Consider the following 72,089-nt stretch of genomic DNA (forward strand, 5'->3'; position numbering starts at 1 on the left):
TTCTCTATTTATTTTGCTTCTCTTGTTGATCATTGTCATGGCCTTTGTCCTAACAAGATTTCAGACAAATATTGAGCTACTGCAATCATTCTACTATGACTACTATAATAGTCTAAGGAAAGCCTACAACTGAGAATTAAAGTATTTGCATGATATTTTGATTGATCACTGAGCTTTCTAGTATACCTTCAACTAGGATATTGACTGATCAAAACCCTTGGATCCCACTATTACTCTATTTTAGACTTTCTTTGGGTGGGAATATTGGCTGCTACAAGGTCATTTTGCTTATCCTTCATCATACTGTGACTTATTTTCTCATTGTGCTTCCTCATCATTAAAGATTTCTCTATTTATTTTTCTTCTAATGTTATTCATTGTCATGGCCTTTGTCCTAACAAGATTTCAAACAAATCTTGAGCTACTGCTATCATTCTACTATGATTGCTATAATAGTCCAAGGAAAGCCTGCAACTACTCCTTGGTCACTGTGTATGAATGTAAATTCTCTATTTTCATTAGGTACAAATATCATTGTTTTTACCTCATGCAACCTTATTTCCGGCTCACTATTTTTTTTAAATATTTCATTGCACTTTTCTGAGATTTCAAATGACTGTATTTTCTAGGTTTATGACATCTTTTGCCTGACCTTGCACTTCCTATCATTGAACTACCCTATTTACAACCCCCATATTAATTTATTTCTTTGAGAATTCTCATTAAACAGTGATTGTCTTTGCGATATGGATTATGAGGTTGTAGCATTTGATCTCTTTTGGTAATAGTATTGTTACTATTTTGACATAGTCTTTCATTTTTAATGTTTTGTCTTCGAAAAGACTGTTCTTTTTTCCTATTTGATAACTTGTACAATATTTTGTGACTGATTCTAGATTGTGTTTGTGCCTTGAAACTAAAACCTTGAAGATGTTTGTTGAACGTGTTGTATTTAAGTCTATCAACTCACTGTAATAGAAGTCTCAAAAGATGCAAGGTTGTTCCTTACTATTCCTTGGGTTCTTATGAATGCAACCTTTCCATTTCTTTGTGTGTGATTTTCAATAGGTGTTCTTGAGGCCCGAAATCATACTTCAAGATGCTCTTTTCATGGTGCATGCATAGTGTTGCTTTGTCTTTATTGTTGTTTGATAGTGATTTTGTTCTATCTTCTAACCAATCCTTCAATCTCAACCCTTCAATCTAGATCCGTTATCTCTCTTGTTGCACTTTTGCCATCCAAATCATATACATGTAGCTTCTTTATTATTATTCAACAAATCATTTTGTAAAATCAATTCTTGTTGAAAGAGGATCATATTTTATATTTATATTGAAGGGTTTTCCAAATAGTAAAGTCATTATAATTTATAATTGTCGATCTTCTTGGCATTGGTAGTCAAAAATATGAAATGAAACTTTAATTGTTTTGCATGTAATTATGACCTGGATGTGCTTGTTTCTTCTGTTTCTTGTCAATTATGAAATTTATTCATTTTCAGCTAGATTAGTTACAATTTATTTCTTTTTACTTGTTTTTTGCCCTATTTGTTTAAACTTAAAATATATATTTAGAACTTGCGCCGTGTATGAACAATTTTGCATCTCAACAGGTAATGACATGTACCATATATTTAATTGGATCATGAAAGTTTAATTGTTTTGTGCATAATTATGACTTGGACCTGCTCATTTCCCCTCTTTCTTGGCAGTTACAAATTTTTAGCTCAATTAGTTACATCATTTTCCTTATTACTCACTATTTATTGAAAGTAAATACTTAGAATATGCTTCTTGTATCAATCAATAGGTAATGACATATATGAAATACTATTATTCCATGCAGGATCTGTTTAAATTTAAGCTCAATCATTGGTTGATTTTTGTTAATCAAAAGTGTAATCAGAGGCTTGGGTTTACTTGTTTCCCTTTCCACTGGTTGAACAGGGAATCTGCTTAAGTGTCTTTCTTCAAAGCCAAAATGGGTGAAACAAAGAAGCTCATGTCACAGGATTCAACCATGACTACCCCCAGTACCAATGTTGTAGGCAATGAAACTAAGGATTAACACCCTCCTCATCCACCTTTGAATGAAATAAATCTTTCATCCATGTCTTGGAGGTCTGTTGCTACACATCCTTGGCATGATCTTGAGATTGGTAAGGTCCATATGCTTTTTGCTCATTTATGTTTATATGAACATCTAATTAATACTCTAGTTGAGATATTTGCACATTAAGATGTTTGCTTATATAGTCTTATTTTAGTAGCATTCAATTATAGGGCGATGTTGGATGGTGTGGATAATGTCACAGTTGTGTATGCTAATGATAGCTCAATGTTTGCCTGCTATAATTCATATGTATGAATAAGTTGAAGGCTGGGAGTATTTACACTACATGTGTACCATTATCTTCTAATGGTAAATACTTTGCTTGCCAATAAACAACTTTTATTGCAAATCTGTATGGGATTCCTAGAATCTAACTCCCTTTTGTTATCCCCTGATTTCCAATAATTGCTTGGTTAAAAAAAAATATGGGCGTTCTTTGTCTTGTGGTATCTGCACGTATTCTTTTTCAGACCAGAAAGGAAGTGCATTTTAATGTTGTTTCTCATGTACCTATAAGACATGAATTATTGGTAATTCATAGTTTTGCTTTGTTTTTATATTTGGATACATCATTTTAACCCCTTTATGTTGAACATCTAGATGCAGGACTTGGAGCTCCTGCAGTTTTTAATTGTGTAAGTATATATTGCATTGTGTAACTTCATTCTTTCTTTCTTTACGCTTTGGGGTTGTATGCCTTGCTCTTGTTAAAATTCTATGGCAGATGTTATTCTTGAATAAATGATTGTCTAAATAAATCTACTTGAAAATATGCTCCACAAACATGTTGTTTTTGGTTGGAGAACCTTCCCATCATTCAATGTTTAAGTTGTTACTTGATCTTGGCGGTAGCCACAGTTATTTTCATACTTCTTTCCTATGAAATTATTCTTAGGATTGAATTAAACAATTGAACTTTAGCACCATACTTTCATTGCAAATATTCATTAAGAAATTGATATTCAAAGGTTGATGTTTGGTCACTGGCTAAATGTTTTCTGTTCTTTGATATTTAGGAGACTAAAATGTTTTCTTTGATACTCTAGGTTGTGGAAATTAGTAAGGGAAGTAAAGTGAAGTATGAACTGGTCTGATCAAGGTAAGCTTGTTTGCTTTGTGAGTTGAAAAGTTAGGTTCTTCTAGTTGCTCCTTTCTTTACATTATTGCTCTTCTAGTTGATCAAATTGCTTGTGGTAAGAGCATTTTCAAATTGGTTTGAATCAATTGAAGATAAAGACGGGAAAGATATTTACATTGAAAAAATTCTAGAATTTAATTCTTTGACAGATTTTACCAAGCTCTGTAAAAATAAAATCGATGGAGGGGATTTGTAGACTGCGGTTGTTAGTTATCGAGATGTTGCTCAAGGATGACCTAAATCATGGAGTGTAAATCAATCATGAAACATGAGAATGGATAGGTCTTGACCCAAGCAACGTAAGTCCCCCATGTGATTCCAACAGATATCACATCACAATCATTGAGTCTATCTGCAATATAAAGTCAAGACTTGACTATTGGAATCTTGGAGTCATCCCATTTGATAACGTAGTTTAGCACTTGGGAGGATTTTGTTCAAGAGAGGATGGAATACTTAGTATTTTATTTTGTGTTGCATAGTGCATAAAAAACACATCAACAAAAACCATTGAAAGGTTTGGTTAAAGCCTTCGAATCACAATCTCTACGAGAAGCTATTAAGAGTGCCCAGAATTTGGAAACTTTAGTATCCAAGAACATAATTCATAAGGCACCACTTTTAGAGAAACCAAAGAAGCCTATCAATGTAATATTTTATTTACCTTGGATATGTTTTATCCTAAGTGTGATATTCCACTATTAAAAATCTTAATTAGGTAATATTTTTACTTAGGTAGAATAAGATAATGAGTTGCACATTCTCCTTCTTTGATTGAGATTCTACTTTTTCCTTGTCACAAATTTGGAAACTTGGATAAGCAATTTCTTTTTTTGGTTTTCTACCTCTTCATGATCCTCATGGATTTGGAATCTTGGAAGCTATATATTGTAGGTTTTTCCTCGATTAACATATCAAATGAAACTGTTGTGAGCTTTCATATCTTAACATACCAAGGGCTTAAGTTTGGGGATGATAGGGGGATGACGAAGGGGGTGGGGTGGGATGCAAATATATATACACCTTAAAAAATTAATTATAAAAAGATGTGTATAGAATAAGTATAACAACTGTAAATAAAAATTTGCCACACTATGTAAATTTTACAATAAACATTAAAAATATGTCAATGATTGCATTGAAATTTGAACATTAACAATGCTGGTAGAGTTTTAGAACTTTGGGAACAAACTAAGAATAAGTATAAGAATTGCAGATGAAACTTTGGCATACTAAGTGTTTAAACTAGTCAACATAAAAAAAATGGAAACGATTGCATTAACAATAAGAATGGTGGGTAGAGGTTTGGGGTCAATGGGTAGTTCCCCTTGTGGGGGGTTTGGGGCAGAGCCCCCATCAAGGTCAGGGGGCATTGCCAAACCTTTAATGCGGATGACATTTTCACAATAATTTCACCATTTTTGTTTAGAATTGGAGTTTCTAATTGGGGGCCATGGGAGATTCATAGGCATCCTCAAGATGGTCAAGAGACTCCTTGGAGTCCCTAGGACGTCCCTAAGTGGTGCGGCAAGGGGATGTTTCCCTTAAGTATTGCATCCTGAAAAAATAGGGATTTTGGAGGGGGGGAAGGGGTCCCCATGTTTCAATGGTTTCAAAAGATTCTAAGTTTTTTTTTTATCTTGTCATAACAAAATATACTCCTCTTTCATCCTTGGATGATTTGAAAATTGAAAACAATTTGACAAGAAAAAACTAACTTCTAAAGTTTAGACTTAGTTTTCTTTTTTTATCCAAGTCACTACAACATTTCAATGATCAAAGTAGCTTTTTTTTGGTGGTTTCGAAGCATCCAAAAGGCTTGAGAAATTCAATATTATCTTTCATTCCACCAAAATTGGAGATCAAGAAGCATGCTCACAAACAAGGATTTGTTAGTAACTTAAGGCAATCAACTAGTTTTTGGGGCATTTTTAGGTCTAAAGAACCTACCATTGTGTCAAAAAGGCCCATAAGACCCCATTTTCATCTAAAAATTGTCTCTTTTGGTCGTAGAAGCATTTAAGGAAAAAAAAATCACACAACCAATGATATGCCTATACCATACATATTTGAGTTAAAATAAAATAAAAAAATTGACAAGGTTTGGAGACCATTGAACAATTTGGGAGATTGCTAATACATACACTCAATTTATAAAGTCTCAATTTGATGTACTTAATCTCGAGAGGCCTATACAAAAGCATTTTGTAATTGTGAACTAAGATAAATTTCCATTTTTGGCAGTTTTCATCATGGATTATGGTATTAAATTTGGACATTCTATTGTCAAGATAAATTCAAAGAACCATTTGTACTCAAAACAAGGGATAGTGAAAAATTACATTATGTAGGATCTCCTACCCTATCTCATTGAATTCATTCCTACACCAAGTGACTATGAACAAAAGCGTAGGTATTTAACAACAATGACATGGTCCATGGACTAGTGATCCTCCTCTTGATACTCCATCTACAAATGAGAACATCTCTTATACACATTGCTACTTCAGAATTAAAAGTTTCTTCTTCTAGAACTTTCCATGATTCTTTGCAATAGGATTATATGTCTTCTAGATTCACCCCACTAGGACACATTCCTATCAAGAATCTTTACTTTTTGAAAAGTAGACCACATTTCAGATCTAGATGACACCATAATGACTTTGATTTCCTCTTGCAAGATATTCCTCCATCATGTATTGCTTCATCAAAGTTCAAATTTTCTTCTTCAAGGGCTCTCAATGATTCTCTATATAGGATTCTTCGTGTCTATGAGATCCACTTCATTGGGAGGCCTACTTAAACATTTCACATCTGTTTGTGGACTTTCACCTTTCAAATATTGATGAAACAATTGAGAATATTTTTCTTCTCATTGATGACAATGCCCATCGACTTACATCGTCTCCCATTGTAAATTCACTTGTTCTATCCCCACCATATCATGCAACATGACACATTCTATTTCACATTAATTAAGGTCTCACAATTCAATGATTGCAGTCCCTGAATCTTCTATGGAACAATCATAGCTTAACATCAACATGAAGACACATGAGTCACTTCAAAAACCATACATCTGAATTCCTTTTTACATTCCACTTGAATGGGAATTCAACAATTTGACAACTCAAGATTTCCATATTGTGAAAGGAAGGTGCATCATTTGTTGCAAATGAACCTACTACAACATTCACCATTCAACATTGTGCATTGCTTTTCTCTCTTCTTTGTGGAGGCACCAACTTTAGGGGATGGGGTGGGTCTATATTATCCTTCACATATGTCACTTATTCATCCACATTGCAGGGATAACAATACAAGGCTTACATATTGGTCTAAGAGGATGCCATGGTCTCACAAAGTAACCAAGAACCATATGAAATGATGGTCTTGAATCCACACACAACTAGGGAGGATCCATACGATTATGTATGACTTCCCCCTTGTTTGTTTAATGGGATTATCCGCCAAGACATAACTGTCAATAATCACTAAGAATGTACAAGTGGATCGTAGCTACCCATACAACAAACACTTACCCCTATCCTCAAATTTTCCCATTGTTTGATTCCTTATATGCACTCATCCAAGGTTATCTATGTTGATCTTGGTGAGGAATCACATCACAACAAAGAAGGCAACATTTAAAAATAGCAAGAGTTTCACTAAACTACCAAAGATCATAAATATTGAAAGAAAGAAAAAATAGTACCAATAATAAGTCAAATAAATGTGTTCAATTCCAATAGAAAATCAAACATAGCTACAATAACTACACAATAGAGAAAACTCACAATAGTGATTAAACTAATTCAAACAAGATAAAATAAAATTGTTGGCCCATGCAACAAAGATGAGAGATCATCAATAATTGAACGAAACTTTACAATCCTTAAAAGTGCACATTACATAACTATACGACTAGAAATTGTAGCTAAATAGAGTGAAGATTCATCATGACTCCAATAATAGTCCCTCATGTGTGCATTTATGTCATGAACACAAAAACTCCCACATGGCATGGCCATGTACCTAATGGAGAAGACATGCCTAGGCTACATGCCCAAAAAACATGACTATAATAATAGTCCCTCATGCATGCATTTGTGGCTTGCACACTACAAATCCTAACATATCATGGCAATACACCTCATAGAGAAGACACACCTAGGGCCACATTGCACATAGCAACATGCCTCACAAAGAAGACATGCATAGGGCACATGCCACATAGCAATGTGTCTTATGAAAAAATGTGCATGCATGTCACACACCAAAGCTATATGTATACATCATGAGGCACATTCATATGTTATCAAACACAACCTATTGTATCTAACATGATTTCCTCTCTACATGTGTGCAAATCTTCCAACACTAATCGCCACTAAGAAGGAATAATATAAAATGCATCTTCAAATATTTGTGTGTGTGTGGAATTGTGTCTTTGAACCCAAATCACTACCATCAACAACATGTAACCATCACCTACACTATATCAAAACATAAGTTTGGTGTGACATCATATCTATTTGCATTATGTCAAAACACATGCAAACATGAAAATCATCATAGCATGACAAAAATCAATCTCCACATGTTGGAACAAAGATATAAATAAGATAATAGGGTAAGAGGAAACCCATACCAAGAACCACATACCAATTATCAGCAATGCCATCAAGATAAATGTAGGATAGGATACCACTATGAGCCATCCAATGGTCCATTATATGAGGAGAACTAGGGGATACTATCTTTGAAAGGTGTGGTCAATAGAGATAATCCCTACTAATGCCACAATATGTCACCATAGCTTCTTGAGTTTTCCATTCTTCTACTTAACACCACATTTATTGAGTTCCTCAACAACGAGGTTGGTTCTCAATAGGATGCACAAACATGTAAACACACAAGCATGGTTTCATCATACTTGTACAACAATACAAATTCATTTTTCTAGTTAATTACTTAGTGTAAAAATAACTCCATTACATAACATAGGGCAATAATCACCATAAGTTTTCAAATAAACTGCCCAAACATCAATTGGAGTTACCATTTCTAAGGTACAAACATAATTTATTTATAACTTCAAAATTAAAATAATCACAATACATCCAAATAAGTTCAATAGTGCATGGAAATAGACAACATGATCCATAATTAAACCCATAAATTACCCTAATTGGATATGCTAATAAAATGGTGTCTCAAATAATAGAGATTATGTTGGACCTATAATAGAGATCTGCACTTTGTTTCATCACACACAAGCATGGTTTCATCATACTTGTATTCAAATACACCATCCATAGATAGGTACTCAGTACCACAATCTCATGGGTACCCTTTTAGCCGAATTTACCCTATATTTAGGTGAATCTACCCTTGTATCATTCCTTGATCTAGTATGTCATTCCACCAATCAATAATTTTTCCATATTCTTGGGAGAATACACTATCCCTTAGGTGAATATGCCATATCCTTAAATGAATCCTCCTTGTCATCATCCTAAGTCCTCTTTTTGTTAAGTATCATCCCTTCATCTTTAGGAAAATCCACCTATCCTTATGTGAATCTATTTTCTCTTAGGTGAATCTATTTCACATAAATCATTTATCTTATCCATATTTCTTACGCAAATGGTGAATTTTTCCTATCCTTAGATGACTACACTCCCATTTAGGTGAATCTATCTAGTTTTAGTCTCCTTCCATTATTTTGTCCAAATTTGTATCCTCTAGTTTACATGAATCTACTTGTTCTTAGGAAAATCAACCCTATCATTCTAAGGAAAATTCACCTTGTCATCATCCTTAATCATCTACCTTTCAAGTGTATAGTCCATCCACCCATCCTTGGGAGAATCTAACATATTATTGAGTTCAAATCCTCATGAAATACATTCATGTTTATCTCAATGCAACGTTTGCCAACATCCTCCCTGCGTGTGCCAAAATAGGAGCTTTGGAACAAGGTATGGACATCCATCAAAGCATAATCGAAGGGGGTTTTTTGTCAGAAATTAGTTGCAAATGCTCCAATAACAAAAATTCGCAAAATGGGGTAGCATACACACGGCATGTGAACTATATGACGAAATACCTCAAAGAGATGTCATTTCATGGAATTTTAAGATCGCAGGATATGCACAAAATGGATTAATTCGCAAAAAAAAACTAGTTGCCCTTGATTGCGAAAAAAAATTAGTTGCTCTTCATTGAAAAATGACGAGTTCCTTTGATTGCAAAAAAAACCTTACCTTGCTTGTGCAGAGATCGCTCCGACGGGGGGCGGGGCAGGGAGGCAAGATGGTCACCGCTTGCTTCGGTTTGCCTTCAAAATGAAAATGCGTTGTGTTTTTTTTTTAAATAAAATGCCCAAGGTCATCGAAATTCCGATGAACACGGGCATTTAAAAAAAAAAAATTCAAATTTTCACACAATGCTCCTTGTCCGTCGGAAACCTCCGTCGGAATTTGACCCCAAATGTATTAGTGTATGTATTAGCCATTACCAATACTAAAGAAACTTTGGGAAGAGTTAATATGGAATTTGTATTAGAACAATTAAGAATATAGTGAGGGTAGAATCCAAACATAGTCATGGTCGTCATCATTCTCTTGCCGGATGAGCGGTCATGGCCATCGTCAGAAGAGTCTCGGGTGCCGTTGGAATTCCGACGTCCACCTAGGAAACATCTGACGAGGATGCTGTATTCTCGACAACATTCTCTCACCGGATGAGCGGTCATGGCCACCGTCAGAAGAGTCCTAGGTGCCGTCGGAATTTCGATGCCAGTCAATGAAATATCCAATTAGGATGATGTATGTCCAATGACATTCTCTCGTCGGATGGGCGTTGGAATTCTGATGTCCACCTAGGAATAATTCAACAAGGATGTTGTATGCTTGACGAAATTCTCTCACCAAATGAGCGGTCATGGCCACCGTCAGAAGAGTCCCAGGTGCTGTCGAAATTTCGACGTTGGCGAGCATCGTCGAAATCTCCAACTACAAGTTTTTGATGACTGCGTTTGTTGGTAGTCCGACGAAAAATAGTTAGAATTTCGATGAACAGTCATCGGAATTGAGCCCCAAATTTACTAGTGTAGGGATGCCTAGGTAGATCAAAGGAAGAGATCCAATCTGAAATCTCAAGATATGAGCAATCCTCCTCTGAATAGCCTTTGGTGTGTTGAAGAAGAAAATAGAGGACTTATCTTCATTAATCAGTAGACCAGAAGCAATGAGATAAACATCTAGTGCCTTGCAAATATTAACAGCTTCCCTAATTGTAGCCATGCCCATCAAAGATGTGGAATTCACAAATTGAAGGTGGGACTATGGAGGAAAGCCTATTCCCCACCTCCATCCATGGATCAAACCCAACTCAACATTATTATTCACCAATCTCCCAAGACTTTCTTCCATAAGAAGAAACAAATAAGGAGAGAGAGGGTCCCCTTGTCTAAGATGCTGAGAAGCCCCAAAAATCTCAGTGTGCTCCCCATTGATCAAAACCAAGAAAGAGGTAGTTTTAACACAACTCATTACCCATTGAATCCACTCCTATATACAGCCAAAAGCTCCTAGAACTTTTCGAAGAAAGGACCACCGAACTCTATCATAAGCCTTCACCATATCCAGGTTGATGTACATAGCCTTCTCTCTGAAAGCTGCAATGGAGTGGATGGTCTCCATAGCAACAACCACTCCATCCAGGATTTGTCGATCTGCCACAAAGCCACTCTGTTCCTCCGAGATAAGCCTTTGAAGCCATTTTTTCAATCTTTTAGCAATCAACTTAGATATAATCTTGTAAATAATATTACAGAGAGAAATGGGACAAAACTAACTTAACCTATCCGCACCATCACATTTGGGTAAGAGGACCAAAAAGGTGGAGTTCAGAGCCCTAAGCATTTTCTTGTTCTTCTTAGATTCCTGAACCACCTCTAATAAATATGTCTTAATAGTATGAAAGAATTCAATCGGGAATCCATCGGGACATGGAGCTTTCCCTTTCTTTATATGAAAGATAATCTCCTCCAATTCCTCCATATAAACATTGCTCATCAGGAGCTCATTCATCTCCCTAGTAACCAAATGGGTAAGACAGGATAACACCTAAGCTTCCTCAATAGAGCTTCCCTGAGAATCTTCCCTAAATAAAGTAGCAAAGTACCACATAGCCTCTCTAGAAATATAATGTAAAGAAGAATATTGCTCACCCCTTTCATCCACAAGGATTTGAATAGCATTGCCACACCTTCTTGCTTTCACCAAGTTGAAAAAGGAGGCCATATTCTTATCCCCTTCTTGAAGCCAGTCCACATGAGCCTTTTGTTTCCAATAAATCTCCTCCCTCAGCTCGCATTCTTCCACCAATTTTAGAGCTTTAGCTTCAACCTGCAACAGGGACTTAGACAAACCATAGTCCCTAATTTTCCTGGTGATGCCATCTAACTTAGCTTGAGAAGAAGCTTTAGCATGAAAAATATTTCCAAAGCACTACTGATTCCATCGCTTAAGCTGGTATTTAATAAATTGTAGATTTTTAGCGAAGGTATACATAGCTGCACCATATGCTGGTTTGTTGACCCTCCACCAATCAGCCACATAATCTTGTAAGGAAGTATCTAGTAACCACATGAGCTAGAGCTTGAAAGGAGGAGAACAAGCCACTCAAGAAGAGGATATCAATAACTTGATAGGCTAGTGACCTAAAGCACGCCAGTAAAAAATTTAGAGCTAGTAGTCCAACCACCGCCAACCCAGAAACAAGAAACCAGGAACCGGTCAAGTCTCTTAGCCATACAGTTCTCTCTTGTCCTCTGACTATTCCAAGTAAACTGTCCATTATTAGGCTTCACATCCACTAGATTCAAGACTGAGATGGACTCCCGTAGCATGAAATCTGAAGGCTCCAATCTCCCAATACCACCTCTTTTCTCAACCAACTCTGTAATAGCATTAAAATCCCCTATCAAAATCCATGGATGCAAGGGTACCAGGTTCCAGATCGCGGTGATATTGGCCCACAAAAGTTGTTTGCCAAAAAAATCATTAGGTGCATAAATATTAGATAGGAGAATAGATTCTCCTATCTCAAGACTTGAAGCAACTAAAGAGATGGAAGACTTAGAAGATACCCACCAAAGAGGGTGAATCTTCAAAGGGTTCCATAAACAAGCCAAACCTCCAGTAGAACCATGGGCATGAATACACTGGCATTCACCATGACCCCATATCTTTGGTAACAAACCAGTCATGCTCTCAATAGACAACTTAGTCTCCTGTAAAAAAATAACATCATGAGAATGAACTCTCACCAAATCCCGAACAACATTTTGTCGAGAGCCATTGTTCAAGCCCCTTACATTCCAAGATAGAATGATCATTTTTGGGAATAAGAGAAGTGAGAATCCAACGTCTTAACACTTCCATATTCCACAAGAGACTCCCCCATCAACTTTATTTTCTCTACATCTTTCTTCCTTCCAATATTGGAAGACTTCTCAACAACCCCCTTTTTTTGCTCTTTTTGAAGAATTCCTAATGCAGGAGAAGATTTTCCACCTTTTGTCGGATCAAGGTCTAATTTTCCAGCTGGTCTAATTGACTCCCCCCACTAGTTGTCACATTAATGAGGGAACCAGTATTTCTAGAATCTATCACCCCAAGTACTGTGTCCATCTGTAAACCCCCATCCATCTACAAGTTTTGCACACTACTTGGAACATTGTTATCCTGAACAACTTCCATTGCTCCCTACTCCATAGCCATCAAACCTGGATTTACCTCTTGACTAAGGTCATCCAATATTTCAAAATGGTTAAAAGTATCATCGTCCCGACAATCCTTAAAGGACCTCTTCAAACCCCCGTTTCTTTATCGACCTTTGACAGGAATAAAATCCTCCCTAGATACAACATCACTAGAATTTTTTTCTTTTCCTTTGTTAGGCCTAGTGGGATTGCAAGGAGGTTGAATGGAAGGAGACTTCGAGGGTTTTTACATTGGGCATCTCCTCTGCAAATGACCATATTCATGGCAGAGCTGGCAACAAAATGGCAATTTCGTAATCTAACCGTTGGATCCAAGAATAAGATCCTGCACAAATTTCCAAGGAATCTAGAAGAGGGTTATTTAAGTCAATTTTAACACATATATGAGCAAAATTCATTACCTTCCTATCTTGAGTTTGTTGAGAAGACCCAACTGGTTTCCCCAGCAACGAGGCTACATTATGCAATATATCATTGTGCCAACATTCCACTGGAAATCGAGGAAGTCACACCTACATAGGAATCTGACTTGGAAGTTCTTCTGTTGGATTGAAACTTGCATGCCAAGGTTTCATAAACAGGCCAACCTGATTGTGGAAGTAAGGTCCACCTTCAAAAACCTTAATGCGATCTTCCATGCAATTGAAGACCACCATAAAATAATTGTTCCCCAGCAACATTATTTCCATTTCACCCTCGGGAAACCAAGTCCTCTGCGACCAAGATTTCAATTTAAATTGGAGTGAGACCCTCATTCCCAAAACTTGCAGAGCAATGCATGCTTCAAAAAATACTCAATGTCTTCAACAATCGACTCCAGTTGAATTTCCAAAATGGGTCTCTCCTTAGACTGTTCGAGGCATCCATTAACCTTCTAGATCCGAGAACCCCTAGAAGGCACAAATTCACTATCACCCGCGTCCTTAGGAAATAAGCTATTATCAAAGAATTGCATTGATCGATTCAAAGATGAACTCCCAATTGCTGCTCGAAAAATCCATAGGATGTTTGACTCCCGATGACTCCCCCTACAACTAATCCATAGAAAAAAGAAAAAGAGAAGACCCAACACCAACCCCAAATCCAACCACCCCAAAATGAGAAAGAGAATAACCAAGACAAAACACAGACAAAAATAAAAAGGCAACACAAAATCCTAGCCCCCCCTGAAATCACCACCCCCACACCTTAAAAACCTAAACCCCACACTTGGCATGCCAAATCACGGACACGAAAGCCAAAACAGGTTGCATGCAAGGTCGTACGCGTTCATGTAGGCCATGACCTATACCAGGCCCTCACGCACAACACTCCCTTGTTCGCCATCAACATTCTCTACTCTTGAGATTCATTGAATTTCTCCTCTTCTAATCACTCTACACACTCTTACTTCTTCTCTCCTTCTTCCTTTAACTTAAACAAGTACTGTTATCATAGTGAAAAAATATTATTCTTATGTGTACAACTATTGGGGTAGCAATGTATATGCATTGGAGTATTTCATATTAATAATTTGTCTTATCACAAATATAAAAGGTGAACACAATTAATAGCTTGTTTTTTTTTTCATGGAATGTGAGGGATTTTCCAAAGGTTTTAGTGTTCAAAAAATGGTCCCTTTGTGTTCAATATAAGTTGCATTTTATATAAAAATATGTTGTTTTTATAACAACAAATATTTTTTTGTGTTTAACTATCAATTGGTCTTGGATATAAAAGTAAGAGATATCACACACTTAGGATTACTAATAGACATTTGGTCTATTTAAGTTGCATATAAGTTATATTTTACATAAAAATATGATATTGTACTGATTACAAATGATATTTTTTTATTCAACTACTAAGGATTTTTAGATTAAGTTTTGGTCGAATCTTTAAAAAGTCATTTTTTGGATACTTCATGCTAGATGCATTATTTTGATGGGTTGCATGATGAGTCACGTCTTCAAACCTCAGCTGCAGATAGTTAAGTGTCCATTTTATATTTCTAAAAAAATTGAAGTTCTTACGATATTCCATGTGACGGCTACATGCTGACGAAGTTAGCCCTCACGACTACTAGTCCCTCTCCCCTAGTTGTTTTGAAATTGGACAATATATTATTTATCATTGCTAGGTACATGTGCATAGAAATGGAAGACCAAAAGAATCTCAAAGAGTGAAGATGCAAAAATATCAAGATTCATTATCTTTCCATCTCGCAATCCCCCCTCTCATTGTTGCCATCTTTATTCCTCCTACTTTCTCTCTCCTTCCATATCTCTCTCTCTCATACCCTTTATATTTCATTTAGTTATACTCTCTCTCTCTCTCTCTCTCTCTCTACACACACACACACACACACACACACACACACACAAACACACATCTCTCTCACTCACACATGCATTTCATGTTTCTCCCTCCCTATCTCTAGATCTTTATATCTCTCTCAATCAATACACACTCCCTATTTCTCCCTCCCTATCACTTTCTCCATCTCTATCTTTCTTTTATACACTCCTCTCCCTTCATCTCTCCTACTCTCTCTGTATCCCTCTCTAACTCTCTATATATCACTTCCTATATCTTTATCTTTCTATCTCTGTATCTCCCCCTCTCTCACTGCTTCCCTCTTTCTATCTTTATTTCTCCCTCTCCCTCTTTCTCTCTACTTCCATATTTCCCTCTCTTTCATCTCCTTTATATTTCACAAGTTATATCCATTCTATAAATAATTTCTACCCATATCTCTACCTCTTTATATTCTATATATCACTCTCTCACCCACTTTTTAATCCTATCTCTCCCCTCTCTCCTCATCACACCCTCCTTTTATCTCTCTATTACCTATCTAATGCATATACATACACACCACATGTTTCTTCCTCCCTATCTCCATCTCTACTTATCTATCTTCCCTCCTCTCTCTATATATCCATCTCTTTAAAACTTTCTCACTAACACTTATCTTTTTCACAATCTTCTTTCCCTCTCTTTCTCTATCTCCATATATATCTCATTCGCTCCATCTATATAATATTATCCACCTCTCCCTTTATCTCTTATTCACTCCATCTCTCTTGTACAATATCTCTACCTCTCTATTTCTTTCGATCTCTCTCTTTCCGCTTCTCTTTATCTATTTGTATACATATATCTCTATCTATTTCCCTATCTCTCTTTGTCTATCCATATTCCCCTTTATCTATATAACTCCCCTTCCCTCTCTCTATCTATTGATCTCTCTTTCCTCTATCTCTTTATATTCATATCTTTCTCTACCTCTATATCCTTATGTCTCCATCTCTATCCATACTTCTCTATCTCTTTCCCTATCCCTCTTTGTATCTCTCTCTAGGCCCTCCCTCTCTCTATCTCCCCCTCCTCTCTATTTCTCCCCATATCTCCACCCCTCATTCCCTCCCCATTCCCGTATCTATCTATTTATCTCTCCTTCTCTCTTCCTTTCTGTTCTTGTATATCTCTATATATATCTTTTTCTCTTACAATATGTTTCTATCTCTCCCTCTATCTCCCCCTACTTCTCTTAGCCTCTCTCCATCTCTATTTTTCTATCTCTAACTCTCTTTATCTCTTCCCCCTCTTTCTATATCTCCTTATATATCTCTCTATCACTCCATCTTACCATCTATATATCTCTCTATCTCTCTCTCCCTTTTTACATCTCTTTATCTCTTCCTCTCCATCACTCTCTCTATCCCCCTATCTTTCTATCTTTATCTCTCCCTCTACCTCTCTCTATCTCTCTATCTAATTTTTCCCCTCATTCTCTCTCGCTCTATCTTCATCTATACCTCTATCTTTATCTCTCCCCTCTATCTCTAGACATGTCTCCTTCTATCTATCTATCTATCTATCTATCTATCTATCTATCTATCTATCTATCTATCTATCTATATCTCTCTATTTCTCTCTATTTATCCCAATTTTTAGACCTCTAGCTCTCTACATGTGTGTGTGTGTGTAACCCTAAATTCAATTTAAAAAAAATCAAATTACTAGATTCTAACCCTTTTAACCAACTATTGTGAGATAACTTAAGGCATACTATTGTGCAACTTATTGAATATATTTATTTGAACAAGTTGTTGCATATACAAAATTAAACTAGCAATCGCACCTTGGTGTGCAATGGGTATGCCAAAAATGTGTGGAAGGTCAATTAGAGAAATTTTTGGTCTACTTTTTGCATAAATTAGTGTAGTACATGAGGCCAATTGGTAGGTTGTGATGATTTAATATAACAAAGGTCTTAATGGAGAAGTGACCTTCAAATCAACTATGCATCCACTTACAAGGATCCATAACCAAAACTTTTGAATTGAGAAGATAATTAAGTTTTATTATCAACAAGTTCATATTATGTTTGAAATAGAGTGAGAGGGAGAGAGGTAGAGATAAGGCTATAAAGAGAGAGAGAGAGAGAGAGAGAGAGAGAGAGAGAGAGAGAGAGAGAGAGAGAGAGAGAGAGAGAGAGAGAGAGAGAGAGAGAGAGAGAGAGAGATCTAAGAAGTGATATATAAAGAGAAGGAGAGATATAGTGGTAGAGAGAGATAGAGACATAACTAGATAGAGATAGAGGAGTAAATGAAAGAATAAACACACACACACACACACACACATATACACATATACACATATATACATATACACATATACACATACACACATATACGTATACATATACATATACATATACATATACATATACATATACCTATACATATACATATACATATACATATACATATACATATACCTATACATATACATATACATATACATACACATACACATACACATACACATACACATATACATATACATATACATATACATATACATATACATACATACATACATACATACATACATACATACATACATACATGTGTGTGTATGTACACACACACATACATATATATAAAGATATGTATGTAAATATGTATATATATATACACAAAGATATGTATGTATGTATGTGTGCATGTGTACTTACATATACATACATACATATATAAATATACATGTGTGTGTGTATCTACACACACGTGTATGTGTGTGTGTGTGTGTATCTACACACACATGTATATGTATGTGTGTGTGTGTGTTTCTTCTCTCTCTCTCTCTCTCTCTCTCTCTCTCTCTCTTAAACCCTCTATGTCTCCCTCTTTCTAGCCCTTCTGCCTCTCTCCCTCTCAATCTATTTCAAACATAATATGAACTTCTTGGTAATGAAAAATGATTATCTTCTTGAATCTAAGGTTTTGTTTCTGGATCCTTGTAAGTGGATGCATAGTTGATTTGAAGGTCACTTCTCCATTGAGACCTTTGTTGTGTAAAATCATCATGGTGTATTAATTGGCCTTATGTACTACACAAATTTATGCAAAAAATAGACCAAACATTTCTCTAATTGACCTTCCACACATTTTTGGTATACCCATTGCACACCAAAGTGCAATTGCTAGTTTAATTTGCTATATGCAACAACTTGTTCAAATAAATATCTCCAATAAGTTGCACAAGTATGTCTTATGTTATCTCACAATAATTGGTTAAAAGGGTTAGAATCTAGTAATTTGAATTTTTTAAAATTGAATTTAGTGTTAATCATGTGCCCCTTGAAATTATATTCAAGTATCACAAGATTTTCATAAGACATTGAGATTAAGAAAAGGTCCAAGAAAATTTAGATTAAAATTTGAACTCTTAATAAGATAAATATATGAAAATGTGTGTAAATAAAATTGAAATAATATTAAATATATAAAAATATGTGAATGTAAGAATAAACAAGAATTTAAGAATATAAATCAAACTACTTGTAAAAATAATTATATTAAATCATTTTACCCTACTAATAGATAGAAATTAATACACCATGCAAATTTCCAATCTCAATTAATGTAGGATTGGTTTGTTTCTTCTCTTTTATATATATACTTTTGTGTTTTAACCTCGAGTTTTCTTGTAAAACGAGACGCTAGCGTATTTTATTTTGTTGTATGCAGCGACCTGTTCTATATCATGGGAAAATTAAACTGACCTAATATTTAACTTTCTATATATGAATTCAATACTTCAACAAAGAAGAAAAGACAGCTTCGAATCACACATTTCATTTTGCCCTGCATTTTTTTACGATAAGCTAAATTTTACTGAGGCCACAGATGGGATGAGTAGAACCACAAGCTTCAGATTTTACTTGAAGCAAGCGGCAAGAAAGACTCTATTGAAGAAAATGAAAGCTCCATACAAATCTCCATAGGTGTTACAGAGAGAAAGATTAGACTAAAGGGAGGTAGGATTGACAGCAATGGGTGTGTAAACGTTGTATTTAGCATTGGACCAGGTGAGCGAACCAAATACAAATTGAGAAGCTGTCACTGTTACAGTGAATTTCACGGTGAATGACATCTTGTCTCCAAAAGTTTTGAAATAAAGTTGATTTGGAAGCACCTGCACAAGCACACCGTGTAAAGAGAAGCTTATGTTGCAGCGCTCGTGAGAGTTCGGGAGACTGTTAAATTTCCACTCAGGTTTCTCATTCCAATGGAGGGATAGTTGAAGTTGTATGCAGGCGGTGGGTTTTGACATGCATGTTGAGTTATCACCAGTCAGATTTCTCAGCTGAGCAAGCGTGGGTCTATTGCTGCTCAGGAAGTTGATCACATCTTCAACGTTATAATCGTAGAATACCCCCGGATTTAGAACCCCAACAGGATTGATGTGCCCTGATCCATAATCAAATGGCCCAGTAGAGATCCCGAAAGGGCTTCTGATTATTGATTTGTTGGTGTTATCCATTACAGATGCTGCAAGTGCACATTAAATGTTGTGCTAATGCTAGCGAGATGTCGACCATTAGAACACTGCTTTTGAGTCAGAAGATAAGTGAAGTGAAGTGATTACCTGTTGTCATGATAGCAGATTTGATTGCAGCAGGACTCCATGTGGGATGCTGAGCTTAATCAGTGCAGCTACTCCGCTCACGTGAGGGCAAGCCATGGATGTCCCTGATATTATGTTGAAATCAACCGATCGACCACCGGCTTCACTTATTGCTATAGGTTACCATGCTACCAATATGCTCACTCCTGGTGCTGTAACATCCGGCTGAATTGTCGTACACATGTTTTAGTTTTAAATTGATGGATAAAGTAGGTCCACATGAGTCATTCTGTAATTTAAAAAGGAACAGGGAAAGAGTATAGAGATGCAACATCCGATTTAATGATTAGAGAACATCAGGCAAAGATTTTACAGATCACAATGACTCACTTTGATTATATCTGGAGTAATTATGTTGGGACTGCTGGTAGATATAATTTCTACCACCGTAGTCAAACTCAGCATTTAAATCAGAAGCTTCTACAGTTTCCCAAGAGCCGACTCTAGCTGCCTATAGCCGCCCACGTTGATCTTGTCTGATCTCTCACCTGCCCATGTTAAATGCAACAACTAACTCTTATCAAGAGTCTTCGTAACATTTATTATGTTTAAGGCTATAAATTGAATGTATGAGCCTGTATTATGTAGAGCTCATTTTATGCGTTTCTCCTCTGTACCTATGTTCTATCAGGGACCCATGGAAGAAAAAACTGCCATCTGAGGACTGAGGAGCCAGAGTAGCGTTCAAAACAGTTGACGTCGTTTGGATGAGTGCTGTGGGATTCCTGATCATAGAATTCCAAATTTCTATTAAATAATAATTGTTTCTGTGAATAAAAGGAGAATTATAATTCGAATTAATTTGGATGTTTTTGGATTCCATCAAACGAGTAACTATCAATTGCATTTTGGTGTGCAATGGGTACACCGAATATGTGTGGAAGGTGCATATATTTATGTAGTACATGAGGTCAATGGGTTGGCTATTTTTTCAATGATGTTTGCAACAAATATTTCAATAGAGAAGTGATAGCTTCAAATCAATAGGGATCAAAACACTATTGAAACAAAATCCCTCAATCAAGAAGATAGTTAGGCTTGTTATTGACATTCTCATGTTACGTAAATGCAAGATAGACAAATAAAGACATAGATAGCAAGTGATATATAAAGAGGTTTGAGAGGGAGCTTGATATAGGTATAGAGATGAAGGGATAACAAATAGATATAAAGGGAGAGATGGGACAAAAAAAATGGAGATATAGTGGTAGAGATGCAAGGCGGTAAGTATAGAGGTATGGAAAGAGTGCAAGGTAGACAAATAAAGACATAGATAGGAAGTGATATATAAAGAGGTAGAGAGGGAGCTTGATATAGGGTAGAGAGATGAAGAGATAACAAAATAGAGATAAAGGGGGAAATGGAACAAGAAATATGTAGAGATAGTGGTAGAGATACAAAGAGATAAGTATAGATGTATAGGAAGAGGCTGAGTGTGTGTGTGAGAGAGAGAGAGAGAGAGATCGGTACAGGAGGGAGGGAGAGAGAGATATATGTAGAGAGGGAAAGCGAAGAAGATGGTGGAGAGAGAGGTAGCTCGATATGTAGCTCTTTATCTCACTCTTTCTATCTTTCTATATCTCTTTGTCTCATTTTCTATTTTGTTTGGATCTCTCTATATATTACTAACAATATTAACATTAATTGAAAGATAAAATTTTAATATTATAAAATTAAATGTAAACATAGTTAAATTCTTAAATATATTAAATTTGAAATTATAGCTGTATTTCAAATTAAATATTTAAAAATAAATAAACTTTTAAAACTCAAATCCTTAAAGCTAAAATTTTAACCTCTATAATAAAGTTACAAGTAAAATCAAATTTAAAAAGTTAAAAATAAAATGAAATCTTTTAAAACGGTGAAATATTTTTTATTTTGATTATGTAACTTTTATCATCTTTTGATATCATAGAATTTGAAGTTTCATGTTTTTATTGTAAAATATTATTGAACTTGTTTAAAAAATAATAATCAATTTTTTAAAAGTAAAAATTGTCAATAGAAATATTAATAATAATTAAAAATTTGATGTTATTGAAATTAATACAAATTTAAAATATTTTATCATTTTTTTTCAATCAGAGATCAATTTTTAAAATAAATCATTTATGAAAAAAAATTTAATATGTTTTCTTTCAATTATCTAAATTATTTTATAGAAAATAAAAAATAGTTCTTAAAATCAACCTTAATGTATAATTATGTGTACAACAAATTTAATAGTTAAATATCATATAAAATATGAAAAAAATAAAATTAAAAATAAATGTCTTTAATTATTTTTTAATATTTAACATATTTCTTTTTTCAATTACTTAAATTATTTTCATATAAATTAAAAATTTACTTTAAAAAAGATTTTTTAAATATTATCATATGTTAAAATAAAATATAATATAAAATAATAAAAAACAAAAATACTACCGAACAGCAAGAGCATCGAAGCTGGACTAGACGGATAATTAACAGAAAAGAGTAGTCATTATTTTTTTTCACATTTCATCCAAATAAACGTTAAAAATAGAAAAGCACCGATGAAAAAGAAAATAGAAAATCGGACGGTTCGAATTAGTTGAATTGCCTTAGTTGCTTCATCGCAGTTTTAAATCGTTGATTTTTTAAAAAAGAGGTCGTCCACTTCAATAATGAGAAGGTTCCATTTTCCTCATTTTATTGTCATATTTCCTCATCCCCATGGGTTTCTCATTTCCTTTTCACTTGGCAACAAAAGTCTATACAATATTAAATACTAGCAATTGCACCTTGGTGTGCAATAGGTACGTCGAAGAGGTTTGGAAGATTTGTTAGAAAAAAACTATCTATTTCTTGGTATACAATTGTGCAGTTAATTAGACCAATTATTATATCATTTAATAAATTTTGTTTGTGCAATTAATGTCTAAATGGAGAAGTGATAGTTTCAAACCAATATGTATCCACTTATAGGATCTAAACATGAACAAAACAAAAACTCATAGTTTTCCGTTGAAAAACATGTTAAAACCATGGCTTGCATATAATCATTCCATAGACCTAAGCACAATTTTGTTGTTTAAAAGATGTTGTTTGAGCTTAATCTTATTATTTTAGAGTTTGGGTTATGCATTTAATATATTATGTTATAAAGGAGAAAATATTATGTTTAATACGTGATTGTAGATATAATATATGGTTGAAGATTGATTACAAGAATATTATCCTAAATTGTCATCCTCATGATACACTTGACTATTGTCAATTTATATAATTCTTAGGGATATATTCAAAATTATCCTAAATTGTCATTTATGGAGCATTTTGATGAAGAAGAAGTTGAGATTCCAATAAAATTGTATCATTAGATAATAGATGAATCAACTAGAAGTATCATGTTAGGTTAGTAGATGCTTACTTTTTATAGTCATACCATTTCCAATTTACACTGTTACAAGTTTCTTGCATAGAGAGGGTGAGAAATGAAAAAATCTATTATTGTCATCTTAATTGTGATGTAAAAGATATGAAAACATAAAAATAGTTGGAGATCATTATATATACTTCTCAATACAAAATAGTTTGATTAGTATGGATATACTTAAAAATATATTATCTAGATGTGTGTTTTGATGTGTCCAATTTTATCACAATTACATTTTTATTTTAAATTGTAAATTTCTAATGATATCAATGATGCCTAATCCCCTTGGTCAACATATTAGTTTTTTCATTATTTCATAGTCATGCATGTATATCCATCCCACACATCATAATAGTGTTGGTGGAAAAGAGAAATTCTAGAAAGGTGTAACACTTGAAACCTACAAACAGTGGAGGTCACAAACCTTGCCAAAAGGTTTTTATAGTGATTAAATCTAAAGTCCATCATCTACATGGGATTCAACAATGATATGATATATCATTTTTTGTCTCTATCTTTGGTACTTTTTTATTGCACACATTAGTGGTATGTCTCTCGACGATATGACCTTTAGCACTTTGGTGATTTGTAGCAATATTATCCATTGATGCTCTTTACACACCATCCCCATAAATAATCAACATTATTTCATTCACCTAAATATAATGTTAGTAGAATTCGATAAGGGAGTCTTATAGATTTTAAGATTGTTAAAGCTAAATTTTAACTTTAATATTAAAAATTATAAACGAACCCAAATTTTAAAATTAAAAGTAAAATGAAATATATTTAAAAAATAAAAAGTCAATTCATAAGTTATTTATTTAATTGATTCAACTAATATGAATAATAATTATTAATATCATTATTTCAAAAATAATTATATTTATCAAAAAAAGTTTGATATTTATATAAATTGAATAATAATATTATTAAAAAATTTATGTAATATATTTAAACTAATTATTTATATGATATATTATAATATAATAATTTTAAAAATAAATTAAAATAAAAAATAAATAAAACATGTAATTTATTATTTGTATATTTCATACATTATATATTATAATTACTAAAATCTCTAATAACAAAACTTCAAACTTATAAAAAATTAAATGGGTGATATAAAGGATTTAAACACTTATCCCACATAGCACTAGAAAAAGTTTTTAAAAGTTTAAAATAAAAATTGAATAATCCGATTGTTCCTTTTCCCTAGGTCGTACATGTGAAAAGATTGTTGTCTTTTCAAAATATATTAAGTATAATAAAATATCTGCCAACGTGAATTGGTACGCGATAGCGGTTGGGAATTCCTTTTCTTAAAATTATGATTTCTAACATTTTTTTTGATTTCCGTCTCACGTGTCAGAAAGGAGAAACAAACGAAAACCATCTGACGATCACTATCGGCCCAATCGTCATGCAAGCCTGTCGAGAAACATGCATCATCTATTTGAAATATAAGCTCGTCCATTCCAAATAAAGAGATGTTGATACGACGGAGAAGGAAAAGGGACGAAAACAAGGAACGGTGACGATCATCCAGATCGTCTTGCACCTTTAGGGAGCATTTCTGAGCGTTGATGAATAAAATCAAGCTGTGCATTCCATAGTAGGAGATGCTTTCGACGTAAAAATAAAATGGAGCCCACGTGGTAGTAGGAAGTGAGATAATGGCAATGGTTATTCTCCATACAAAACAACACTTGATCAAAAACATAAATTCGTATAATACAATTGTTTTAGTGATTGTTTTTGCTATAAAATAGCATTGAAAAAGTAGATTAAGAAGATGAACAATAGAAATCACGTGTTTTTTATCAAGTACTATTTTGTTTGGAGAATAGACAACTCCTAAAATAATTTAGGTGTAGTGTAGTTAGTTATTATATATATAAATTATATATTAAAATATGTTTATTTTTAATAAATTGTATTATGTAAAATAGAAAATAATAAAAAACAAAAAATTAATAAAGATAATTATAAAAAAATTAATTTATAAAATAAATATGTAGTTGAATATATACAATTATATAATGTCATATGTTACTAACTATATATTAAGAAATGAAATAGATTACAATGAATAGATTTCATCTTTGACCATTGATATGTCTTCTTTGTTAGGTTTAAGGTTATGACTAATATAGATTCAGGGTTAGGATTAATGTTAAGGTTAGGGTCAGGATTAGGTTCAGGGTTAAAGTTAAAATTAGGGTTAGAGTTAGGGTTTGGTTAGGATGAAGTTTAAGGTTATGGTTAGAAATTGAATCAGGATTAGAATTAGATTTGAGGGTTGGGGATAGGGTTAATGCCAGAATAATTACATACTAACCCTAATATAAAACATAGTAACTCTAACCATAATACTAACCCCAACCCTAAAAATTTGTTACTCTAAAACCATCTCTAACCAAAATTTAAATCTTATGAATACAAACTCCATTCTAAATAAAAGTTAGTGGAATTAAAATACTATAAGCAACCACTAACACTTCTAAAAATTGTGAGAAAGGTGGTAAAACCTTCTCTTGCATAGGGGAAGACCACCAATAGCCATTATAATTAACTTTGCAAACCTACATATCCTAAATGGTACATTGAATTTTGACATTTTTTTTATTGTAGTAAAGATGAACACTGTGGGATTGGTTATGCACATAAGGGTAAAAAAATGGTCATTTCAAAGTGTTGCCCAATACTTACTTAAATTGCTAATACTTATGTACAAATGCCCCATTGTCATGCATTGTGGGTATAAAAATTGCCAATACTTATGTACAAATGCCCCCACTATCGTCCGTTGTGGGTACTAATAAAGTTGCACAATTTCTTTATTTCAAGTATAAATTTTTACTACTTGGGTATAAGTGGGCGACTATTAGTACAAGTGAAATTTATTAATGAACTTTTAGCTATCATGATTTTGGTTCTCTTTGAAATTAATAATTGTTAGGTTGGGCAAGCAAGAATTAAACCACTAAAAGAACATGGTTTTTTATTTTTTATAAAACATTAAATATGATGCAACTCTACTTTTTAAGCTACACTATTTAAGAGTCGGGCACAAACTAAAGTGAAATTGCTTTTAAAGTTAACTCTTGTGAAATATTGTTAGCGATCAACTTGTGTACAAAAGGTTCTAAATGATGTGCCAAGGACTTACATTACTCACGGAATTCATAGTTAGTCACTACCTAGGGAACATCACCATGAAATTGTGATACACCTTTGTTTTTGAAATGATTATTCTCTAAAAGTGGAAAGTATTTTTTCCCTAAATAGCAAAGTAGAAAGTTTTAACAAAATTTTAATAATCTATAAAATGCATTCAAATATTTCTCAAAATTAAAAAAATTAAAGTAACATTGAGAACCACAATTTCAATGTATTATGAATGGATTGTGTAATCATAATATCTATGAAATTCTACAGATTTTTAACAAATTAAAAAATCTTCCATTCAAATGCTTTTAAAAAAATAAGTACTTACAATTTTATCAGAAGCATTTCAATCTAGGATAATTGGACTCTGCAAACACAATGTCTATGAAATCTTGAAATATACAGTTTTAATATTCAAACTTCAAGATCTTCGATTTTTGGAAAAAAAAAAATAAAAATAAAATATATATATATATATATATATATATATATATATATATATATATATATATATATATATATATATATATATATATATATATATATATATATATATATATATATATATATATATATATATATATATATATATATATATATATATATATATATATATATATAAAAGAAAAAATAAATTGATGACATGGATGCTTCTAGAAGAATACACCTGTTGGGATAACATATCTTTTAATACCATGGAAGAGTGGGATTCGTATTCATTAACAAAATAGTGCAAATAAATTAAGAAAAAAATAATTGTTTTAAAAAGTCAAATGTTCCTCTAATATCTGATAAAAATATCCAAATAACATCTAGATTGTTCTGTAGTTTTCAAAATTATACACGCAGATTGAAACAATTCAAAAAATGAACTTTCTTATAAAATTTATAGATTATATAGGGGAAAGGACCCAGTAGTTGAGCGTGTTCCAATTCTTGTGATAGAAGTTGTTGATTTAATGCCCCATACTTGCTGATTTAATGTCCAACTTTTGTACAACATTGCACCAATAGTTGTATGATAAGTAACGTTAATTGAATGAAATATACCATTTGTTGTGAAAAATAACCAATCATGTGATGTCACATCAGCTGCACAAGTATTGGGGCCTTTTTGCACACCTATTGGTCTCACTTTCTTTTGGGTTGTTTTGGACACCTTGGCAAAAAGCATGCTGATGTGGCATCATATTTGATGATGTGCCCTGATACCTTAGTTATAAGCAAGAGACTTGCCAAGTAAGCTACTATAAAAAATTCAAAGTGATTTGAAATTTCCATGTAGAATTTTGAGAAGCACGGAATTAAGATGCACAACTACTGGATCCTCTCCCCTACTATACAACAGATCCAAATACAAACTACACTTTGCATATTAGTTCAATACATGATCTCATTTGTTTCCAATTTCACTAACGCAAATAAGATGGGCGGAGAATCTGACCAATCTGATCTTCCAACAACCTTATACATCTTAATCAGGTCAGAAAATGAGGCACTATAAGCCATCAGCTATAAAAAGGTTGGGGTAGATGAAAATTGTTAGAGTATTCGGGTATTTACTTGATTAATTAAACATTATTTGTTTGATTAATTGACGATACATTTTGGAGCATATTTTTCCTGTGTATTCTTTCCTTCTGTGATTTGCTTCATTGCTTCTCCTTGTAACAGGTTTTTTAGCTTGCAGAGATTATTTGGGCTCCTGTGGTGTTGTATTTTCTCAACTCCTATATGGTATCAGAGCTTCAGATCTACAACTGCCTTTTTTTGTTTTGAGAATTTTTTGGCTTTGGAAGCAGATCTGGGGTTTCGGGAATTTTTTATGTACCTAGGGTTTGAGGGTTTTTTTTTTTTTAAAATTTTTTTAAAATTTTTTTTTATTCTTTTTTTTTGTTCTGAGCACTTTGGGCCTAAATGGACCTCACCATCGTGCTCAGAAAGCCCAAAAACCCCTATGGTCATATAAAATTCAACCTATTTTGGTTCTTGAGCCTCTGGGTGATTTTTTTTTCTCATATCCAAGCCGTACGACCCTGGCACGTAGATCGAGAAAACAATTTCGTTTTTTTTTTTTTTTTTGCCTTTTTACGGCATGCAAGCCAAATTTTTTCTTTTTTATTAAAAAATTTATTGCAAAAAAAAAGAGCAAAAAAAAAAGGTTTTTTTTTTTAAAATTTTGGGAAAAGTTTTTTGTGGGTACTGCAGGGTACCGGATTGACAAGCCTGTCAGACCTATCAGTCCGGCCCCTACGGCCCCTCTGGCCCCCACCGGCCCCTGCTGGCCCGGCCACTTGCCGGCTCCCGGCCCTCGTCGGCCCGGCCCCCTGCGTTCCTCGGCAGCCCTGCTCCACCTCGCCGCCGCCGCCGGCTGCCATAGCGGCCCCCACTCTGTGCCCGCCGCTGCACCCTGCGACTTCCGCTGCCAGGCCTAGCCTCCCCACTGCCGGCTTCCGCCACCGCCGGCCCTGGCCCTTGTCGCCTTCGCCTGCGGCCTGCCGCCGCCTGCAGCCCCTGATCGACCCGCTACCACCTACAGCCCCCAGCTCCCTTGTCTCGCTGCTCAGCTCCCCGGCCTGTCGCCCACGCCCGACCCGCCTCTCCGGCCGCCGCTCCGCCCAGCCTCTGCTCTGCCCGACCACTTGGCACCGCCCGCAGCCTCCCTGCGCCGCCCATCCACCGAGCTTAGCCACTGGCCACCGGAGCTCAGCCAGGAGCGCCACCAGAGCGCCGTTCCCTGGCCTCCTCCGCCCAAACTGGCCACCAGACCCCTTTTTTGGCCCTATCTTGGACATACGGAGTCATTATTTTGAAAACGAATAGGCGTCAGAAAGCTGGTTTCGAGGCCGACCTCATGGTGTTGGTATTTTTTTTTCCAATTTTGCTATTTGACTGTGTTTTATTTCAGTCAAAGTGAGGTCTAGTTTTTGCACTCCGGGAGCCATAGAATGAGCATCCGACCTCCGTTTTTCAAAAAAATTATGTTTTCGAAAAGTGTGTGCTGTGTACTTTCCAGAAATATGAGTTTTATTTCCAAATTCTGCTCCATGCATATTTTATTTAGTTTTTTGCTTTTCAGCACTCTGGTGGATATCGTGGTTGTTTCAGGTCCCGGGATCTCTTTTCTGAGTAAGGTATCTTTGTTTTGATTCTCGTTTCTATTTCCAGTCTTCTTATCATTATAGCATTGTATATATGCAAATGCACTGAGATAAAGTGCCATCATGCATTGTTTACTTGGAATTTTGCATATCTTGTGTCTTGTTGTACATGCACTATTGATCAAGTGCCATGAGGGGGTTGATGTTTGCCTGTTGTTTGCCATCTTCCTTTGTCAAGTGAGTGTTCCTTCCATGACATTCGCCTCATGATAATGTGTCTCAGCACCTTTGATGTTCTTGGTTCTTCGTCATGTAGTTGTTTTTGGCTATCCTTTTCAGTGTTCCTGTCTCTCTCCCACTTCCACATTATGGGGAGGTTTATCCTGTTGGTTCTATTGCTTCCGTGGTTTGATTGATCAACTCTTTAGGCTTTGCTTTCTCATGCCATCTGTATCTTCGATTTTAGTTGTTTTTGCCTTGTTTGCCTCCTGATTCGAGTAGTGTCATTTGAGGGCACTCATGCATATTACAGTCTTCTCTACCTGGTCATGTTCTAGTTCAGTGGATGTTCTTCAGATCAACAGTTATTCTTCGACAGAGTTTGCAGGTTCTTCATGCTTCAGTGATATTCTTTTCCATCTCTTTTTGGAGTAGAGTTTTGTTCCCATGTGATCTTCTCTATTTCTCCAGTTCATAGAGATTTCATTGTATTTGGGTACCTAATCAGGCCTTGTTGCCGGGACCCATCTTTATTGCTTTCAGTAGTTGTTCTAGGTTTTAGCTTCTCCCTCAGTCTGGCTTGAGGGGGGGTGTTAGAGTATTCGGGTATTTACTTGATTAACTAAACATTATTTGTTTAATTATTTAAGTTCCCTTTATCTCTTTTACACTTAAGCTAACTTTAGGTGCATATAATTAATTATTTTAATTAATTATTATGTGCAAACCTAGGTTTTCCCTTTTAGGTTTTCTTGACCTATTAAAGGTTGAGTTCTTTCTTTTCATTGTATGAAGAAGGATTATTATTGACAATACATTTTGGAGCATATTTTTCTTATGTATTCTTTCCTTCTGTGATTTGCTTTATTGCTTCTCCTTGTAATAGGTTTTTTAGCTTGTAGAGATTATTTGGGCTCTTGTGGTTCTCCTTGTAATAGGTTTTTTAGCTTGCAGAGATTATTTGGGCTCCTGTGGTGTTGTATTTTCTCAACTCCTATAAAAATGTGTATATCTGTGCCTATTATATACCATCCTATGACATCAAATGGAAAGGAAAGCAAATTTAACAGAGACAACTTTATACAGGAACTGTTACCCCATTAGCATTTGACAATATGGAAGAAGTTGATGGTGTAAATTTGAAATATAGAGTCCGTGGCCGATAATTTAGCTAGATTGCTATATGAAAAAAATTATAAGCTTTGGAGCCCAACTTCTATTTCTATCCACCACATTGGTGGCATGAGATTGCAAAATTTTTATATGCCAGAGCCTAGTGTGCATCTTCTTTGACATAAATGTTAGGTCAACCAGAGGTTAGAAACACTTGTTAATGGTTTCTTCATGACCCTTTTTCCTATATTGATGGCCCTTAAATGCATTGTCAGGAGAGAGACCAAAGTATTCAAGTACTATGTTGGAAGCCATCTTGAGAACACTTTTGGTCTTGATTGGTTTGGCTTCCATCTACTATAATTATGAGGTTTTTACAAGTTTCCTAATCTTTGGAGTGAGATTATCCAGACAAAGTCCATTTCAGTATTCCCAAAAACGTAGCAACATGAATGCCATACTTCTTAATTGTGAATGTTAGGAGAGTAAATCACTAGAAAATAACTTTGGATTCTCAAGCATTAGATGTTCGGGATTTGTCATAGTCATGTCAAAATCACTGTCGGAACCATCGAATTCATTTCTCATAGTCTTCATCCTTGCATTCTTCATATATTGAACCGGTTGGCACGACTTCTTGCCTTTGAAGAAGCTTGAATCAAATTATTTTCAATGCACTGTAGATCAACTATTGCAGAAGAAATCGATTTAAAATATATTTAATAACAATTTTCGGTGATCTTAGAATCGATAGGAGTTCAGGCAATGGCAAGGATAAACAGTGGTCTTAGAATCTGATAGTTCTAAAGGATAAACAATTTTATTAGCATTTATTGCAAAGATTACAATCTGTTCAATCACATCGCTTGTCTTGTTCAAGCTTTAAAATTCAACGACAACGGAAAAAAAGGTTCAGGGTGAGATTTGTGTTTCTGGTGTGAGACAGGACTAATCTAGTGGGTATTTCCACCATATCATCTAACTATTGGCTAGTTAAATCCAAGCTTGTCTAAAAATCTGCTAAAAGTATATATCACATGAATGTGATGAAGACCTGGCTGAAGGACGTTGCCAGATAGTAGATATCACGACAACTGAGGAGAAAAGCCAATGAAAAAAGTCTTGTCATGGTTTGGCATTCTTACTGTCATTTGATGGTAATCGGGGTTATGGCTCAACATTCTTGCCACATGCAACCATTCTTTCTACCAACGTGTGTGTGAACGAAAAACGCACGAATTAAAATAAGGCGAAAACGCATGAACAGGAAAATCTGACGGTTAATAATCTTCTGATCGTCTTGCATACCTCTACATTGCTATCAACCGTTGATTTGTAAAGCCAGCCGGTGCATCTCATATAAGAGATGCCTTCGGTATAATTAATTTTATCAATATATTTATGATATATTATCGAACAAACAAACAAAACTGATTTTTTTTTTCTTTTGATCAATTATCAGAATGAACAAGTAAGAGAAGAGATTGATCCTGATGAGTGAAAAAAAAATTAAAAAAATTCTTTCACTTAATTGTTCATCATGATCCATCTCTCTAGCTTCTCTTCTCTTACTCCTTGACCAATCATTAAAATGAACAAATAAGAGAAGACATTGATCATGACTAGTGAACAAAAGAAGAGAATTTTAAATCACTTGCTTGTTCATCATGATCCATCTCTATCGCTTCTCTTCCTCGTCCAAAACCTTAGTGCATCGTGTGGACTCGCCTTGTTTGGCTTTCAAACACCCAAACTATTCCATCCATTTCTACATGCAGTGAACGAAAAAATTAGAATCGTTGTTTAACATAATTGCTTGGCGTACCAGCAGCTTTATCTGCAATTGTTTTCATTCTCTTACTTGCTAGAGAAGCGGCTTCCTCCTGAGTTAGCAGTGCAGAAAAGCCCCTAAAGCTTTTTCCATAGTGATGTATTACAGCTTCATCTGCTCTGTAAAGAGGTATAATAATTTTGTCAGTACAGTACGTGAATTTTTCAAATATACGGTATATTTCTTATAAGAGAGTTAAAGAGTATCAATAGATAATATAGTTCCAATAACCGTCATCTTATTGTCATGTTGATTCTCCAATAGCCGTCATAGTGAAAACACCATTAATAAATTTGTTTTGTACCAATAGCCGATTATTTTTTGTAATTTTTTGTTCATAATTGACCCATTTGTGCACCACTATTGGGACATTTGTCAACAAGTACTAGCGATTTTGAGTTGACGATTACTGGAACATCTTTAGTTAGGTATCAGGCGACACTTTGAAATGTGTACTTTTTGACCTTTGTGTGCATAACTGACTCCACAGCGTGCATCGTTACTACCCAGAAGCTAGATCAACAGCTATAAGCAGTTAAGTCGCATACGAAAACAACTAAAAAAAAAATCAAAATCTGATGTACCGTTTAGGATCTGTGGATGCGCGAAGTTAGCTATGACGGCTACTGGTGCTCTTCCCCTATAAAATTTTCAAAACATCTCTAATTTTTTTACAGTACAATCCTTTCTTCATAACTAAGATTTCAGTGTCACATCATCATATATGATCTCACACATCAGTATGTATTTTTTTGGAAATGTTCAAAAAGACTCCTCAGAAAATGAGATTAATAGTTGTGAATTAAATCATATTTTATTAGTATGCTGATATGACATCACATGATTTGTTGTTTTTAAGGTCTAAAGAACACATTTCATTAATTTATAGGCACTAATCATAAACACTCACAACTTTAAAATCACAACAATTTATACAATATTGTTAAAAATATTTAACATTAAATAAATAAATCTTATAACATCAATTGAAACATGTTCAACTACTTGAATACTTTTCTCTTAACCCTACTATCAATTCAATTAAAATAAAAAACCACATAAGAAACTCACGATGATCCCAAATTAAAATCCATAAAAAAAACCTACAGGAGATCATGATAATGTCAAGCAAAATCAATCAGATTCTCACTTTCTTGTGGTCAATTTTGCAATAAGTTCCCTATTATACAACTTTTCAGCCACTAGATTTTGATGGGCTCTACTACCACCCATGTATACGATATAGTTCTGCAGCTCAGGCAATACATTATATCAGCATTTCTCCACTTAATATTACCCAAATAGAAGCTGTAAGTACCAACGACACTATAATTATGGTTTGTCGATTTACCTTGACATTGGTTTCTGCGCTCTCCACTCTGAAGCTGAACAGGAGTGAAGATGAGCAAACAAATAAGATTAAGGCCACCAGGTGCTGCAAAATCGACATGTTTTCAAGTTTCTAAAGGATTTTCGAAACATGACACTTACATTCCTCACTGATTGCTTCTATTTCTGCACTCATACTACAAAAAGTCAAATTTCCTGCCACCATCGATGGGCAGTTTGGCAGAAGATACAGAACATATCATTTGAGCAAACTTTAGAATAGTGATAAGAAATTAATAGATGCGGTTCCTCAGGCAGGTTCTGCGCAGACCCAGAGCTTGTACTTCATCAATGGAATAATTCAATCGTTTCCCACAACCAATCACATGTATTGTCCCTGTCTTCGAAGTTGTTCACTTGCTTCCTGAAACAATGCAATTTGATTAATATCTTCAAACACTGCACTCTTCCATAATTATATAAAAAATAAGAGGACTGTTAGAGATGAGAGTGGTCCACATCCTTGAGGTGAACGAATTAATATTTTCCGGTATATAAATTATTCTCAATTTCCCATGAGATGACAGATTAAAACTTATCAAAATGGACGTGGGCTTCAAGCAAAACTAAAGCCATGATTATCGTAAAACTAACATTATAGAGATCAGCTACGAGTTGTATAACAGGAAATGCTATTTGATTCCTCTCCACCAGTTTTATCGATTATCTTCTGAACTGAGGAATAATATATAAACGTTAACGTAACGTATGATCACTCCAAAACTTTTGTTAATACGTCAATAGATTTTTTAATTAAAATTGTAAATTTTTATTTTGGAAAGTTTAGTTCCTTAAACATAGTCAACATCTTATTGGTTTAGGAATTACATAGGCGTATATAAGCATATTGATAAAGCATATGATCCTATTCTCCGTATTACTAAAAGTTGACACATATATATTACAAGAATTAGAAAGATAAATAGGGGTTTACAATGATTAAAATTAATACATTATAAGAAAGATGATTATTGTTATTATGATTTTATTTATCTATTATAGTTTATTTCTGTTTTTTTTATATTTTAGTAGAGAGCTAAATATTTATATTAGTTAAACATTAAAAAAATATAAAAATATTCTCAAATTGTAATAGTTATCATTAGAATTCAAATGATGAAAATCTTGCAAGTTTATCTCATATCCATCACCTCTAGAAAATAAAGGAAACCATAAAACTAGTAAATACAAAGTCCTAGTTAAAAAGGATAAGAATAATCACACTAAATCATTGTGTAAGTGTCAAATAAGCTTATTTGACACTTACACAATGATTTAGTGTGATTATTCTTATCTATAATATACCAAATAAGATCAATATCATAGGCCCATTTAATTAAATAGTCTACAATAGCATTCCATTCTCTATGAATATTAAAAAAGAGATGAAATCAAAGTTCTATGAAAAGTGAATAGTCAAACCTCTAAAAGAACTCATGACATCTTAAATTATTATGAAGTAAGATTAAAAATATGGAATACATCTCATATATTCTTCTTCCACCCCATTTTACAAGTTTTCTCTAGACCCACGAGGATGGCTCAACATTGTATTTGATTATTAGTGCCAAACCCCATAACAAAAGAAAAAAAGTGAACTCTATTACCATTATTTCATTCAATTTCATCAATGCCTATAACATTATTTTACATGAAATAAATATTATCAAGGAAGCTAATAGGAAGATTATCAATAGAAATGTATCCCACTTATGTGCCCTCATTTGAAACTACTACTATAACTCCTCCATTTAATCCAAGGCTTTGAAACTACTTGTCTCCCCTCTAATTGGTAGAAGTTATTCAAGATTAATTTTCCATACACCTCTATAAAGCAATTTAGTGGAGGAATGCACTAGTCTATCCCACTTATGTGCACCATGTAATATAGAACACAGTCCCCTATCCTTTTATTGTCTACCAACATCAACTATATCGGTCCACGTGATTGGGATCTCTATTTTTTCATTCCTTCTTTCCTTACTCAATAATAGTTCATAAATCAATTAGGCACAAATAAAATTACCATGATGAATTTATTGGTCAAATATTTTCAGCCATTAAGTAGGAAAATGAAACTTATATTTGTTCCTTCTCTTTAACTTTTTACCCACTCAATTCAATGAGTAATTGCCTAAGTCAATTGGGTTGGTGTAGTTCCAAGTTCACATATAAAGATACTTTCCCAATAGTCTTTGTCTATTAGAGATTTAAATCTATCAATTGAGATAAGTGATCCTACTTCTTTGAAGATACCTATTGTAGCTTAGAATGCACCAACCATAATGAGTCAACCTCTCAAGAGTTCCCTTACACCATAAAATGCAACACAAATTCATATTTTAACTATCGAGTAAGTCACCTCAAGATAGTACAACACTGTAGTTCAACATTATTAATATGATGAAAAAGACACTAATCAATTTATATAGAAATCTCTATCAATTATTAAAATGAGGAACTTGCCACAAGAATTTTAGATCATTTATCTAATTGAAAACCTTTTTGAATTCATATATAATCAATAAATTCATGAAAAAATCATAAATACACATAATAAAATTAATTTAGTCCATAACTTTAATAAAAATTAAAGCACAATACTACACAAATCAATATTATGTTATGAATTTTCCTGATCTTATAATTTTAATCATTGTGAATGTCAAATAAATGCATCCATGATACAATCACTATATAAACATTCAAATGATAATAAAATTTAAAATTTCATTCATTTGTATCCTTAATAGAGATACATGATTATATTGTCCACATTGTACTCTAACTTGTTTCTCATCCAATACAAGCACAAACATAGTAAAATGTTTTTACTATAAATCTACAACTATAGCTATAAATTTACATTCATAATTCCATTATGCCATCTTGATTAATTTGTTGGAAACAACAATGAAGGAAAACTAAAGGGGGGGGGGGGCGGGGGGGGGTTGGATCAATTTTCACCGGATCTACAAACTTAACTACAAAAACAACTCTGATAAACTGCAGCAATAACAAAGATAAGCAAATTGAAAGCACAACACGCAACACCAAGATTTTGATGTGGAAAAATTGGTTAAGGGAAAAACCATGGTGGGAGATGATATACATGACATAACATGGACCTAAACCAAATATCCAAATGCTCATCACCACCGGTAATCATGCCAAGATCAACCACAACATGCTACACCACCAGAAAAACCGTACAACATGAAGAACATCACCGGTTCAACAAAATCACCAAGAAAAGGCACAATGATCAATACGGATCACCAAAACAAATAGGACACAATTAGGAAACACCAACAAGCACGTTAGAATCATCAGTAACAACTGCACCAACACCACTAATCAAATCTTCATAGAGCAACATCTGAACCTCAAGAATACACAAACATCAGCAACTGTCATGAAGAAAAGATAACTTGTGGAGCACCAAATCACAAACCATCTGAAATGAAGTACACCAGACCATCCCAAACAATATCCCAAAATATTTTCTCAAGATCTGATCACATTGAAATATACCAGAGGAAATAGTGAACTCTATAAAGCACTGATTAGATAAGCAAACTACATAACCGAATCATCTGATACGATCAATTAAGCTTTTCCGATCACCAAAACCAATATAGAAGAATATAATGATACTAGAAATAATCCATACACCAAACTATGAAACTGATAAACCAATTTGCAATCACCGGAGTAGGAATATGTTGACATTAATGACAACAACATATCCTAGCAACAACAATGTTCGACAGTATTTAATAGTGGTAAAGTGGATTTTTAAAAAGTTTTCTAACTTTTAAGAATGTCATAGCACAACCCATATTTGATATTAATTTTTGGTTCCCAACATTTCCTCTCCATAAAGGCCCTTAAAAGGAGATAAGCTCTCTTTTTCATCTATTCTTTTCCAAAAATGGAACCTTACACCCGCTTGAATACATTAAAGATCCAATTGAATGTATTAAATATGAACATTATTATTCTCACAATATAAATCCTTTATAAATTCACAATTTTTTTAATATTAGACACTTCTTCTAGCACAATTGTAATTAGTTGAAAGAAAGATATTTGAGAACTAAAATTTGGAGAAATAAGGGGGATAAATATGTAAAAGACTATAAATCTATTTTTTATATAAGTGCAATGGTGCAAAAGGGATCCTGCAAAGGGAAAAACTATGTTCCCTTGAGAGCCAATTTCACAACATACATTCAAATATCTCCAACTAGTGAAAGTCATGAAGATATTTAATTATAGAAATGGAAAGAGGAGATGACATAGAGTCTTCGGTCTGAATCTAAGCGTCTCGATCAAGGACACTAGTGTGATGCATTGTAGTCTCATACAGACCGCAAACACAAAAGACATTGAAAAACAAAAAACCAACTTTGTTTTTCAAATGACTTGCAAAACCCAAAAGTTAGAAATGTGACAATGAATACTAGATAATAAATATAAAAATGTATGAATACAAATGAAACAATTAAAACACAAGCAAACCCTCATGCATTTGAATTTTTCTAATAAACCTGCACACATGAAGAAGAGGAAAAATGTCTGGGGCTGATTGGAGACTTGCCTTAGTCAAATCCATGTTTTGGTGTTTCCACCTCCACAATAATCAAATAGATAGATAGATCAAAAGATAAATAGATAGAATGATAAAATGGATAAATAGATAGGGGATGTGATAAATCCCAAGATGTTCAAAGAAAAGATAACTAAAAAGATATTATCAAATAGGCTTGAGAAAGCCAAGAGAGCTAAGAAGATTATTGTGAGATCTTGAGAGTACTATAGCAAGCAAGAGAGAGCAAGAGAAAGCTATGAGAGCTAAGAGAACAAGAGAGAGAGAGATGTAGAGAGATTGTCTTAAGGAACCAAAGATATTGTGTCTAGAATCTAGGGAGATTTTAAAATAAGAAAATCATAGTGAAAAGAGGATTGGTGAACCATTTAGAAGATTTTAAATCATTTCCACCGACCAAGATAGGTGATGATTGCCAAAATACACAAAAATGACATTTGAATGTCAAGATGTTGGAGGACGAATACATGGCGCATGGACGTTCATGAGGTGCTTTGGTGTCCAGATGAATCATGTTAAAAAAGGACGAGTGACAAGAGAAACTTGTGGCTAACATGAAGAAAAAGCTGAATGATAGCTACTGAAAAGGTGTCCTGAGCATCCTGAGAGGGAAAAGATTGATGCAAGGGCTAAAATGAGCCTACTCAAATGCTAGGGGAATGTACACTAAAGTGGCTACAAAATTGTAGGTGGAATTGCAAAGGGGTATGCAATTTTTGACACTATAATAAGCTTTTATATTTTGGGTAGAACTTCAGTAGTATCTATTTGGATAAATGATTATAAATTCAAATAAATTGTATCAAGTGTATATGTTTATATGTCTATTGTATATCTTTATGCACACATTTATACTTGTGTGCATGGTGAGCTAGTTAAAATATTGAATAAGTTTGTATGTAATTTTTTTTACATTTATTTAGATTTTAAAGATAATTTTGGATATTAAATTTATTAAAAATTAAGAAAGTAGAAACATCAATAAAATTTAAAAAATAAATCTTTGTGTGTGGGGCTATAAAATATAAAAAGTAAATTATATTATTTGATTTATGATTATTTAAGGAGGATATGCACATATAATAATCACTCACTTGTTAATATGTTGCATAAGTATACTCTTACATTAGAATTTTGTAAAAAATCTTCATTCCTAATTTTGTTTTTGATTAGTGGTAAAATAATTTTTGAAGGGACTTGAAACTCTGTACAAACATATTTTTTCCAAGATCTGAAACCCACTTACTAAATACTTCTAAAAGATAAAAAATAGTCAAATAACAACCAAACATTAAAATATCAAAAGAAACAAGTAGATTTTGAAGGACACTCAAAAAAATCTAAAGAAAAATAAGAAAAAACCAAAAAAATGGAAACTATACCACCCTTGGAGCCTTCTAAACACTATGAGCACCCTTGACCAAAGATTGAGAGGCATGGTTATGCTTAGGAAAAGCTCCATTCCTTCTTTCCACAACTGTTGTTGGGTAATTATGTCATGTCGTAGTTAGAATGTTAAGTATGTTAAGGGTTGGTGGTTACCTGACGGTTGCCGACAATTGGCACCGTGCAACCTGTACCGACACTTATATATATGTACTTGTCTCTCTATTTCAGGATGTGGATATTACTTAAGGAAACTATGTTTTGAATGTACTGGCATTTTGGAATCAATAAATATAGACATACAAGTTCTTCTTACTTGCATCTTCATGTACTATTACATTTCCTATATCTCTGTACTGTTATGCACTGAATACACATACCCTCGCCTACCTCACCTCGGCCGCATCCTTTTCCTGAGATTGTGGACCTAGATGAGGGTAGTTCTCATTAAGAGGAGGGACGGAAGGAGTTTACGATGGAATTCCTACAGGACACCATTGGGTTTGGGGAGGAGACGAGATAGATGCAACAATAGATGAGGGCCACTACAAAGAGCCAGCTGGGGATCATGTAGATGTTTTTGGTGGAGATGGGAGCCAATACATAGAGAATGACAATGGAGGTCAAGGCCAGTGCATGAAGATTGGCAACCTCTATTAAGGAGCAAGCTCTTGAGAAGCCCATGATAGAGGGTCTCCTAGCCTTTTCCACAAGAGGGTGTAATGAAGAGTTTGGGAGATGTTTTGAGTCCAGGGGTTGGCCTGTTGTGGAGACTCTAGAGATGTTGGCGGAATGGCGGTGCGTGGAGACAACTGGGGTTAGTGGAGTAAAATTTCTACTATAGAGGGTAGAGAAATCATTTTGGGATGGGTACTTCCAACTGAGGTGTACCTAGCATAGTGCATTTGTAGCAGAGACAAAGCGGGTGGCAGCCATCACAACTCGAGAGGAGCTACTAAATGTTGGTATTTTGGTATGGTTTTGTCATTGATGTCAACACCTACTAAATACACCTACTTTGGAGATCCAACAACATTCACTGGCAAACAGTAAACTATGCAATAGTTACTGGTATATGGTTAACCAACATGATATAATATTCACCGGTACCTGCAATGACATGGAAGACACTTGGTAATGTCGAAGACATCATGTGGACACTTTATTTTGAAGTAATAATCATTGGTATATACTTATTTGCGTATTTGCTTTTACCGACAAATAGGTCCAGGTTATCTAGGGTTACACCACCAGGTTTATCTTTTCCAGATCAACATGGCACGCTATGGAGATGATTTATTATTGTTGTAAATGCATTAAGCCAACATGTTCAATTGGTTATTGCATTGGATATTGTATTGTTTGTAAAATGTTTTTATTGTAATATCTTGTAGAGCCGACCTACTAAAATTGGTCTTAGGGTATGGTATAAATGTAAGATCTTATTTGTAAGATCAAGTGTGGAATGCGAAAAAGATTTAAGAAAGGGTATATGCGAGATAAAGTAGAGGCATACACGAAGACATCATTTGAAGGTGAAGTTAGGTTTTTATAGAAGCATATCAGCATTACACCGGTACTGAATCCAGCATATGAAGATGCTATTTTGTGTAGTACATTCTTATTGGATTTAATCATCCAACTGTAGTTAGTGAGACTCCCATTTGTGATTGAGCAGTGAGCTCTAGGCTGTTGGCCTTTCTGCATGTGTAGACCCTTTTTGTACACTTACTATCTGCAGTAGTATCATCTAATTGTGGGTAAGGTTTCCCATTGTGGTTTTTTCCCTTACAGGGTTTCCACGTACAAATATTGGTGTCATGTGTTGTGGATGACTTTGTGCTTATGTTTCATGCATTAATTCTTACCGGTATAGTAATTTTCTGTTAACACTGTTTACTGGCATACTTAACTGATTTACCAGTATTAAACATTAAGTTGGTTAATAAGTTTTTGGTTTGAATTTATTAGACAACTGATTCACCCCCCCTCTCAGTTGTCTTTGGGACCTACACTCACTCGCCTACACATGATGGAGATGGAGTTGGCACAGTAGAGGGCCCGAGCAACTAGTCTGGAGGATTTGGCTCATGCCAAGGTAGAATTGGCCCAAGAGATGGTGCGGCAAGCATGGGAGGTGGTAGAGCGGACAACCCTTGAGACCCGTCTCACATCTACCCTAGAGGAGTTAGATGGAAAGTAGAAGGAGCTAATGGAAGTGGTTTTTATAGTGAAGAAATCCAGGGAGAGGCAATTGGTGGATGAGAGAGATTTGATGCATCAGACGTAATAGTTCCACCAACTGAGGGAGTAGTTGGTAGCAGCAACATTGTCAACCCCTTCATCATCAGGGATGCCCTCTGTACCCCCTTTGCTTTGATTTTTCTTGTTTTGTCTTGGTATCATTCCCCATTTTGTTTGTAAGTCATCAGGAGATGACCTTTTTTTGAGGGGGGGATGATGTTGTTGGGTAATTATGTCATGGGGTAAGTGCACAAAGATGGTGGTAAAAAAGGGGGGTATAAGTGGACACTTTTTTTCTAAAATCAGGTGAACCTGAACTTGGAGGAAAAATTTGAAAGTCATCCACTTAAGATATGAAGATAATCGAAGAACAAATATTGTAGTACTCTGAATCTAGTTTCCAAACTACTAAATTTTTTCAAAATTGGATAAGATTAAGGGGCTCAAATCCTTCACACATGAAAAATAGACCCTGATTTTTTCAAAAAAACATAACATAGTGTTTGACGTGTGCTTCAAAAAAGTCATAGTTAGATTTAGTATTTTGACAAATACTTTGGCAAAAAGATATTTAAGAGTGAGCACTAGAAGATGTGTATTTTTTATAATTTTTTGTTGAGTATTTTTTTTTATGATTTTTCCAATTGAGCACATCCTGAAAATTAGGTACCTGTTTGTGCGCGAAGCATAAGTTGCACTAAAAAAATTGAAAATACAATTTTTTTTTTAAATTGTAAAGAATCAAGTGCACTACAATAATATATAAAGTTTTTAAAATTTGGATAAGTATATCAAAATTTATTAAAAAATGGTGCATGTATGTCTGTGAGAACTATGGAGACACTAGTAAAAGAAATTCAATAATAATGTGTTATTGTTGTTCAAATTTTTTAAAAATTATATGGTTAGAAAGCTCAGAATATGGGTGAAAATATGGTGGCAATTTTAGAAATATCCACTTGATGAAGTGTAAACCTGATGATGACAAAGTCGAGAAACCAAGTTAATAAAATAAAACACGCCCAAAAGGAGGGAAATGGAGGGAAATCAAACTTCCAAACCGTAGCTTTGTCATCAAGGCCTATTTGCAAGCCTAAACAGTCAAAAGCGTGTATGGGGTACCTATGGTATACAAAGTGCATATGGGGTACTTATGGTGTAAAAAGTGCATATGCTCTATCTTAACTATAAAAAGCGTGTATGTGCTATTTTTACTATAAATAGCGCATATGCACTAAGTTTGTTTAAATTTTGGGAGTGTGTATAATATGATATTGTATATACAATATGTGTATATACATATTTAATATATAATTTATATTATATAATAAATAATATTTATATATATATGTATATAATAATATATAATATATTAAGTATATATACAACACATATGTGTATTGTCTCCCTCTCTCAAGCGTGTACAAGGTCTCTCTCTCTCTCTCTCTCTCTCTCTCTCTCTCTCTCTCTCTCTCTCTCTCTCTCTCTCCCTCTCCCTCCAATATATCTTCTTTATAGATGAGGTGATAAGAAGATTGACAAGGTGGTCAGTTTTTTTTAAAGAAGATAGGATACAAAGTAGAACGTTTGAAGAAAATGAACATATTGGTTTCATTGGATTGTGTGAATGTATTGGTTGGATAATTTTTATGGGTCATATGGTGTACTAAGGGGTCATATGGTGTCTTATGACCCCTTAGGACTCCATATGACCCCTTAGGTGTTTTTATGGGTCATATGATGTTCAATGATCCCTTAGGACACCATATGATCCCTTAGGACTCTATATGGTGTCATTATGGGTTGTATGGTGTCCTAAAGGATCATATGGTGTTCTATAACCCCTTAGGACACCATACGACCCCTTAGGACTCTATATGGTGTCGTTATGGGTCGTATGGTATCCTAAAGGGTCATATGGTGTTCTATGATCCCTTAGGTGTCATTAGAGGTCATATGGTGTCTTATGAACCCTTAGGGAACCATATCATATGACCCATAATGACACCATATGATGTCCCAAGGGGTCATAGGATGCCATATGACCCCTGAAGACACCATACAACCCATAACAACACCATATGATGTCCTAAAGGACCATATGGTGTTATATGACCCCTTAGGACACTATTTGGTGTCATTATAGGTCCTATGGTGTGTTAGGGGATCATATAGTGTCCTATGACCCCTTATGACACCATATGACCCCTTAGATGTTGTTAGGGGTCATATTGTGTTCTAAGGGTCATATGGTATCCTATGACCCCTTAGGACACCATATGGTGTCATTAGGGGTCATATGGTGTCCTAGGGGTCATATGGTCTCCTACGACCCCTTAGAACACCATTTGACCCCTTAGGACTCCATATGGTGTCATTATGGGTCGTATGGTTTCCTAATAGGTCATATAATGTTCTATGACCCCTTAGGACACTATTTGGTGTCATTATGGGTTGTATGGTGTGCTAAAGGGTCATATGGTGTCTTATGACCCCTTAGGACTCCATATGACCTCTTATGTATCGTTATGGGTCATATGGTGTCCTATGACCCCTTAGGACACATGTATGGATCCCTAGGATACCATATGACCCCTAAGAATACCATATGGCATGAAAAACCACAAAATGATGTCCTCCAAGTTCAGGTTCTCCTACAACCCCTTAAGAATCCATATGATGTTGTTATGGGTCGTATGGTGTCCTAAGAGGTCATATATTGTTCTATAACCCCTTAGGACACCATTTGGTGTCCTTATGGGTTGTATGGTGTGCTAAGGGTTCATATGGTGTCCTATGACCCCTTAAGACTCCATATGACCTCTTATGTGTCGTTATGGGTCATATGGTGTCCTATGACCCCTTAGGACACATGCATGGATCCCTAGAATACCATATTACCCCTAAGAATACCATATGACCCTAGAGAGGGAGAGAGGGAGGGAATGTGAGAGAGATACACCTAAGAGAGGAGGAGAGTGAGACAAAGAGATAGAGATAGAGAGGGAGAGACAAGAGATAAATGAGAGAAAGAGAGAGAGGGAAATAGAGGGAGAGATAGAGATAGAGAGCGACACAAAGAAGGGGACTTAGAGAGAGAGAGAGAGAGAGAGAGAGAGAGAGAGAGAGAGAGAGAGAGAGAGAGAGAGAGAGAGAGAGGTGGATAGAGGGATTGGGAGAGAAAGAGAGACCTAAGGGGTGGAGGGAGGGAAGGTGAGAGAGAGAGAAAGAGAGGGTGAGAGATAGAGAGAGTCTAAGTGAGAGGGAGGAAGGGATGGAAGGGGAGTACAAGAGACTAGAGAGAGAGAGGTGAAAAGAGAGGGAGATAGGGAGAGAGTAAGAAAGAGAGGTAATGAGAAAGGGAGAGAGGGAGGGGGAGGAGAGAGGGAGAGAATGAGAGAGAGATACACCTAAGAGAAGGAGAGAGTGAGATAGAAAGAAAGAGGATGAGAGGGAGAGACTTTAGAGATAAAGAATGGGAGAGAGAGATAGAGAGAGAGAGAGAGAGAGAGAGAGAGAGAGAGAGAGAGAGAGAGAGAGAGAGAGAGAGACTTGAGAGAAAGAGAAATGGAGTGAGAGGGGGAGAGAGAGAGAGTTAGAGGGAAAGAAATACTTGACAAAGGAAGAGAAAGGGAGGGGAGAGAGAGGGAGAGAATGAGAGAGATAGACATTGAAGAGAGGGGGAAAAAGTGAGATACAGATATATTTGAGAGAGAGAGAGAGAGAGAGAGAGAGAGAGAGAGAGAGAGAGGGATAGATGAAAAAGAGAAAGAGAGGGAGAGATAACCGAGAGAGGGAAGAAAGTAGAGAGGGAGAGATACTCGAGAGAGGGAAGAAAGTAGAGAGGGAGATTCCTAAGAGACAAAAAGGTAGGGGTTAAGGAAGAGAGAGGGGGAATGTAGGGAAGAGACCAGAGAGATAATGCTGATATGAGCATGTTGATTACTGAAATTTGATTGTCTGAAATTTATAATAATACTCAAAAAACTAGAATCTGCGTTATAACTCTTAGAGATCTAGAGCCACTCTCAAACATCCTGACAATATATACATAATATATATAAATGTTATATTTTATCTTTTATCTCTTTGTCTTTTATCTTTCTTATACTTAAATGTTATATTTTATGTATATATCCTATTGAAAAACCTAATGGAATGCTAAATGAATTGCATTTTATTGATAGACAAATGTGTACATGATTTACAAACTAAAATTGCATATGGGGTTTTCAGTTTCTAAACCGCATACGCGGTTAGTATACTTTAAACCTCGTACGCGGTTTAGCTTTGGTTAGGCTTGGTAAAACGAGCGTAAACATGTACGGGGTTCTTTAAATTTGAAATACCTTGTGCGTGTTTTATTGTTTTCCATGTTGTTTTTTTGGTGTGTCCACTTTTTTTACCACCATCTTTGTGCACTTACCCCATGTCGTAATTAGAATATTAAGTGTGTTAAGGGTCGGTGGTTACCTGACAGTTTCTGGTAGTTGGCACCGAGCAACCTGTACTGACACATATGTATATGTACTTGTCTCTCTATTTTAGGACATGGATATTACTTAAGGAAACTATATTTTGAATGTATTGGCATTTTGGAATCAATAAATATAGACATATAAGTTCTTCTTACTTGCATCTTCGTGTATTGTTACATTTCCCATATCTCTGTACTATTATGGACTGAATGCACATACAACCCTCAGGGGTAAAACAATAACCATCCAAGAAAGATCATCCTTTGAACGAATAAAGAAAGGGTAGGTAGGAGGATATGTTGCTAAGGGATTAGAAGGTAGAGAGACTATAGTAGTAGCCATAAATAAATCTTCATGCATGTTGGCCATAAAAGGCTCTAAAGGAAAAGAAAAACACACCCATTGTTCAATAGGACCATGAAGAATCGCAGAACAATTAGTAGATTTTGAAACCAGTTCATTATCCCCAAAATCATCCTAAAAATTATAAAACTCTCCCATACTAAGATGCTTACAAAGCACATTTTTTCACCTTGTCACATAACTATGGTGATATTTTTGTTAATTTGCATCTAGGTGACTAGTAGTAACACATATCCCATAGTGTATCCCTAACAAAAAACATATATCCTACAGTAAAAAGGATGATCCTTATAATCAAGAATCTTAGACCATGGTCTATTCTCATCCATCAAGATAGCCTCTCTAGTCAGATATTTTGAGGTATCTCTATCCACAAGAATGTAGGCAAAACTAGGATGTTCATAAACTAAAGAAGCATCAGTTGTAATAAACCTACTGATGAAGTTGAGAAAGTACAACTTTTGAGACTCCAAGAGAATCTGCAAGCAAAAATACCTATCACAAGAAAAGATTGGAGACAAAACACAAACAAGGCTCTAAAGAAAATATTATCATTCAGAGAGGGAATGAAAAAGAAAAGTTACAATACAATCCTTATGACAGGAGAATAGAAACCCTAAAGATGTGCAACCCTAAAGAAACCCTAAAGGGATAAAGAGTATTTAATAATTAACATAATTATTAAATACCTACAATATTATTAAATGCCTAAGTTTAGCTTAAGCGTAGAGTATAATAGACTAATAATTAAATAAATAATCATTAGCTAATACAAGATAACTCTAACACCCCCCCTTAAGATAAACTTAGGGAGTAGCTAAAAAAACTAAATGTAGGAAAGCGAAAAGCAACTACAAGAAGAAGGCAAATTTGGGTCCCGACAACAAGGCCTAATGAGGTACCCAATCACAACCAAATCTCTATAAAATGGAGAAATAGAGAAAACCACATGGGAAAAAACTCTACTCCAAAAAGAGATGGGAAAAGCATGCAAAAAAGAACATGAAGGAAGGAAGGCCTCAATGAGACCCCCCAAGGACAACTTCCTTCACCCCAAGAATAGAACGTAACTGAAGATAGCGTAGAGATTGAAAAGGTTTAGTGAAGATGTCAGCAACCTGCTCCTCTATAGGAATGTACTCCAAGATGAGAAATCCATCCTGAATCAATTGTTTGATGAAGTGCATGTGAATCTCAATGTGTTTAGACCTTTGGTACTCCACTGGGTTGCAAGAAAGATGAATGGCACTCTGATTGTCACACCAAAGAATAGTGGGACTATCAAGAGGCAAACCCAAACTCATTCATCAACTGTCGAAGCCATAAAACCTCCTGACTAGCTAACACCGCTTCTCGGTACTCAGCCTATGTAGATGATAATGAAATAGAAGACTGCTTCTTGCAAGACCATGTGATAGGACCAGAACCAAGGCAAAAAACAAAAGCCAAAAGTAGACTTCCGATATTGAGCATCACCAGCCCAATCTGAGTCAGTGAAGCCAACAATTGTAGGGGATCCTGAAGTATAGTGAATGACAAATTGTGTAGTGCCCTAGATGTACCTCAAAATATGTTTGGCTACTTGTCAATGACTCTCATGAGGATCATGGGAGAACCGAGAGACAAGACCAACTGCAAAAGAAAGATCTAGGTGCATATGTGTCAGGTACAACAAACTGCTAACCAATTGCCTATATAAGGTAGAATCCATAGAAGGTGTAGAACAAGTGGTAGACAAAACAACACCTGACTGAAATGGTGTGGGTGCAGGCTTGCAAGTAAGCATGTCAAATATGTGAAGTATATCAAGAGCATACTTCTACTGAAGTATGGAAATCCCATCAGAAGATTGAATAACTTGTAGGCCCAAAAAATAGTGCAGAAGGCCAAGATCTGTCATCTCAAACTGCTCCATCAAGGCTCGCTGAATATCCTAAATCAAGGAGGATGAGCTATCAGTAATGATAAGATCATCAACATAGAGCAAAAGAATAACTATATCATCCCCCTAACATTGAATCTAAACTATAGGATCAGAATGACAATGTGTAAAGAGTGTGGAAAGCAAGAAAGAGTCCATCTTCTCATACTAGGCCCGAGGAGCCTGTTTGAGACCTTATAATGAACGTCAAAGTTTGCAAATCAAAGAGGAATCCTGCACAAAACCTTGAGGTTGCTCCATATAGATCTCCTCATGAAGGTCTCCATGCAAGAAAGCACTCTTCACATCCATATGAAAAACTATCCATCCCCATGAAGTTGCTAGAGAAAGTACAAAGTGAATAGAATTCATCTTGGTGACAAGAGAAAAGGTCTCAAATTAATCAATACCCTCCACCTGAGAAAACCCCTTCCAAAAAAGATGAGCCTTATACTTATTAATAGAACCATCTTTAGCATACTTGGTACAGTAAACCCACTTGCACCGAACCAACTTTCTTCCCTTTGGAAGAGTACAAAGATCCCAAGTATGACTCTTCATCAAAGAAGAATATTCCTCATCCATGGCCCTATCCCACGCTGGGTGACCTCTCACCTCTGAAAATTTATGAGGATCATCTGAAATGGCATGACTCAGAAGACTAGAACTAGATGTCTGTGCATGAGTACAACTAGTGTAAGTAGGATCACCTGCCATAGAACCAACATCATCAACTATAAATTAGGTCCACTTGGGCAAAGGATGAGCAGTGGGTGGTGGTGGTGGTGGTGTTGAAGGTGGACCATCATCTACATCATCCTCAAGGAAGAAGGAATCCTCAAAAGATGAAGAGGGAGAAGGAGGCAGTGAGGGAGAAGCTATTGATGAAGAATCCATCTGAGGAAGGTGCTCATCAAATTGGACATCCCGCCTAAACAAAACCTCTTGAGAATCAAGATCAAACAAATTGTACACCTTAACATCCTCACAGTAGCCAACAAAAATAAGTGGTCGACTCTTCCTCTCTATGGATTTCCTCTGAGCATCTGGAATAAACACCCAAGCCTCACTACCAAAAACTCAGAATGTAGAAACATCAAGCTTGAAATGTGACCAATCTTCCTCAGGAGTTAATTGGTGCAATGCCTTATGATGCATCTGATTCTGAATATAAGTGGCACAATTAACTACCTCAGCCCAAAAAGTAGGTTGCATAGAATGTCATTGATGCATACAATTGGCCATCTCCCATAGTGTTTTGTTCTTTCTCTCAATAACACCATTCTGCTGAGGGGTGTGAGGAATTGATAACTGATGCTGCAAACCATGCTCAGTGCAGAAATCCATAAAATCCTGATTCACATATTCTCTCCCATTACCTATGTGTATCCTCTTTATAGAAGGACCAGACTGCTTCTCTACAAAGGTCTTAAAAACTCAAAATGAATCAAAGACATTAGACTTGTACTTAAGAAAGTATACCCATATACGTCTGGAGAAGTCATCAGTGAAAGTGAGCACATACTTGGACCTTGAAAAAGATGGAGTCAGAAATGACATAAGATCACTGTGGATCAAATCCAAGGGTGTCTTAGCACGAGTGTCTCTACCTGTAGGAAAAGGATCGTGGTGATGCTTGACAAGTGCACAACCTTGACATACACCATCAATATAGGAGATCTAAGGGAGCCCAATAACAAGTGCCTGTGCGCTCATTTACTGTAAGTATCTATAGTTGACGTGGCCAAAATACTCATGCCAAATTCTACTCACTGAATCTACATGTGCTATAATACAAACACCTAAACCATCTAGACTCTCAAAGCCATCAAATCGGTATAACCGAGAAATAGGATCAACATTGCCAGTAGGCACAACAAAATCAAGATCATGGAGCTCTCTAATAACCACATCATGTGGGGAGAACTCAATTGTTTTACTAGAGCCAGAATGACAAATCTGATAAACAAAGAGGAGGTTCGTCAAAATGTCAGGAACCAAAAGAACATCCTAAAAATAGAGAGGAGGTTTGTTGTACTAAGTCACCAACTACAATTTGTAAAGTATTACTATGATTAAGGGAGGTAACAAGCTGCAGTGAGTGTGTCATGTTGTGAGAAGCCCCATAATCAATAATCTAAGTGGATGGAGAAGGAATAGCCTGTGCAAAAAGAGCAGGTCCTTTCTCAGTAGAAGAGGAAGATGGAGGCTAAGGAGGAGAAATATGATGTTGCTGCATGGCTACCTCCAAGGCCTCTAATCATTTCCAACAACAAGAAACTAGATGACCTTCTTTTCCACATAAACTGCAAAGTTCATCTGACTTCTTCTTAGTCTTGGAGGAAGACTCACTAGACTTAGAAGAGTGCTCCTATTTGGGATAGGACTTTGGTTTGTAATTAGACTTAGGTGGTGGCTTGGAGGAACACTCACTACCATCTGAATCCTTCTTAGGCTTCTTTTTCTCTTTAGATGTCTGAGCAACCAATGCTTTTGGCTTTGATCCTGTGAGAGTGTCCAACTAAGATAGGTGAGCTTGCTCAAGATTCAAGCGATCACAAAACACATCAAAAGTAGGCATGGTGAAGCATGTACCCAATGCATCCATAGTAGAGTAAAAGGTGGAAGCAAATGTCTGATAGGGACCTCGAAGCTTAGAGAGAATCAGGTAGATACACTCTGGGTCTGTCTTATTTTTACCACAACCGTGTAAGATAGATCTGGTGGTTTTGAACTTGTTCAGAAAGTCCTCAATGTGAGGAAAAGACTCAGGTAACAAGGAAGAGAGCTCTGCCTCAATCTGTAATGCTCTAACTCATTGATAGTACCAAAGAGAGTTTCAAATTTGGACCACATAGAATGAGGAGTGAGCAAACCCTCAAGGTGAAAAAGAAAACTTTCTAAAACATGTAAAGAGATGACACCCATAGTCTCATCCATTTTATTTTGGTGTTGAAGAATCTCAAAAGGAAGCTGCAACAATGATTGATCCACATCCAAACAACACCACAACCCCCTTGATCTGAGAAGCATCGTCATACGAGCTTTCCAGAGGTGATAGTTCTGGGATGCAAGAAGCTCAACTGAAGAATTTTCCATGTGTACCTATACCTGAACCTGCTCTTGATTTTTTTTAATTAAGTGATCTTTCATACTAGATAGAAGATGCAGAAGGGTTTTTTTTTTAGTTTAGGTGTTTTGATTTTTTGAAGTAAATTACAGAAAATAGTAAAAATAACACCCCCCCACAATATGTAAAACAATAAAATAGTACAATCTAAGAGTTAGAAAAGAAGACAAGAGCAAGGAAAATGTGTCAAACACTATCTTGTGTACCTGGTCATTTTTTAGGAAAGGATAACTCCAAATCTGAGAATATCTCTCCAAGACCTTTCCAACGCGTATTCGTTTTTCGAAAACGGAGTCCGTTTGCCCAAGATATGGCTCCCAGAGTGCAGAAAAGAACACTGACTTGGATGGAATAAAATAGGTAATAGATAAAGAAATCAGAAAATATCACCTCCATATCTAAGTATATCTCAAAAATATCTTTCCGACACCTATTTGTTTTCAAAAATCCGACTCTGTTTGTCCAAGTTATGGCAAAAAAACCAATACACTGTTAAAAAACCTTCAAGAAAAAAAAGGCCCCCCTATTGGTGGCAAGGAGGTGGCATGCTGGCTGGGTGATGATAGAGGTGGAGGGCAGGTGGCAGCGGTGAGGCCACCGGGGGGAGGCAAGCCGTGGCAGCGTGGCAGTAATCACCGAGCGAAGGCAGGCTGGGGTGGTAATTGTCGATCGCTGTGCTAGCCACGACAGTTTAATAAACCACCAATGGTTGGCGGTAATGGTCGTGGCTTAGGAATGCCATTAAAAGGCCTGATAAAAAAAAAAATTGCCTCGAAAAATGTGCATGTAAGAGCTAAACTGAGTTTTTTTCCTTAGAGCTAAAGTTGTCCAAACTGGACAAATTTTATATGAAAATGGGGGTTTTTGGGTGTTTTGGGCTCAATGGTGAGGTCCATTTAAGCTCAAAATTACCATAAACAAAAAATATACCCCAGATCCAAGCTAAAACTTTTGGAAAAAATGAAACCCTTGCCACTAGAAAAAAAACCTTCTAAAAAGAAATCAAGAACAAGAAGCAGCAGATGTAGGCTCTCATACGATGAAGAAGTTGATAAAGTACAACTTCTGAGATCCCAAGAGCATTTGTAAGCAAAAATACCTATCACAAGAGAAGATTGGAGACTAAACACAAAAAAGGCTCTGAAGAAAAGATTATCATTCAAAGAGGGAATGAAAAAGAAAAGTTACAATACAATCCTTATGATGGGAGAATAGAAACCCTAAAAATGTGCAACCCTAAAGAAACCCTAAAGGGATAAAGTGTATTTAATAATTAGAATAATTTTTAAATACCTACAATATTATTAAATGCCTAAGTTTAGCTTAAGTGTAGAGTATAATAGACTAATAATTAAATAAATAATTATTAGATAATACAAGATAACTCTAACACCTACCAATAGTACATTTTTAGTAGATTAAAAGAAAGACATCCCAAAACTAAAGAGATGGATTAGGAAGTCTGAACCAACTACGAAAAATAATAATAGATTTGAAAAGAGGCTTGAATGAAGGGAACCAATGCCCTAGAGAAAGTGAGTGCTTACCCCACAACCAAATGTGCTATCTTATAGCACTCGATTCCTATTGTAAAGTGGAAAATTGAAAGCTTTAGCCAATTCTCCACGTGGGAAGTGTGGGAATTTACTAAGATCAATTTTCACTTGATGGGGACTTTACATTCAAAAGAGGGGTTGAATCTAGTAGATTCAATCCTAAATGATGTACAAATGAATACTAAGTAGATTGATTGTGTTTGAATGCAATTGACCGCTTTTGTAAGTTGATTAGTTGAATTAAGATTAAGTGCTGGAAATCAAGACATAATATGAGAAAACAACGAGCTACAAGTTTGAGATTCAATCATGCACCTGGATTTGAGAAGTTTGAGATGATTCGAAGCTGGTCCACGAAATTGGGTAAAATTTGCAGGGACCGTGTGTCTGGATAGAGACCCCCTCCTATCAGTCTTCTGAAATTTCCACCCATTGAAAAGGGTTTTTCCATCTTTGCGAATAAAGCTTAATTCTAGAAGTACAATTGCACACCTATTTCCTACACATAGAAACAAAGGGAAATGTGTTGGGAATAGGGGGTTGCCTTTAGTTCAAATCTTAGTTTTGGAATTAACCAAGTGGTTGAAATAATGTAAATGAAATCTCTGAAAGTAAAAATCCTCCACTTTCAAGGGATGTTGAATTAACTGAAAATGAAATGCTAATACGTCCTTGTGAAGTTTTTCTTTCCTCCACATGGAATTAGGGTTTCATGAATTAGAATGTTGATCTCCTCTTCAAAGCTTGAAATCTTGACTCTATTTTTACTCCAAAGCTTGAAAGAAGACTAAAAATGTTCAATTTCTCTTGAACGGTTGATGACCTCTTGTGTGTAATATGCTTTAGATCACGTGTCTTCAAATGAGAGGGGAAATACCTCTTATATACTTGCCAGTGTAGACACCTAAAATTAATATTTAATTAATTTAAGCCTATTAATGTAGTTAATTGACTTTAATTGTGTTATCCTTATTCCTCTCAGAATCAATTAAATCTAATTTAATTAATCCTATCACTATTGTCCAATAATTAATTTATCAAATAAATTAATTATTCCCCTATTCCTCTAAAGTCCCCTCCAATAATTATTTCCTCTAAACCCACTCAGTTAATCAATTCTAATTAATTAACCTAGTCATGTGATTCCTACAAATCACTTTTCCTAATCCCACTCAACCTAATTAATCCTTCTAGAATCTCTCATAATCATGCTTATCATTATCTCTCAATTTTTAATTCCCACTCATGTCACATCAAAATTGAGCCTCTCAAAGAAATTCAAATTTCTTTGAATCCCTCAATGCATCCTTATTTTTTAATTTTTAATTCCTCATTTTGAATTCAAATTTCTTTCCCCCCCTCTTCTCAAGGAATTTAATATTCTTGTTTATTTTCTCAAGGCACTCTTGATCCATGCCTTCTATCTAAATCAATCTCAACCTTTCATGATAAAATCAATCTTGGCCCTCCATTGGCTTCACCCAATCTATAAATTGGAGCCTACTCTCCTCACAAATCATCCACTTGTCATGCATTGACATGTTGCTCTTTTCTCCTCTCTCTCTTTATAATCCTCTACCAAATCTATCCATCTTTAATCCATCACCCAAATCCAATCCTATCAAATCCACTTACCTTGTTGATCATTTGGAGAGCATTCCACAACCATCAAGAAGGAGCCCATCCAATCAAGTTGAAGAGTTGCACTATTCAACTTCAACGAAGGCTCAATCTGAGGGAGAAGGTAAAGGTTTTCAAGGTATAAGCATTATCTTCATGTTTTTTATGTGGTTGTATTCATGTTCCATGTTTTAATATCTTTTAGTGTTTTTTTGTGCACTAACCACCTGAATCCACCTTGCTGGATTTCCCCCTCTTCAGCCAGTAGGATTAACTAATTGATTTTTCAACTTGAGCCGACATAGGGGGGATTTTCCTAGTGCAATTTGAGATAGGTCTAGGGGAAGGGGTCCAAGATAGGTCCCCATTAAGGGGGAATAGTTCCCTAGTCTTAGCCTATTTTGGGGCAGGATCAAGGTGTCTTTTGAGTGCATTATTAAGTTGCAAGGTGTTTTTGATGTGCATGAGCATATTTAGGTCTTTGATAAGGCAGAGGGGCACAAACACTAAGGCAAAGGCCCAAATGCAGTTGAAAATTGTGAAGGGTGTAATTTTAGGATGTTACAACTATCACCTTTAGATTGAAAAGAAACCATAGGAAAGCCTTTGGTAGAAGTATAAAGTTCAATAACAGGCCTCCAAAACTCCAAAACCCATTTCCTCAAATCTAGAAGGGATGACCATAAATCATTGAACTTGTAGAAAACAGAAACATGGGAGAAGTATTGTTCTTTCTCCAACACCTCCTATCCATAAATAATAGTAGGGGGTAAAGAAGAACAATGCAAGTGTTTACCCTTATAAGAGGTAGGACCAAAAGAAGGGTTTTTACCATTAGAAGAACCAAGCACCATTAGGAAAGAGACACTGGTGAAGAAGCAAGAGAATCCACAAACAATGAACCAAAACCTAAAGGAGGGAAATTATTTTCAATAGGGATACCACCATTTGTAGGCAGTGAACCATTAGGAAGAAAACTAACATCGTCTATCAATAGAAAACCTACAATGAGAAAACTAGTAGTATATAAAACTGGCAATGAAGAAGACAAAAACCAATGACTCATTAGCACAAGATGAAGAACCAAAAATAAAACATCGAAGGGTTTTAGTAGAGAGTGAGAAAGCCATTTAAAAATGGAATTATATTATCATGTAATTATCCAATCAAAAATAAAATCCTATTTTTGTTGTTTTTGATTAAAGTGAGGAAGGGCCTCGACTCATTGTAGATTAGACAAGACCCAAAGATAAAATAACAGGGTTACACCTAGGTAACCTAGTTAATAAAATGACACAATTGATAAACAACTACAACTAGAGATCCAAAATGTGGCCAACAAGTTGGCCTAGAGGAACAATTTGAGATCTCTGAGAAGGAAGAGAATAACCTTTTTTATTTCTACATACAACCATCTAGGAAGAATACTTAATAGGACAAACAAAAGGAATAATGTTGTACTAGCCAAGAGAGAATATAAGAGCATGGAAGGAATGAGTCATGTGTTTGAGAGAGACCTTGAATTAACTAGTGGAACATCAATTGCACACAAGGTCAAAGAAGTAGGAGACACAAGGGAATAAGTAGTAGAAGTCACCAAAACAGGGGACACCTCGGTAGGAGCAATAAGGGTCGAATCACTATGAGTTGGAAAGGATGGGAAAGCTGGTGAAGTGGGGCATCCGAATGCTAAAGAGGAATCTGAGTTTGAGAGAATAGGAAAGAAAGTGAGATGGCTCTTGTCAACATCCATCCACTAGGTAGGAAAGGAATAGAGTCGAGAATCACAAAGATAGGAAGATTCCAGTTGTCCCATAGCAAAGAAACTATGACACCAAAATAGAATCCCTTCGTAGTCTAAGCACTTCCTCCATTGGAGCTCACCAACTTTAAGAGAAATCTTAGTAGGAAGGGGTTTGTAGAGGCCAATATCCACCAAGATTCTCACAATGGATGTATGGGAGAAGAGATTGGTAGTATGCTCAACTTTGATAAAGTGACCCAAGTTGTTGCCAATGGGTTTGTAGGCAACATTATGCCAAAACTCCAGTAGGAGGTGAGGGAGCAAGACCTAGGTAGGAGAAACCTTAACAACATCTACAAGAAGATTGAAGGATGGGCTCCAAGGGTAGAGAGATAAAGCATGGGAGTCCCATTTATAGAGGTCCATAGGAATGACAATAATCCTATCATCCATATAATCATTTAGCAAATAACAAAGAAACCATGAGTGCAAGGTTAAATATATATCTTGCCTAGCACTAGAGGGTTTTAATGTGTGGATATCTAGGAGTGAAGTGCTGGGAGAGATAGACACACCTAGTTGAATCTACCAATTGGTACAAATTTTTCATAATAAGTAATGTAGTCTAAAACCTGCTATTGGCAACAACAATGAAGGAAAATGGGGGGGGGGGAATCAGTTTTCACTGGATCTACAAACTTAACCACAAAAATAGATCTAATAAATTGCAGAAACAACAAAGATAAGAAGATAAATAGGACAACACACGACACCAATATTTTGACATGGAAAACCCGGTTAAGGGAAAAACCATGGTGGGAACCTACCCACAATAAGATGATACTCTGTAGTAGTATGTGAAAATATTACAATGGGGAATGCACATGCATTCAGGCACATTTCCCACAGCTTGCTGCTCAAAATATAATAACTCGTAAGTCTACAACCCTCAGGGAAGTCTCGCTGACTTATAACAAGATTCAGACGACAATCTAGAAGGAATGAATTGAAAAAATAACATCTCCAAATGCTTGATCACAATTCTGGTTAAGCACAATTGTCTGTTCTGCTACACCAATCTCTTCTCAATCACAATACAAAAAGATGAATCCTTATTCATACATATACCACTCTCTGATAATGCAAACACACCCATGATACCAAAATTACATGATAATATCACCTATTTATACAATTCATCAACCTTGATAACAAGGTCGACTAAACCCTCAACTCACAATTACAAAATTACATCAGATAATACAAAGATTGACCACCAGACCAATATAATGATATACATGACATAACATCATCCTAAAATAAATTTCTAAATTCTCATCACCACTGGTAATCATGCCAAGATCAACCGCAACACGCTACACCACCAGGAAAATCGCATAACACAAAGAATATCACTAGTTCAACAAAATCACCAAGAACATGCACAATGATAAATGTGGATCATCAAAACAAATAAGACATAATTAGGAAACACCAGCAAGCATGTTAGAACCATCATCAACAACTGCACCAACACCACTTATCAAATCTTCATCGATCAACATCTGAACCTCAATAATACTCAAACAATAGCAACTACCACGAACAAAAGATAACTTGTAGAGTACCAAATCATGAACCATTTGAAATGAAGATACATAAGACCATCCCAAACAATCTCCCAAAATCTTAGATCAAGATTTGATCACACTGAAATATACCGGAAGAAATACTAAACTTTGCAAAGCACTGATCAGATAAACAAATTGCATAACCAGATCATCTAATATGATCAATTAATCTTCCCGGATCACCACGACCAATAAAAAAGAATATAATGATACTAAAAATACTCCATGATACACCAAACCATGATCCCAATAAACTAGTCTACAATCATTGGAGCAAGAATATGTGGACATCAATTACAACAACATATCCTAGCAGCAACAATGTCCAACAATCTCTCCCTTTGGCATTGATGGAAACATATGAATGTGAAAAACAATCAATGCAAAGAAATAAAATATCTTCAACAAAAACCCCCTAAGATCAAGCAGATAAAATGGTTTTTCATGTGCTTTTCTCCCCCTTTGATAGCAATGCCAAAGATCTTAAAACAAAAAACCAAAATCACTCCCCCAGAATATAAAACATGAATCTCTCCCCCTAAAACACATAACCAGACTACTCCACCAAAGGAGCAACACCAAATCATCAATTCGGATAAAGAGATAAGATTGTGAAGTCCACTGGATTGATGCAACTCAATGCATCTAGTTCTAATTAGGAGGGGTAGATATCCCTAACTTGTCTCTCAAAAAGACAAATGCATCTGTAGGAAAATCCTTAGTGAAAATATCAACAATCTATTCCTTTGTAGATACATACTCCAACTTAACTTCCTCTTCACTAACTTTTTCTCTCAAGTAATGATATTTGATTGACATGCGTTTAATTTTTGAATGTTCCACCAGATTCTTTGATATATTATTAGTACTAGAATTGTCACAGTATATGATAGTAGGCTCATCATAGATAACTCTGATGTCCTTCAACATTTGCTACATCCAAACTACCTAAGTGCAGTTATTGGCAGCAATAATGTAACCAGCTTCAACAGTAGATAAGGACATCGAATAGTGTTTCTTACTAGCCCATGAAACCAATTTATTCCCTAAAAAGAATGCTCCACTAGTGGTGCTTTTCTGGCCATCAACATCACTAGCCCAATCAGCATTAGTGTAATCATATAACATAAAACCATCATTCCTTGAATACCACAAACATCACTAGCCCAATCAAAATATCCTCTTCATAATAGTGACATGACTCTCTTTTGGATCCACTTGATATCTAGTAGCCATGCACACAACATGCACAATGTCTGGCCTAGTCTGAGTAAGATATAACACTCCACCAACCATAGATCTATACAAAATCTGATTAGCTTTCGAAGATTCATCATTCTTAGACAGTTTTCACCTAATCACCATAGGAGTTCCAACCAGTTTGGAGTTATCTAACCCAAAATTCTTCAGTAATTCCTTCACATTTAGCTTGAGATATAAAAAATACATTTTCCAGTCTGTGAAATTTGCAAACCTAAGAAAAATTTCATCTCAATTATCATAGACATCTCAAATTCTTTCTACATATCATCAACAAACTTCATGCTCAAGTCATCATCTCCCTTAAAGATAATATCATCAACAAAGACTTAAACAACCAAGATGTTATCATTCTCAATCTTAAAATATAGATTACTATCAAGAATGCCTTTATTAAATCTCAATTTCGGCATATTGGTGTAAATAAATATTCATGTTGGATATTATTACACCTTACTTAAGTTTACTTAGGATAATGCATTTCATAGTAGTTTGGGTATGAGACACTTGGGTGTTTGTGCCACAATGGGATAGTGTGTGTAGGAGAATTTCCACCTTTTATGGTGTGATCTTGTTACTACTCTCTCATATCCACTTATTGTGGAGTGATAATTCCACCTTCGATGGGTGATTCACCTCATGTGGAATATTTTATTGTTTCTCCTACCTACCACACCTATTTCCTACCTACCCTTGTTTCTTATTGAGCCACATGTCATGTTTGTGTTCTCACATATTCATATTGCCTTGCCTATATAAGCAGGCTCATATTCATTGCATGCAACAACTATTGATCTTTTGATCATCTATCTATTAATGAGAATACAGTTTATTCTTGTCCTATATTTTGTCTCTCTATTTTGTACATTTCATTGAGCTCTTGATCTTGGCAAAATCTCACATGGTATCAAAGCCATTAGAGAATCATTGATTCATCCTTGAGAGGTATTATTGTGACGTCAAGAGGCAAATCTAAGGAGCAACATCTTTTGGAGGCATCCTAGACCAGATCCGACCTCACCATTGCATTTGAGTGGCCGTTTCCATGAATTTTAAGTATAAATTCGGCCTATTTTGGTGAAAGTCAAATTTCGGGCTTGGAGGAAATTTTTGCCCAATTTGGGTGGTATGGTACGGATTTAAAAAAAAAAATCAAAAAGTTTCTTTTGTACACAAAAAAAGAAAATGTATTTTCAGAGAAACATTTTGAATTTTTTTTTGAAAAAGAAAAAAATTAAAAAATTTAGAAAATAAAAATTAAAAAAAAAATTTTTTTTTGGGGAGTCTGCAGACCCCCTTGTGACCTACCGTATTGTAGGTTCTAGTCTTCCGTACTCCCACTGTGATCTCTATGCAGACTCTGCACCGTCATCTTCCCTGCACTCTTGTCGGATTCTGGTGCCCCCCAGCTTACCTGCCTGCACCTCCTGGCCCCCTGATGTTTGTGTCGGCACCAGCTCCCTGTCGCCTCCCCGACCGTTGACTACCGTTGCATCTCCCACTGACTCCTCCTTTCGGCGCTAGCTCCTCACCACCGACATCCCTTGCTGTATCTCCCATGGGCTCCTCCTTCACGACCCCTTCCCGTCGGTTACCTTCTGGGCAACCAGTCAATGGACCTCGAGCCTCGAGTATCGAGCCACACAATGCCACATCATGGTTTGCCACATCAGTAGTGCCATTTGGTTGAGCCACAACCCCTACCACATGGACAATGCCATGACATCATCCTCTCAGATGCCATGTCACACCTGCCACATCACCTACACCATGTCAGCAATGCCACGTTATCCATCCGTACACTACGAATGCCCAGTGAACAGGGAGGTGAATTTTTTGCGATGGCTAGATGGCTGCCAAATTTAGACTTGCATTTTTCTGATATCATCAATTTTTGTAAAAAATTTGCAGGCCCCCTCCATTGAGCTTTTTGATTTTGCAGTTCAACTTCAAATGGCCATATCTTGCTCATTTTTGCTCCTTTTTTGGTGTAATGTTTTTTGAAATGGGCTATAATTTCATGTAATTTCTTGTGGTGGCATTATTTTCTGATTTTGAAGGACATATTTTTCAGAAATCTTAGTTTTTGGCGAATGGGGTGGTTGATCATGCATCTCGGTTATACTCCTTTTCAGATTTTGTTGATGATGATGATGATTTCACATATGATGATTCTACACATGATGGTCATACTTCTTGTGATGATTCATATTTTGAGGAGAACTTTGGGTACTTGAACTTGGGGATTCTCACATGTGACCCCATTCTTGAGCCTTATGTTTCATCTCCTCCTATTGATATCACATCACCTATTGCACCTGATGATGTGGATAGTGCGACAATTTTGCCTTCTTGTGATTCAATGCAATAGGATATACCTTGTCTTCCAGCTTCAGTTCATTGGGATGCCTACTTGACAGACATTGTAGGTTTGTTTGTTGACTCCTACATTATAGATTTGGGAGACACCATTGATGATATTCATCTTCTCTTTGATGACGATGATCCTTCTTCGATTGTTGTGAGGGAACACTTTGGCCCTCTTGTTTATCCTCTACATGATCATTCTTTCGAGGTTGATATGATTGTGGATACTTATGTACAATAGTTGGAGGAGGTCTCTTTATGTTTTGAGGAGACATGTGAGTCTTTGGACATTGTTCTACATCCATCTCCACTAGATCTTGGAGTGCCTTTTTCACCAGTGTGGAGTAGTTTACCTCCTTTGGAAGGGGTATCTTTCAGCATCGACATGGGGACACTTGAGCAGTTTTCAGAGATTCCATTCATCAAGAGTTTTTTTCCTACATCTTCCCTTCATGATTGGGGAGACTTAATGGATACACCTTTGGTTTTGTTTCTTCCTTAAGGGAGGAATGTTGTTCGACATTTGTGGAGAAATTTCTTCATACATCATCAAGCTTCTATCATTGGTGCAGATTCTACATTGAGGGGGGATTCCTAGCTTCTCTTCTTCTCTCATATGGGGGGGACTTTTTCCTCACATGGGGTTTTGTTCCTCACATACTTCTATGAGAGTTCTATTGTATAGCTTTCATCACTCTTTTTGGGGAGGGTTTTTTCCCATTGATTTTTCTCTCTTTCCCCACTTTGTGAGAGATTTCATTGCATTGGTTTGTATGCATTTGCATTTGTACATGGGTACCTAACATGGGCTTGTAGCCGGGACCCATCTTGCATTGCTTAGTTGCATTGTAGACTCAAGTGCATTCCCCTAAGTTGCACTTAAGGGGGAGTGTTGGTGTAAATAAATATTCATGTTGGATATTATTACACCTTACTTAAGTTTACTTAGGACATTTCATAGTAGTTTGGGTATGAGACACTTGGGTGTTTGTGCCACAATGGGATAGTGTGTGTAGGAGAACTTCCACCTTTTATGGTGTGATCTCGTTACTACTCTATCATATCCACTTATTGTGGAGAGATAATTCCACCTTTAGTGGGTGATCCACCTCATGTGGAATATTTTATTGTTTCTCCTACCTACCAACCCTTGTTTCTTATTGAGCCACATGTCATGTTTGTGTGCTCACATATCCATATTGCCTTGCCTATATAAGTAGGCTCATATTCATTGTATGCAACAACTATTGATCTTTTGATAATCTATCTATTGATGAGAATATAGTTTATTCTTGTCCTATATTTTGTCTCTCTATTTTGTACATTTCATTGAGCTCTTGATCTTGGAAAAATCTCACACGGCAAGTACTTATCTAATCTCTAGCATACCAGGCTCTAGGGGCTTGTTTCAATGCATAAAGAACTTTCTTTAGTTTTCTCAATGTAGACTTTTTCCTCAAGATCACCATTCAAAAAGGCAGATTTGACATCCATTTGATATACCTTGAAATATTTATAAGCAGCATATGCAAGCAACAATATAAGAACTTCAAGTTTGGCTACTAAAGAAAAAGTCTCCTCATAATCAATCCCTTATTTCTGTGAATATCCTTTACATACCAATCTTGCTTTATTTTTGATTTTTGACAACTTCACCGACTTCATTAAATTTATTCCTGAATACCCATTTAGTACCAATAACATTCTTATCTTTAGGTCTAGGCACAAGCTCCCACGTATTATTCTTTTCAATCTGATCTAATTCTTCTTTCATAGCTCTCATCCAATTTTCATCTTTACAAGCCTTAACAATGTCTTTAGGTTGAACTTTAGATATCAAACATACCTCTTCAATAGCTACCCTTCTTCTAGCCATCACACCTTTATTTTTATCAACAATAATATGATTTTATGAATGATTCAATCTTACATACTTTCGAGTCTTATGATTGTTCTGATTCTCAGGTTCCCGCACCTCTCCATCGGCAGCAACAACATACAGATTAAAAGTCTCTACTAGATCAGTCTACTTCAATTCTTCAGTCTGAATAGGCATTATAACAACATGTTGACCATCATCATATCCACATGCTATGATCTCTTTTCCAAGGTTCTCATCAACCTTCACATTTGCACTCTCTAATTTCTTTCTTAGTCTCTTACTGTAGCACTGGTAAGCTTTTCTCTTTGTTGAATATTCCAAGAAAATTCCTTCATCACTTCTTGCATCAAACTTTCGTATGTCCTCATCTCTCTTGATGTAACACTTGCTACCAAATATTCTGAAATATCTCACAGTAGGAACACAACCAAACCATAACTCATAAAGAGTCTTACCGGTATCACCTTTAATATTAATTCGGTTGAATGTGTAAACAACAGTGCTAGTAGCTTCTCTCCAATATATCTTTGAAACATTCCCTTCAATCATCATAGTCCTTGTAGCATCCAAGATAGTCCTATTATTCCTTTCAACAACTCCATTCTGCTGTGGGGTTCTAGGAGTAGATAATTGTCTTCTAATCCCATTCTTCTCAGAGAATGAATCAAACTCACTAGAACAAAATTCTCCTCCTCTGTCAAATTCATACATTTCACCTTCAATCCTGACCCAGTCTCAACCTTTGCTTTGAATATCTTGAACTTGTCTAATGCTTCTAATTTTTCCTTCAAAAAGACAACCCACATCATCCTATAATAATAATCATCAATTAGTAGAATAAAATATTAGTCACCTTGCACACTTATAACATTTGTAGGTCCACATAGGTCAGTATGTACAAGATCTAGCAATCCATCAGATGTATACTATTTTCTCTTGAAATAAATTCTTGTTTTCTTACCTAATTGACATTCCTTACATACCAGATTAATAGTGCTAATAGCTTCTCTCCAATATATCTTTGAAACATTCCCTTCAATCATCATAGTCCTTGCAACATCCAAGATAGTCCTATTCTTCCTTTCAACAACTCCATTTTGTTGTGGGGTTCTAGGAGTAGATAATTGTCTTCTAATCCCATGCTTCTCATAGAATGAATCAAACTCACCAGAACAAAATTCTCCTCCTCTGTCAGATCTCATACATTTCACCTTCAATCTTGACTCGGTCTCAACCTTTTCTTTGAATATCTTGAACTTGTCTAATGCTTCTGATTTTTCCTTCAAAAAGACAACCCACATCATCCTAGAATAATCATCAATTAGCAGAATAAAATATCAGTCACCTTGCACACTTCTAACATTTGTAGGTCCACATAGGTTAGTATGTACAAGACCTAGCAATCCATCAGATGTATATTATTTTATCTTGAAATAAATTCTTGTTTTCTTACCTAATTGAGATTCCTTACATACCAGATTAACAGGCTTAACAATTTTAGATAGATCTATGAAAGCTTGAATATAACTAATCTTAATCATTGAATCAAAATTAACGTGACACATTCTCCTATACCACAACCAACTTTCATCAATCTAAGCAATCAAGCAAATTTTCTCACCAGCATTCAAATGAAAGATATTACCTTCAATTCAGGGAAAACTTTAAGAAACCCCCACTTGGACAAGGTGTAAAAACCTAGCAAAAGCTGTATAATTCCCGAGGAAATTTTTAATTTTTTTGGCAAATTTTTGTGGTGTACAGAGAAAAAATAATAATCTCCATCAGCGAATTAGCCGTGATTGGTCAAAGTTTGTGAAAAATCTTGGAAAATTGTAATGTTTTTAAAACCCCAAAAATATTTACATGGGTGAATTGTAATGTTTTTAAAACCATAAAAATATTTGCATTGGTGATTTCAACCTATTTTCAAACCATTAAAAAAAATATTGCCAATTTCAACCTATTTTCAAACCATAAAAATAAAATATTGGTGATTTCAACCTATTTCCAAACCATAAAAAAAATATATTGGCGATTTCAAGATATTAAGTCATTAAAACACGTGGCACACAGTCATCAAATCTCTTTCTAAAAGACTGCCGATTCAAAAATATCATGACCTAGCGACAAGCCCTTATGACTCTATCTCCAACTTACAAGCTAAAAATGCTAAGCCTTCATAACCTCAAGATCTAGCGACTGAGGGAAACTGAATTGCCACTCGCCAATTCTCGACCACAAAATGTTAAGTCCTCATCACCCCAGTGACTTGGAGATAGTGGTAACTTTAACCCTTGTTGCTTACTCACCAACATAAAACTGTTTATCTCTTAACCGCTAGCACTTCACTCACAAGCTCACGGCTTGATCAGGTCTTCAGACATTTAACTATGCGAGCTGGCGATAACCATAAAACTTAACCACAAACTATCTAGTCGCTAGCTCGCGACCTAAAAATGCTAACATTAAACAAACATGAGATCTAGAGACAACTGTATGAAATGAGTTACTCGCTAACTCTCGTGGCTATAATGTATGACATCAGACCAACTTGAGACCTCGAGACCAAATCAATTTCATTAACAATCTCCATCTCGGTAACATAAAATTCTAACACCCAAAAAGCTAGAGACCTCAAGATGTAAACCCAAAACAACTTGTCGCAAGCTCACGGCTTCATCACGTCTTCAGACATTTTACCTCGCGAGCTGGCGATAACCATAAAACTTAACCACAAACTATCTAGTCGCTAGCTCGCAACCTAAAAATGCTAACATTAAACAAACATGAGAGCTAGCGACAACTGTGGTGGCAAGCTAATATGTACAAGGAATTTTTAAGGCTTAGATGTCGACTCATTCTCGAGGGACTAGTTTGAAGGTTTCTCCTAAGTCGAGGTTGATTAGACAAGTGAGGATGACGGTTTCAGAGGCATAAAAGGATTGGATAGCTTCTGAGTTAGAGATGGGAGATCACAGATTTCTCTGAGAAATCAAGGCTCAGGTTGCTTTTTGTCAAGGACTCTAAAGCAAAATTTGTCCAATCAAGGAGGAATAAAATCAAAACAAAATCATTCACAATAGATGAGCCTTAGCAGGATGCAGTGGATTTGATAGGCATGAGTTCAAGAGTCTATAGTCATGTTGAAAAACACCAAAATGATGATTTTTCACGTGAATGAGAATCACCAAATGAAGTGTTAAAAGGTTATAAATATAATGGAGTGGTGACTTAATTGTTAGAAGAGAAAAGAAACCTTTTTCATTTTCTGAGAGTGGTTTTTTCCTCAGAAAGGAAGATGATGTTTGAGCAGGATCGTGCATAGCGTTGTTGTGTGCTTTGTGATACCGGATGGGTGTTTTTTGTTTTCTTGTATGTGAGTTTGTTTATTGTTAGAGGGGGTGCGAAAGCCTTTTCTTATCAAGAAAGGCAAAACATGGCACATCCTCTGCTTCTACTCTGCCACAGGATGGCAAGGGGTTTGAAGAAGGAGCCCGTAGAGGAATGAAAGAAGGATTTATTTGGGTGGGGAGTGGCAGCCAGTCATCTTTGTGACAACATGGAAGTTGCAACCCCTCCCCAACATATTACATTTACCCTAAAGATCCTCTTTCCACTTTCCCTGATCGTGGGCATGAAGGCTCGAGATCCTCTTTCCATTTTCTTTATTCTTGGGCATGACGTTTTCCTCCTCTATTTTAATTTTTAGGGGTGAATTTACTAAGTTAATTCTTGCCAGGACCCAGTATCCCTTCCGAGAAGGGAAACGGTCTGTTAGACAAAACGTAACATCTCACATTCCATCCGAAGGCATCAGGGTGATAGTGGCATGGCTCAAGCAGTTTTGCAAATTGTATAGTCATTGGGGTTCCTTTTCTGGTTCTAGTAGTGATTCTAGACTCTAGGTGAAGGGAGCAAGTTGTATAGTCATTTATAGAGAAAATGAAAAGCATTTAGTGTCAAGCTTTGTGCAAGTTCTTGAAGGAGTTATATATAAATTTATTTCATGATGGTCAACTGAAGTAGTAATTTTATTCAATAGAAATTAAATTTTGATCTATTTATCTTCGATGCATAATTATATCTCTTTCAAATGATTAGAATCATGAGTTTTAACTTTTTTCATTTGTTGCATTGTTATGGTGTATGTAATTTTTCATTTAATGCTTCCTATTATGCCCAGGGATGCAAAATTTATGTTAGTCTAGAATCATATTAAGGATTCACCTCATTGTAATTGGTGGGTGGATTATAGGTATGAGTAAATGCCAACTTTATGGAGGAGTGAAAACATGTACATGATAGTCATTGTTACACCTCCATATATATTACATAAACATCCATAGTATATAAAATCATAAGAGTATTAAGAATGAAAATATCAAACACCACAATAGATAGGAATACAACATAATTAGTAAAACATGCATGCAACTCAATTAAAGGGAATATCTTTTGAGGATCCAATTCCATGATAGATGTTATAGATAAATCACAATTTCATAATCAAAGGAAAACAAGAAAACATATTCACCCACAATGAATCAACTATTATAATTGGAATGTCACTTCACCAAGTCAACGTCAAGACAATAGACCAGTGCCTTATCCTAGGGCATAGAGTCACTTACAATTCAAAGATGACCTGGTAATAAACTTCAATAAGATTCATTTACAGATAAATAGGAATGAGTATGCCATTACATACACAACCCAGATTCAAACATAAACTGAAAAACCCTTGACCATTCAATTCACAGTGAAAACATAAATTCAACACAAAGACAATTATGTAAAGATCTTAAATTGAAAATGATATTGATATTATATTCATAATGATATCAGAAAGTAAATTCAAAATGCGATTCAACTATGCACTTATCAAATTCTTGAACAGTTGAACTATTATAACTATATCAGAGTTTTCAACATCAATAAAAGTGGCCAACTGGCCATCCCTCTCTACCGATCAAAAAGAAAAAGTGGCCATCCCTCTCAAATTAATCTTGGAATCCTTTTATAAGATGAGGATTCAATAAGCTTATAATTACCGTGAGGAATCTTGGGTAGCAACCTGACATTTCTTCTTTTGCTTGAGCATGGCTTGCCACCTGTTCACCTCTTTGTCTATTGGCCACTTGAATGCCTTTACCTCTTCTAACTTTGCAATTTAATTTGTCCATCTGTCATCTGTAACTGCCTTGGCCTCAACAATAAACTTTGCACGGTCAACCTCAACCTTAAATAGTGAATCAAGCATACCATTAAGGAAATCAACATCAACCTGTTCATCTATATGCTTGATTATTTCTTGTTCCCCCATAATCAAATCAAATTCGCTGGTCCAATCAGAAACTGATTTCAAATCTCCATTACTACCATAAATTGAAGGCACAATTTACTATAACCTTCCCCAAATATCTATAATTTTTCATTTATAAGCACATCCTTCCCTGTGAAAAATACATAAGCTGCATTCATTACCTCCACCATGTCTTTAGTGTCACTGATCTTGGGAGGGAACTCATCACTATACATCATTGCAGTATCTAGCTTATCCATTAATCTGCTTCTTCCTGACCAGACATTGAACAAAGGTCCAGGAAAAGCAACAACCTCAGAGGATGTTTTACTTGCCTCTTTCAAAGAAATGTGCAAATCATGCACTACCATCAATTTTCCTTTCAATACATTAATCTTGTGTTTTAGAATTCCTTACGCAATAGAGATAGCCTTGACATTTTGTTCCTTTTCAAGATTTTCAATTTTCTCTGTGTATTCCTCCATTTTTGCTGTCACATCAGCTGGTATTTCTTGTACTTGTTACGTAATCTATATTGGAGGGGGCTCATTTGTAATTTTTTCTTTCAACTCCACTAACTCTTCCTCCAGAGTGCCCTTCTTCATCAGTGTCTCTTCATATTTTTTAGATAATGCAATCAATTGGCTATATGTTTATTTGCATCTTCTTGACAAATCCTCTGTTTTTGATAAATTCGTGAAAGAAACTTGAGTAAGAAATGAGGCAATCTCCATGTCAATTGTGTTCTGCAAATTCCAGATCATTCTATCAGCTTTCTTTTCTACTTGTATATTTAGAAGGTGGGGCTTTTGAGTGGAAGGGGCCAAAGACCAAGCAACAAGTGTCTTTGACTTAGGATTAAATCTTGATCCTCTTATTACATCTCCAATTTCAAATCCAGTTTTAAACATTGGGTCCTCTTGCTTCCTAATCCGATCAGTAATAAAATAGTCTGGATATCCAAGTTGGGCTTCATAATCATACCAATACTCTTAATCAATTGTCTTTCCTGTTCCATAGATATTTGCTCCCTGTCAGGATCATATTCCTATAGTGCCTTGATGATCTCCTCTTTCTTTTCTACATTTCCTTCCTCTATGATCAGATTTTGTCTTGATTGATTTTGTTTCAACCTTGTCCAAAAACTTATAAATTTATCTGACTTAATAAACTCATCATCTTTCATGAACTCATTTGACAACATCACATGCTCATCAAAGCCTTGAGCAAGGGCTTCATTTGTTTCTCCCTGTTCTTCATTCTTCCTTGCTTCTCTGAGATGTGTCCTTATTTGATGAAATTAATGTCCTTGTTCTGTAACAATTGCTCTAGTAGGGTCTCTCCTCACAATTGTACCGACCTCTTTGGTTTTTTGTTTCTTTGCAGGTGGCACTCAGGTAGATTGAACTTCATCCCTACTCTCTACATCATCAGCAGACACACTAAGTGGTCTCTAGCCATGTGAAGAATGTCCATCTAGGGGGTCTTGCTATTGAGTATCCACTTCTAGAATTTGAGGCATTTGTTCCATCAGAGTTTCATATAAACTCAACATTCTGTTAATCCTCTCTAGGTACGAGTTATCAGGGCAAAAACCTATGAAACTAGGTTCAACAACCTTCAATTCTGCTTCAACTCTCATCAAATTTTTCCATTTTCTTCTCCTTTCTTGTACTTCCTCTTTTCTTAACAAATTTATAACCACATCTTCATCATCCAATGGTTCATGGTCCTTTATTGTGGCCCAAGGTGTCATTTTTGGCAATGCACGTTTAATAAATTGTTCAGGATCACAAAATCTAGACATGTCATTAACCAACCTATATTGTTTAAGGAAATTGTTTACTTCATCAAAGGAACTCCTACCAATGGTAAAATTAGACACAACCCAAAGCCTAGGAAGAAGAGAACCCTTCCTATGTTTGTCAAGGTATTCTTTTTCAACTAGGGTTAATTGCCAAATAAACTCCATAAAAGCAATCCTAATTGGAACAAATTTTGGTAAAATATGGGGAGGCCTAGGACACCCACAGACTCTGATCACAGTAAAGTTATAAAAAAAGAAAGTCCCCCCAGTTATGTGAAATAGACTAGTTTGGAACATACTGGTAAGGTCTCAAAACTCTCCTAACATTAATTGACAATCGTTCCCTATTTATTCCTAGCATTTCCATAATTGGCAAAGCAATCCAATTTTCAAAGAAAAGGAAAGAAAAATGGGGAGAACTATTGTCCCAAACCCATGTCCATCTTTGTATTGGCATTAAGACACCCAATTCTTCTTTCAAAATCTCCAATTATTTATCCATGAACTCAACATTATAGAACAAGATTAAATGCATCAACAATGAAT

General features: G+C 35.5%; 1 protein-coding gene and 1 long non-coding RNA gene across 2 annotated transcripts; one reads left to right on the forward strand and one right to left on the reverse strand.

The window, feature by feature from the left end:
* Window positions 1–2,077: 2,077 nt before the first annotated feature.
* Window positions 2,078–3,204, forward strand: LOC131048702 (uncharacterized). Its single transcript, XR_009106493.1, has 3 exons — window positions 2,078–2,159; window positions 2,720–2,748; window positions 3,160–3,204. It is a non-coding gene; the product is annotated as an uncharacterized LOC131048702 (long non-coding RNA).
* Window positions 3,205–20,427: 17,223 nt separating this feature from the next.
* LOC131860305 (uncharacterized) lies at window positions 20,428–29,379 on the reverse strand. The gene is made up of 4 exons (XM_059214702.1): window positions 28,798–29,379; window positions 28,002–28,096; window positions 20,659–20,732; window positions 20,428–20,495 (listed from the first exon to the last, which is right to left on the reverse strand). The coding sequence occupies exons 1-4, from the start codon at window positions 29,377–29,379 to the stop codon at window positions 20,428–20,430; spliced, it is 819 nt and encodes a 272-aa protein (XP_059070685.1).
* Between the last annotated feature and the right edge of the window lie 42,710 nt (window positions 29,380–72,089).

The sequence above is a fragment of the Cryptomeria japonica genome, chromosome 11, assembly GCF_030272615.1.
Source record: "Cryptomeria japonica chromosome 11, Sugi_1.0, whole genome shotgun sequence".
NCBI lineage: Eukaryota > Viridiplantae > Streptophyta > Pinopsida > Cupressales > Cupressaceae > Cryptomeria > Cryptomeria japonica.

Coding starts and splice junctions, on each gene's coding strand:
- LOC131860305 (XM_059214702.1), bottom strand. CDS start 29,379: ATGTCCAAGATAGGGCCAAAAAAGGGGTCTGGTGGCCAGTTTGGGCGG. Junction 28,097..28,797: donor CTGACAGGCTTGTCAATCCG/GTACCCTGCAGT, acceptor ACCTTTTTATAG/CTGATGGCTTATAGTGCCTC. Junction 20,496..20,658: donor TCCTCAGTCCTCAGATGGCA/GTTTTTTCTTCC, acceptor TAACATGGGCAG/GTGAGAGATCAGACAAGATC.